Here is a 72,089-nt window from a genome sequence, read left to right as displayed (position 1 = left end):
AATATGTTCCAGAATGAAGCTACCCTCTTTGCATTCAAAAAAAACCCAAAAAAACCAAACCCCAAAACCAGCCAGTTATCCTCTGCATGAGCAACATGTCTGAGTAGTTTCCAGAGTTATGGTTGTAGAATGTACATATTTTATCCAAATTTTATCCATATCAAGAAGCACACCTGGACAAGAGCTAACTGAAGCAAATAGCTGCCAGGACACTGGCCTGTGTGACATTGTGCTGCCCTTCAAGGGCTTTTTTCCAGAGGCCAAAGAAGCATCAGGGTTGTCTTTTTTTTCAATTAACTACCTACCTGACATAAGGGTTGCAGCAAGATTATCTCATTTCTGCTAAGTCCTCTGAAATCCTTAAATGCACAGAAAGCATCACTTCATCATCAAACTCCACTAGGTAAGTTGTTCTCCTGCATATCTATAATTTGAAGACATGCTTTAAGTTCCTAGTGCAAAATAGGAGTGGAGATGTATAGATAGTAGAGCACTCTCCAGAGATGTGTTGTTATTTCTTTTCAGAATGAAAGACATTCCCACCTGTCTAAACCCCAAGACACAAATGTAAGCAAAAGAAGATACTTTTGCATCTATTTGTAAAACACATTTCCTAAAAAATCTTCAGTGCCGTGGGAGCTTTCAAACTACATTTTAACTAAATAATTTTCTTAAAGCTAAATATATTCCAGTCTCCTATGATGAAAAACAGAGGCAGACCAGGCAAGGTTTCTGAATGCAGATGCATTTAAATTCTGGGAAAACTTTACTGAGGCACTCAAAATTTTCAGGAGTTCTCATCAATTTAATGGGCACGTCAGTATCAAAGCAATTAATAATACTGGAGTCCTAAATTATGTAAAAAATTATTTAATTTTAGGGCTTAAAGCCTACATATTTTAACTCCAAAATATTTATAAACCTACCCATGGGCATTTGGGTTTGGAAAATAAATTGTTTAGAATCTCAAGATCACAGGAAACAATGGAAGATTTACTGTAAAAAAAACAGAGCCGAGAAAACTTCCAGAAAGTATTTCTCATCCTTTCATTGTCTCCGACAAAATGTGTCTCAGAAGAATGAGACAATTTTGTTTTGGTGAAGCATGTGGAGCACACAGTACAGGAAGTGTTGATAAGTAGTGTACATGGCATACACAAGTATAATTTGTTTTCTTACTCTAGGTTTGAAGTTCATTGAGAACTGCTGAAAATTCTGCCCTGGTCCCAGGTGAATAGACTTGACTACCAAGTTATCTGGGTGTCCAGACAGTTCTACCAGTTTGTATTCTGCACAAAAGTCCACAGCTTTGCTGCACAGCATGATGGGCAAAGACAGGAAAAGTTAATGACAGCACACCCTGTATGACTGTTTCCCCTGCAATTACCACCCTTGTTCCTTGTGACAGCAGAACTGGTAGTTCATTGCCCCAGTTCAGCCCCTCTCCTCTTAAAATATCCTTGGGTGCTGCACATCTAAGCAGGTTAGCTATGGGCCCCTGTGCATCTTTTGAAGCAGGGACTTCTGCTTGATTTTATGCTTTACCAAAGCCAAATTGCGTTTCGGGTGATTCATACAACTCAGCAACTATCACCAGTATTCTAAATCTCATAAGCAGCAAGCAAACAAACCATAATGCTGCACCCAGAGGTATTGGCAGTCTCAAAAGATGAGTAGCAACTTCTCTTCCGCACATTACTGTTCCTGAGATCCCAGCATGTGCTCAGCTGATGTCTGGGCTCTCAAGACACAGGTCAGAGCTGTGGGGAAGTCACCCGAAGTGGGTTCTGATGCGCTAGGATGAAGTAAGCAGGTATCCCACTTGAGCTTTTATGATTTATACACTGGAGTACTGGAAATAATTCATTCCTTCACCCTGTTTTTTCCCAGCTGCTGTTGAGGCCATGGCAATGACTTTTTTTGGTCTTGTTTTGTTTTTTTTCTCCAGAGTCAAACAGATGAAAATGGACAAGAGGAAAAAGGTAGTCAGCCAGAGAAACAGACTCGGGCTATGTTTAGTGAGTGGAATCAGAAATAGGGAGACTTAAGCCAATCAATATATTTTTAGAGACTACTTGTGTAATAATAGCAATTGAGAGCTTTTATCTACACAAATCTGTGAAACAACCACATCAAGGATATTTCAGAAAGGAATTGGGCGAAAAGCTTTTTACAGAGGTTTTGGGGAGTGTGGAGAGCTTTTTGGATAATTGGTTAGCATCATATGGGCAGGGAGGATGTGCTTTCTCTCATTCTTGTCTTCACCTTCTCCTGTCTTGATTGAGGGTACTAGTGGGCTGCCCTTTAGGGTGACTCAGATTCAACATCACCCGGCAGCCAGCTGCCCATTTAGGTTTGTACTTGCTTATCCCAGTCCTTCTGTTTCTTAAATTAAAGACAGCTTAGGTCAAAAATAAACTGGCTGACCAGACAATGACCCTTCTTAGATTCCAGTTTAGCTTTTGAATTGCTAATATCCTTCTACACCAAATATGCCTCTTATGAGGTGTTAGGGCATTTACTGGTCTTTGCTCCTACATATATTCCCAGACAAGGTGACAGCTGCACAGCAAGTAGATCAGTTATCTGTTTACTATTTATGCTCAGAATGCAAAAATTATCCAGAAATTGCCATGGGTACCATTTTTGACTTACTCCCTCTCCCTGTGTTTCCCTTCTACTTTACCAAGTATATTTGATGGATTAGCAATGACATCCAGAGAGAAAAAACCAAACAGCATGAGAAACAAGAACCTAAGAAACTCTGCTCATCTGGGCCGAGTGGTCAGACTTGTTTGTGGCTGTGCCCTCCCAGTGTTCCATCTGCATCCATTGCGAGGGTGACTCCGAGGGGCTTCATTCCCAGTAAAAGTCTGTGTATCAGGAGTTGCTCGCAGTACATCCAAAAGCACACCCACCATATTTATTACAGGAGATCCAAACACAAGGAAAACCAGTGGGAACTCAGAGCACTCGGAGCAGTGAATGAAACAAAAACATGAAAATGTATAGCAGATCAGAGAAAGGAAGAGCTTTTGGAGGCTGAGGAAGTAACAAAGATGTTTCCTGTGGTTTTACCCAGCAAAAACCCCAACTTGAAACAGCATTATCAGGAGTAACAACTTTGTAGGCAGGATGACTTGGAAGACAGCAAGAACCAGTTAGTTCTTTTTTAGCTCTCCTACAAATGATTTGATCCTGGCATAATTTTAGATATCCCAAATTTCAGATATTACAAATGTTGGTAAATGTCTTGTCACCATATAAAAATTGCTGTTTCCTGGGAAAGCACATATAAGTTTTTAAGCAAGGTCTAATGATTAAAAAACTTTCAAATATGAACCTTGCCAAGATTGTGGTTTATTTTTGGGTTGTAATTTTTCATGCATTCTGATCCCACTGATGTTGTTACAATTCAAATATCTGCCCAAACTGTTTTCTACATTTATTCCATATATTTGATAGCACTTATTTGACTTACATAATTTTCTAGATTGTGAAAAATGAACAGTCTGTTACTTCTATTTTTTTTTAAATGCTTTACATATTTCCTGTTTAATGGCAATTGCCAAGCTGTGTTTGGAAAGAATTTGTTCATTGACATTGAATAGCTGTCAATGTGTGAGAGAAAATAATAGCAAAAGCAAGAAAAAAAAAAAATTACTAATCTACCCTTTCTGATAGCAAGAAAAATCAGAGGCTTCTGAATACTGGTAATTGATACAGAGAATATGAATCACCATAGAATTCCCACTGCAGTCTTGATGAAAAATCAAAGCACTTGGCTGAAAGGGAAGATAAATAGAGTTTTTAACAGATAAATGAGATAGCTTTGGATTTCAGTTGTTCCTGCAGAGAACACAAAGTCACAACTCTACGGAGGAGGAGATAAAAGGGCTCACCGTACCTACAGAATACTGGTGTCCTCATGTGGTATTCCCAAGGATATCTGAGATCTACTCCGAAGACGACCTGGCCAAGAAAGACAATCCAGGCTCTCTATTTCCTTCATGCTTTCCAAAAGATTACACTAAATGAACAAAAATATTCCTAACATTAGGAATTATGAGCCAAGCTCATAATCATAAAAATCATTTTTTTAACAGGATGTTGTGGAGAAGCAAGTACAGGCTCCACCCAGAAACCAGTACAGGAATATACCAGTACTGGAATCAGACAGCAGAATATTCCTCTCAAAACCCCCAGCTTTATAAACTACCAGCAGGCCTTGCCTGTTACATACTGCTGTCCTGAGTGGCTTAGCTGCACTTCGGGGCTCCAGAACCCACTTCGACATAGTTTTAAATTAATCTCCCAGACACAGAAGAAATTTTTCCCCCACGCGTCTAACAAATTGAACCAGAATGTGAGACTTCACCTTCTTTATGCATTACAGTTATCCCAGAACATTTTTTCTCTGTCCCTTAGATGGAAGAACCAATCTTTCCATATTTTGCATTCTGTCCTTGTTTCTCTTCAAGTTCCTGACACATTCTTTCTATGTTTTCCTGTACAGATACTAGGTGAGCAGGCTATTTTTTCAGGGGAAGAAGGAGGAAAATAAATCTAATTTTGCATCAAGTAAAACAGAGCAAGTTACATTCACCTGTAAAAGAGAATACAGTCTGGATCTCATGTTGGTTACAAAGCTACCCCTTATTCAGGAAGCTGACTTGGTTCTTCTTCTTAATGTTTGTACACTGGAAACTGAATCAAAATAAGTTTAAAAGGCTGCCAAGCCTTTGCTCCCACCTTTTCATCGAGGTGGAGCTGAAAGTAACAGCAGGATACAGCAGGATACGTTGGCCTCTAGAAGGAATTTTCTCTCTACAAAGAAAAAAAGAAAAAGCAAAAACCATCCTTTGAGATGAGAAAATGAGAAAAAAATTGAAAAAATAAAACCAATGGCTTTGGCAAGTAAATATAAAATAAACTGTAAAACACAGGTAGAAATGGCAGAATCCTTCCAAATATTGAAAAGTGTGAATGCTGTGAAAAAATAATTTAGAAAGTAAGTTATTTCCATCGTTAGTAAGTTATTTCCATCCTGCATCTACTGCTGGTCCTCCTTTTGCATGTTTCTATTAATTCACCAAAGTTATATATGTTTGCAGAGGAAAAAAGCCTTGCTGTTATCATCTCTAGAGAAACTACAGAGTGTACATGTAGAGACAGGAGACTGTAGAAAGAAGTAAATAGAAAAAAAACATTTGTTTTCTCCCACAATACAATTGATTTAAACATAAAGAAGTATAAGAAATTCAGTACATGTAAACTTAGGGAATTGCTTAAGATCTTGCTTTGAAGGATTGACAGAATTTGATCCTAAAGCTACTAAATACTTGCAGCTTGGTAATGGTAAATATGTAATTAACAGAAAACTGCTCTGTTGATCTTCTCTATCATTTAAGTTTTCCAGAGGGATAATGTCAAGAACCTTTCCTTCAGCTTGTTCTTGATATGGTTTGGAACAATTAAATTAAAAATAAACATAGCATTTTTCCCAAAGCCTGCCATTGTTGATTTTCCACAGGAATATCCTAGGTCCTATATGCCAGGTGTTGCTGCAGTGTATTAGAAATGAAAGGCAGAAATTCAGGATGTGTATAAGCAATATTTTGTACGCCACAGTGCCCCACTGGGTTTGTGCAAAAGAGCTGCTTCCCAAAGCTTTAATTGGCACTTTGCTTCTTTTACAGCCTGTTTGCCCAGACAACCGGCACCACATAGTCAGTTAAAGTGTAGCTGCGAGTATTATAAAGCACATCTTTACAGGAGATAGGAACATTCATTTGATAATTGGCATGAAAACTTGGCCATATTAGATTTAAAAGTCATCAGTTCTGCATCTGTGAGATGCTGAGTGCTTGTGCTTGTTCACCTCCAGGCATGCACAGCCACCAGGAGCGTGGCTGAACTGCCTGGAGGCACCTATTCCTTGTGAGCTGCCTGGTGCTGTGTGGCTACAGCCACTGCAGATGGCAGAGTGGCACCGCCACCCCTGCCAGCCCCAGCCATATGGACAAATCCAACAACAATTAGCCAGATGTTTCTGAGCAGTGTGTTTCCCCACTCACATTTCAGGATATGTCACAACAGCCTCAGTCGGAATGAGAAAGTGCAGTTCGCTTGCAGACCTAGAGCAGGAGGAGTAGCAAATAATGCAACCTACAACAATCAGAAAACACTTTTTCAGTAAACCCAAAGTATTCCTTAGGAGCATGCTGACTGATGAAAGTTTTTTACAAAAGCAAGAGGGGAAGTGCAGGGGAATGGGATGGTGGACTTGGGTATGTACAGATGAAAAGATGGCTGCCTCCCAGAGAAGGGATTTCATTACTTTGTTTTGGTTCCTTGAGAATTATTGGTTTCCAATTCTTTCTTCTAAGAAACTTGGAATTCAGTTATTTTCTATAATTATGCAGTAATAACATGTTTTTTATTTGTAATTTACACACATGTGCATATGTATATATCTATAGATAGATAGATATATACATTTCAAAGAAAGGTACTTTTGGGTTTTGTTATATTTTTGGTTTGTTGGGGTTTTTTGTTTATGTATTTGGTTTTTTTTTTTTAAGGATGAAAAAAGTGATGGGGAAAGAGGAAAGAAAATAAATGTGCTCCCATAGAAAAAGCAGTTGTTCATTGGAGCTATTAAAATTCAGGTCCATTGCCATGGAGAAATCAGTTGATGAAAGTGAAAAGTTTGCTTTTATTTTTTAGCAGAAAACATACAGAAGAACTCTATGCATTAACAAACTGATATATTTTGTAAATCTTCATTTTCCTGTTTGTGCTTTACACTGAACCTTTCTTCCGTCCTTTTGCACTTACCAGTTCCAAGAACAATCACTACAGTCTCACTTGAGAAGCAAGATTCTTCTCTAAAAGAAGGTATCCCTAAACAGTGATCACTTATCACTGTTGATGCTGTTTTTAAACAGTGTGGAAGTATAGACATCTATGAATGAAGTGTGAAGATTCTCAAGAAAATGTTATTGAGTTTTAATGTTAGTTAAGTTTAGCTCACCTTTGTAAACCACAAGCACATACTAAATAAGCAATGTGAGAGTACACACAATGCAACAAAACAGTGCCAGCAGGTTGATACTGCATATTAATCTTCAGCTACATTTCTGCATTTTAACTTAATTTACTGTAGTCTTATTATTGATGATTGAGGTGAAGGGATACGTGTTATGAAGGAGTACAGCAAATCTTTAAATCTTTTTCCTTCAAAGGGTGGATTTTGCAGGCCTCTCAAGATACTTGCAAGCACATATGATGTTTCTTAATACATTAAGGCCTGTGTAATGGTTTATCACAGTTTTGACCAATTTACCTTCGGACAAAGCAATAACACATAATGGCTCTGCAATGCACAGCACCTTCTAGCTATAATGTTAAGCAAGTTCCTCAAAATGTGGTCTGCCACCCAACTCCAATGTAAAATCCACAAGTTTTTTCTCATTTCTGTGGTACTATTTTCACAGGGATTTTCAAAAGTATTTGCGTATGATGAATAGGCAAAGGAATCGTAATTTCTGCATCCAGACTATCCAGCACGTGTACCAATAAATAGTGTAAACTAATACACCAGGGCTGCAAGCTTCTCTGTGATTCATACAAATGGATTTGCTAACTCAACCTGACAACTCAGCTGATCAGACAAATGAAGTGTCTTGGATAACACCAGTGTCAATAATTACAGTTTCTAAATGGGACAGCTATATTTCAAGTTCAAAATGAATGTATAATTGCTGTTAGAGATAATGAAAAATCTTGTACAAAAGCTAACAAGAAAAAGCAGGTATTTTATGAAAGATTGGTTCTTTTCTAGTCCTTGTTTATACTAGAGGTTTGTAGGGCATGCACACCTTAATCAAAAGATATGTCAATGTACAAACTGCTGAGCTCTGCTGGGCATATAAACCCTGGAGTTGGCAACACAGGCTAGCCAAGAGAGACACTAAATCTGCAAATGGATCCTCCTTTCTCCATCCCTCTGACCCCCTTAAATTCCTCCTGCCCCTGGGAAGTGCAGTGTGCCCAAGAGACAGGACAAGGATGAAGGGCCAAGGCTGAAGACGTTCACTGCAGCAGCCCCTCTGTACATCGAGGGATGGGGGAGTCCATGGGCAAGGCAGTGAAGTGGCAGAAAAACTCATGGACCTTAGAAAACCCTAGAAAAAGAAAATTAAGAGAAAAATGGTAGGAACTGCTGGGTTATATGGTGGTGCACTGAGAAAAGATGTGAACAGCCAGCCCCCATCAGAGACACTCTTAGAACTCAAAGGAGAGAAGCCAAAATCTGTAATGTTTCTGATGCCTGCTTGAAATATTGAGCTGCAACCAAAGAGAACTAGAAAGCACTCAAAGTGCTCAAGGGAGAGTACTAAGATGAAAGAAGATACCATTAAGATAATTTTGCATACAGGAGATCTGTAGAAGACAGCTCTTCTTCTAAAAGGAAATAGCAATTTTGTGATCTTTAAAATTAATTTGGATACTCTTATTGCTTTTGCAGAAAGCTTTCCAGAGAAAATTGAAATGGAAAAGGGTTTTTACAATTAAGAATTATTTGAGATGATGTGACAATGTTCAAATGATGCTGTAACATTTGAAGAGTGAATTAGTCTCATTACCAGGCTCTTCTTTTTTTCACTAGCACCGAATTTTTAAGAGCAATTTTGCAAAAATTATCAGAAATGTCCATTTATACAATGGTGCCCTATTAAAGAGCTTTCCTTGGCAATATAAAGAGTAAACTGCTTGAGAACATGAAAACTAACAATTGTCAGTGGATTTGACATGATTCTAAAATTGAAAAAAAATTAATGAGAGAATTTCATGAATTCTCAACTGCTCCAAAGAGTCTGTTTCAAACCAGCAACTGGAAAAATAACAAAAATGTACTGTGGTGGAGATTATTTTTCCCCAAAACCCAAAATATCAAAATTGAGCCTAGATGTGTTTTGTGTTCTTTTGAACAGTAGAAAACAGCCATCAAAGAGCTGATGACTGCATATTAGAAACAGAGACTGATTGCTTTTCCCAACTAGCAGAATGAGTGCAGAACTTGAATTTCCTTTTTATGTGCAATTTAAATATGATGCAAAATGCCAATCTGAATTAAAGGGATAAATATGTGCAGTGTTGGGAGGTATATGCTATGCTCCGTGCACCAGCAATGGCACATGTTGGCCAAGGGAAAATCTGAACGTGCTACAGCTCCACCTACTGAAGCAATAAGAAATGATTGGAAGGGGTATAATTAGTCAGTGCAATGAACTGGAGCAACTGAGGGCTTCTGTAGACCTCTGTAGAACAGATTTGCCACAGGTGTCCTGATCTGCGCTTGTACTCCTGCTCAAGATAGGTAGTACCAGATGCATACTAAAGTCATGGAAGCCAATCAACTTGCCCTGTTTGAAGCAGCAGCTTGTTTTTGAAACTCCCAGGAATTTTAAAGAGTTAATTTCTGCCTTTTCTTATAGTGACTGACTAGCACAAAAGTCAAGATTTGTCACTTCAGAAGGATGCTGCTACTCTAGTGTTTTTGATGAAGCAACAGATACTCTGTTTATTCAAGGACCAAGAAGTGAACAAGCATTTGCTCACCCTTTTGGTGTATTTCTTTTGTGGATGACAAAAACTAAAGAAAAGATTGGCCAATGTGAAGTTCATTTTGAGCTGGAGGAATAGCAGGGAGATTAAAAAAAACTTTGAAAAAAATATAATCATGTAGCTGTGCTTTTAGCAAAAGATTAGTATCTTTAATCTAAGAACAGTAAGCATGAGTCAAATAGGCAATTTCAATGAATGCTGGTTTTAGATATCTATTATCTATCTAAATATCTATCTGTGCCTTATGGGACCACAGAGTAGCTCAGAGCCAGAAATTCTGGTTATTGTTCAGATAGGTTCAGATAAGTATTTCCTATACCTTGAGACCACGTTGACAGGGGAGAAATAAGTGAAAAATGTTGCAGCAAAAGTTCTTAATCAATAACTAGTGTTTAGCACTTACTAAGAAAAGCACAAAGGAATGTGGCAGCACAGCAAAGCAGGAGTATGAATAGCACAAATTTTTCATGCTACCTGAAAGATAGTTAGTCAGAATGACTATCTCTGAGTCTGAAAGTAGGCAGAACAAAATATTGGACCTGAAGCAATGAAGCGTTCAAGAATATGTCAGATATAAAATGTGAATGATGAGGCATTTTTTTAGTCCAGAGGGTTCCCAGAGACCAAACACTCACAGAGCACTGGCAACAGCACAGCTCAAAATATGCAGAACCTGGAATGTCAAAACAAAATGATATTTTTTTAAAAAAAAGCCTTTGTGGCACATAAACCAAACAAGAAGTGACACTGATAATAACTGGAAATTGAACATATGCCTAATATTTTCATGCTGTAATTAAACAACTTAAGTTATGCTAAAAAGAAAACATTTACATCAGTGAGTAGGGAATGTGGAGTCAGACTCCTTGAAAGGTAGACACAATTGTGAGTATCTTGGTCCTGCATATAGAGTGTTTTGCTTGCCACTTGTCTGCGTGAAGGAATTTTCTTAACAAACACAGTCTGAAGTACAGACTTGGATCCCAAACCAGCAGGAACATCAGGTGTGGGAAGAACATAGCTCAAAGGATGCCAATCTTGAAACAGCCAAGAATGGATGAAGATGGCAATTTCTATGGATGCAAAGAAACAAGACTTGAAAATTGGATATTTAAAGCATGCACCACCTCTTTTTCATCTTTGATTCTTATGGAATCAGTGAATGAAGAAAAAGAGATATAAAAGCCAAGAACTCAAACCTGAGTGTTTGAGTTGTTGAACAGTAATGACAGCATTCAGCACAGTCTCTTCTGAGTTGACATGTTTTGTGGAGGAGCTGAAGAACGTGGAAAGCAGATAGAATTTAGCTGACGTGAACAACTAATGTGACTCTTTGTGACATTTCCACTACTAAGCAAGCTACAAAAACAATTTACGATTTAAAGGCAAAGAGTCAGTTGGATTGATATTTCTTGCCTCTCCCCACTAAATAAAAGGATTTTGAAATAGCACACATTGCTACAGGAAAAAAAAGAGCAGGTAAAGACCAACTGAACAAAGCTCTAAACTCTTCGGTGAAGGAAGTAATACATAGAGTTGATTAGACCTAATTTCATTCTAATATCCCTTTCTCAATCTGTAACAAATGTAAGAATGTAGCAGCACATTATAAGATCTGAAGAGATTTTGATTTCATAGTAAAATGAAGCAAAAAAGGGGAAAATTAAATATGATACATAAAAAAGAGAACTGGCAATAGGTACTTAAAATAGAACAAATCCCAGAAAAGTCAATTAAATATGACTGAGAACCAAGATAATGGGCTTAATATTTAAAAAGTGATTGAACAAAGAAGGAATATGCAAATGAAATTATTACTACGCTAAAAACTGATACAACTCCAAAAATGATGGGAAAAGTGAATATTGTCACTATTCCACATATTTAGAACAGAAGAATTGTAGTTTTTGTAGTTTATTTTCAGCAGGAAGGATTTTTTGGTCCCAAAAAAAGTGTTTTAATATTTACCTAGCATCTGCAGCAAGGGTGGCTCTGGACGGTTATTGTTCCAGGAGAGTCAGATCACAATGTGGCATGAGCTGCAGTGGCATTGCAGCAGGGGCTCCAGCCTGCTGAAGAATTACAAGTGACTTTCAGAGGTCATCTAGAAGACATCAGCTAACTTGCTTTATGCTGAAGAAACTGAAAGGCTTAGATTCCTGCAATCCTTTCTGATCCAGAGTGCTTTCCAATTCAAAGCAGGAAACCTGCAGTGACTCATTTTTTGACACTACTTAGCAGGCAGCCACCTTGACACTTTAAGTAATGAAAAGCAACTCCTCAGGGCAGGAGCTAAAGATTTCACTATGTTAATACCACAACTCTTGAACATACGCTTTCTTCAAGCTAGCAGTCTTTGTTGTACCTCTTTATCCCCATAAGTTTTTGCTCAGCATTTTCCAAAATGTCACCTACGCTTTGATATCACTCCCCAGACCAAGCGTACCTTTCAAGTTTTATGTGTGCTGCTTTCTACTGGGCTCAGCAGTTGACTTTAGATATCTATTTTCAGCTTAAATGTTTACAAAATTCACACAAATACCTGGATAAGTTCTGCGTTTACTCAAAAAACCGGTACATTCAGTTTTTTACAACTCTGATTGGAAAACTGCCTAGCAGAAACAATTACTTTATTATTCTTAAGCAGTTATTATAAATGAGCACTTATCATGATTGGAAAAAGAAGTAGGAGAAATGCTAACACTGCTAGATAGAACCCAAATATTTAAATTTATATACCTCAAGCAAGAAATTCCTTAAAAGAGCCCTTAGTCAAGCTCAGTGTGTTACAAAAATAAAGGCACAGAGCAAGAATTACTTGTGACAGTAAATCCACTGGGAAAACATGAGACAAGAAAGAGGAAAGCCACAAGTTTGTGATCCAGTTTCAGAAGTTTGAGCTAGAAAGGCAGGTTTTGTGATTGAAATCTAGGTTTAAGGACAGGCAAGGTCATAATAAAAAACCCTCAGAGCCTTGGTCTTTTCTGATTTATATTATTGGACTCACTAGGCTTGCTGAGTTTATAAAACACCTACTACAAGGAATTTTATGAAAATTGCACTTGTTTGAAAATAGGTGTGAATCATTTATGAAATCCAGCTGTGTATATGACAGGTACAATCTGCACCTCACCCTGCAGCCAGCAGGCAGATTACAAGCAGCGGGCAGGGAAAGAGCACTGGCCAAACACCATTAACTTAAAAAGACAGAAATAAGGTCAAGGTTAAACATTGAAAAATTTACTCCTGGACTCTGCAGCTACAAAGGATGCAAGAAAATGTGCATCTAAACGGCAGTAAACTTAATCCTGATAAAAACCCGACAACCAGATCAAGATAAAAATCGGGTCTGTTCATACATCACACAGGGAGCAGCATGCCAACACTTGTAATTTATCACAAACAAAGAGGACTGGAAGCAAGTCTTCCTAAAGACTTAAAGCTCTTACAGAAGCTGTGCCACCAGCATTTATATGTGTTAGACCTGAATATATCTGACATAGGCTGAACACCCAGAAAACCCAGGACCACACTGTGCCATTTGTCTGGGGTTTGAAATTCCAATATCTTCTTTTGGCTGAGCTGCATTTCACACAAATCAGAAGCTTTAGCTTTTACTCAGACCTCCACGACAAGACTCCAACATTTTACATATGTACCTGTGGTAAAGACTGATAGGGCCAATGATCGGTCTTTCCATTAAGGGCCTGTATTAACAACTTAGCTACTAAATAATGGATTGCTTCAGCTTGTACACTTAGTCAGAATCTCTGTGCTGACATCTGAGAGAGCTGGATCAGGTCCCAGCAGAAGTGGGAATCTGTCCACCAATTAGGTATAGAAAAATTTACTTCAGGAGCAGTTCTGTGTAAATGATGTGTTAAAAGATTAAGGATCCCTTTTAAAAGACCTGCACAAGTGACCTATATTCTTATGTGGCAACTTTAATACGCTTTGGAGACAAGGGAAAAAAAAAGAGGACCATATTAAGGTGATATTTCAGACCATGTTTGCTGCCTTAGGTGGCAGTGACTGACAAGGTTTTTTTTTGTTACAGATGGTTATGCTTAAACAGACTTGCCTGCCAGTGTGATTTGAACTTTACTTAAATTATAAGTAACCCCACAATCTAAGTCAATTCCCACCATGACAAAAAAGGTTATTTAAACTTTCAAGTGTATTGGTTTGAAAATTAAAATATCCAAGAGTGCAACAATAATGCAAATCTGCTCACCTGAGTCCAGAGAAAAAAAAGAAGGCAAGTGATTTGCAACTGCCTTCTCAGCTTGAAGAAATGTTCTCATCTGCGGGTCAAAACACAATAATAACTACCTAGTCTTCCAGTGATTGCCATCCTGAAAGGATGAAATGTTTAACATGTAAATAAGTTTATTTGCAAATCTCAAAGTGAAAACTCCATTTTATGGTGAATATGAAGCACATAATAAGTGAAGAAGACACAATCATCACAGAGTTACTAGACTGAATGTCCTAGGTGACATCCACAAGTTTTGTGTAAATTTAGAGGATTTTGTAAATTTTCCTTGCAGTAAGTTTCTCAGATCTTTGCAAGGAAGCTTCAATTGAACATTTTCTCTAGAGTTGAATCTAACAGAAATAAACAGTCACTGTGCTTGATTAGAAACAAGACGTATAATGGACTACTGGGGCTATGTTGCTTGAAAATTTACCATTTGGAGGGATTTGATGATAGATAGGTCCAAGGCATGGCTGTCCAGCAGAGTTACTAAATCAGCAGGAACTGCTGTCAGTGTGAAAAGGGTTGTAGTGAAAAACAAGTTGGAAGCAAGCATGGGTTGCTGGGAGAGACAGAGTCAGACTTGTTCCTCTGCCCTGCTTATGTTGCTTTGTTAGCCATTACCTGGTTGCGGTTCTTGGACAGCTACGAAGGACAAGGTTGTGCTTCCTCCCCACTCAGTGTGGCTTCAGGGAGCTCTTCACCATTTTCAGGGTGCTCTGCTCCAGGACCAATAACAGATTCAGCCCCCTTTTCTTCCTGTCTTTGTGCTCACTGCTGCTCCCTGTTGAAACCTGCAACAAAGCATGGGAGATTAGCATGGAGACTGTGCACAGGGAGCGCCAGCAGCTGTCACAGATTTTCCACAGATTTGTCTTTCACAGCCTCAATTCTTTTTATTTTTTCACAGCTTCTTTTGGTCACCAGGTACGGCCTTCCTATTTAGTCTATTTCTTCTCCCTCTCAGCTCAAGATTTCTAAGAAATTCTTTCTAAGAATTGAGAGTCAGGATTTATTGACATGTCTGACATGCTCTCTAAAGAAAAAAAAATCCTAGCATTTTGGAACTTTCCTCTAAAGCATCACTGGAGGATGGTGCTTTAAAAAACTATTTGAAACTACCCTTATGGGCTGGAAGACACAGAAGTACCACCAAAATAAATACAAAGATTGATCACTAATTAAAGCATTCCCTATTTCCACTGTGGCTTCCTCCTTTTTAAGAGTTGAACCTTTTTTTATCCTCTAGGTAGTTCTTGTCCAAAAATCCTGGCTAACATAGGCAGTAGATTTATTGATTTATTTTTAATGTTTTCTCTACTGTTCATCCAACCTTGCTGAATAATGCCTGACTATTGCCATAATGCTGTCCCATTTATTTTCCACAACAAAACCTTGTTACTGTCTCCATACTTAATTTTATTTTCACAAACAGGCCTCCATATTCCTTTTTATTAAAAAAGTAGCACCATTTCCATGTTGTTTTTCACCTCCAGAGGTGTTATTAGCTTGCTGTAATAACAGACCATGCTCCTGCCGAGTCTGCTGAAGAAATGATCCCAGTAGCCCAATGAAGCCATGACAACTGCCCAGCAGCTCAGCAATCAAATTTTTTCTGTATATAGCTGGGCTCTCCATTGCCCCAAAGTTTAAGGCATTGAAAAAAGTAAAGGTCTTAAAGAAAAATATTCATTTTTCAAACGCACACAAAGAAGGCTATTATTTTCTAAAGTCTGCTTCAGTTCAGACAAAGCCATGGAAGAAAAGCTCATAGTTTCAGGTCACAGTCCAGCTAGGAAAGTCACTAGTGATGTAAATACATGTTTACTGCTGCAGAAGTAAAGTTGGGGAGGAGGAAGCACACCAATCTCTCTTCCCAAATCTTGCCTCTTTCAGATGCCCTGAACACCATAACTAGGATAACACCCTGTGCTGATTCAGGCAAAGGCAATGAGAGAAGAAATTGAGAAAAATCATGGAGAACTTCAAAGTGTTTGTAAAATCAGAACTGTAAAGGTGAGGGGAAAAACCCCAAGAGTTTCTGTCACTTGTGTAAGGCACAAGATAAAACAAACGTTCTTGCATCCTATGTAAAGATATTAAAAAACACAGTAGCAAAGGCAAGTGAAGGGCAAAAAAAACCCCTCAATGTCTACATAGCATCTACATGAATTGTTCTCAAAATGTAGTAGATCTGGCTGACTTCTGTTGTATTAGCCTGACTTAGCATGGCTTTTGCTGGATGTATTTTAATAATGGTAAACCTGGCCAGAGAAAATTAAGGAACTGAACATGATAAAAAGTGGTGACTACATGGAATCATAAATGATACCTCATTGTTACTGCACATTAAAAGGTCTGCACATAAATTATATTTTTAGATCATGATAAAGCTATCACCATTAAAATGAGAGAGCTTGCGTACTTTTTGCACCACAGAAGGCACCAAATCATTCCATCAATTCAGCCTCAGTATTTTCAAAGTTATTTAAAAGTGAGTGGCATCTCCACAACATGAAGAAACATAATCTGTGATTGGTTCTTTGGCACTTAGTCACTCTAAAAGTATTAGGACAACTGTCTAAAATAATTACAAGTATACCCCATGCACTAGTTTTCCACGAATAGAAAATAAACATTCTTACTCTTGAATATTTAATTTCTTTGAGAAATCACTACTGAAAGGATTGTTCTCAAGATGTCTAGCCTCACAAAAGAAAGGATGAGAAGAGTGGCATTTGTAATGAGTTTTTGCTCAGGAAAATAAAAACACAGAGAAATCTGCTAATAGTTTTCATTTCAAGACATGATTAATAGTTCTGAAATATATGCTGCTGACTACTGTTTCTGTGGAGATCTTTTCAAAGACTACCCCTGAAAAAGGCAGCAAAATTAGCTGATAACCCAGATACCAACCAATGGATATCAGCTACAAAACTACAGCAGAATGCCTGAACTACTTTGTTGTTGTAACCTTGCAGCCTAAAGAACTAGGTTCAGATCTGTTCTCTAGCACACACTCATTGAATGACTGCAAATAAGAAATTAAGTGCAGGACTAGAGATCACTTCAAAGCACTGTCCTCACTGGCGTGCTGTCTTGGAAGGTTCTTCTAAAATTTTTCATACACTCTAACTGCTATTTGGCCTTCACTGCCAAATTCTCAAAATCTGTAAAACATTAACTAAGATAAAGATATCTGGCATGCTTGAAGCTGCTGCACTACTTCATTACCTCAAGGAGAAATGACTGAACAGCTGAGTGAGACAATTTACTTTTTCAACAAAAGAAACCTTTTTCTCTTACAAAAAAAAAAAAATCCCAAGCCAAACCAAAATTGAAACAACGGAAACAAAAACAAACCAAAACCAACGAAGACGATTACAGCACACTTCCAGGAATAGATTAGCCCCAAATGGAACTCATACAATATTCCTTATCTTTTTTGACTCTTAGTGCTGTCATCATGAACTGTTATTATAAGAAAAATTTTATGGAACACCCCAGATCGTACTTGCTGCTATCCACAGTCCTTTCTCGAAAGAGTTTATCAAGACCCTTGTTATGGAGTTATATATTTGGAGTGGGAAAGTTACCAAAGGCAACACAAAACACATAAAGCACATCTGAAATTTAGATCCATGCATTGTGTATTGCAACATGTGACATGAAGCAGGACAGAAAAAGAACAGCTAATAAGAAATTGTTCTTCTTCATTCACAGTTTCTTACCCTTGGTAACTCTTTTACAGAAATATGATGTTTATTTTAGGGTTTCTGTCTTATAATTTTTTCCCCTAACACACCTGAAATGTTTTTGAGGGTTTTATTTTTTTTATAGCATAAAGATGTTTGCCCTTCTTTTTTATTGTTGTGCTGGTATCACATCTCTCCTCAGCAGATGCAAATCTGCCTTTACAGATGGAGAGTACTTGCTGAAAATTTCTTGGGTTTCTTACTTGAGCTTTGACTGTATGAGAAAATATCCAACAGCTGTTGTTGGTGGCCACTACTTACTCACAGGCATTTAAACATACCAGCATATGAACTGCAAGGATGGTGAGTCTCATCTATGGAGAGATTGAATTATTTTTCAGACGTCTGCTCCCCAGGAGTTTTCACAGGAACACAGACCCACTCTCTCTTGTCTTTGCCAGAAACTTAAATTCTTGTGAAAGTATAAGACTTTATACTACTCTATCACTACTACCTTTCTTTCTCTTTTCTGGTGCACAAAGGTCAGACACAGCCCATTATATCCATTTGATTTTCCGTCCTCAAGCAGTAGACAGTGAGCCAGCCTTTGAGCAAGAAGGGTCATTAGTGAGAGCTCTTTTCAAAACAATATAAATGTTGATGTTGATTTAGAAACATCACTCATTTAAATTACCCTTGAGTTTGATCAGACTGAAGAGACAGTTAACTGAAAGCTTTACCCAAACTGCTTATGTGGCAAATAAGGAAAAGCAATTTGCCTCGTTAAGATCTGCTTTCTGAGAAAACAGTTAAGGGTAGTATTTGTATCATTGTGTCTTCTCTTTCAGAGAATAATATTCACATGCAATAAAATTAAGAAAGAACTGTTTACTCTCAAAAGCCTGTTATCAAGATGCTACTCTATTTTAAAAAATGTGGAAATACATCTGATGCACTTTGATGGGTCAAGATTAAATTTGCAGTACTAGTGCTGTTGTGCTCCTTATATGTTTCTGGAGAAGGGAACAACCATTTCAATTCCAGGCTGTCCTGCAGATTTTGTGAAGGAAGTTGTCTGTTTTTCTTACCTAGATCAGTTAGAAACTCCATCCACACAAAGCAAGAATATGAATAACAGTTGACATCATTATTCTGAACACCTATAAGACAATGGGAAGCAGGATGATTAGAAAAAATACATTTCTGAGAGATTCCTTAGAGATAACCAGAAAATAAGTACTCCACAGTACTCATCTGCATTATTAGCCACAACTGTAATCTAAGCACTGAGTTAGCTAACTCATTAGTTTTTGACTACTCACAGTCATATACTTAGTTCTGCCTGATTTTTGGAATTTGTCACTAAATGAACAATGTTTTAAGATCTGAGACAATTGTAGCTAATAATCTTGGAGTATAAAGTCCATTTAGAAAGCTTTCCAGCATAAATGAAATAATTTGCTTTGTCTGAAATGCAAACAGCCTTTTATTTACTGAGTTGTGCCTATAAGGCATTCATCAGATAATACCTCAAATTTTATTTGCAATACAGAATTTCAAAAATGTAATTTTCTTCATGCTCATGATGCTTCAAAACAAAGCAGTTATCAGAACTCAAGTTCTGAGCAGTTACCAGAACTCAGGTTCTGCTATATTATTATCTGTTGAGCTTGGTGGGTATCTAACACATTTTCCTTCTGCTCAACAGTGCAGCCAACATGTGCACCCTTCCACCTGTCCCAAGTCACCAACAGAAGCCAGAGAAGAATTTCAGAGACAAGAGGCCAAATTCCAATGGCTGGATCCACTCTCTAATTATATAAACCCATAAATATTCTGTTCTATTCTAGTAATAATATAACATAACATAACATAACATAACATAACATAACATAACATACATAATATAATATAATATAATATAATATAATATAATATATATGCATAATATGTAGTATTTAATTACAAATTAGCCAATATTTGCATTAGATTTGACACAATGCTCTGGATACTTCAGGAGCATGAGTACATTGATTTTCCATCTTCAGAAGAGGTAAGGGCAGCATTCCCATTTCTAGCATAAGGAGAACACTGTTAACAGCAAGTGTCTTATACTTGAGATCAGAGAGCTGAGTGGCCTCACAGAGACCAGCCTGATTTGCTGTCCTGTGGTAAGGGGAACATGAACATGCAGATTCAGGAGCTCTGGGAGGTACTGGTACCTACAGAAGCTAGAAAAGAGCTCTGTTTCTTAGGAAAATCCACATACTTGATGTTTTTTAAAGGCTTAAGTACAAAGCTCTGGCTTGCAAAAATACCTGGCAACACCATGTTAGGAACAACTTATTTTCAGCCTGTGTCAAATTTAAAGATACCAGGTGATAGATTTTGCCTTATTTACTTGACAGTGGTAGAGATATCAAATAACAAAGGAACTTTTTTATTACAACACTATTTGGCTACTAGAAAAAGGGCAAATGTCTTAAAAAGAGACATACAAATAAAGACACAGCAAGAGAAATCCAAAAAACACTTTTGAGACAGCTAAGAACTCCCTACTACAACAGCATGTACCTTTTTCCCCAGAGAGGAGCAACCTGTGAATGAGAGCACTGTCATACCAGAACACTTTAATGGCGTTCACATGTGAGATTGCAAAACACAATGGCAAAATTAGACACAAAATTTTACAACAGAGCCTTTAAACCAATGAAAGTTGCCACCATTACAGCCATTTGTTATAAAGAACTTTAGGAAACTGTGTGGGACCATGTAGAAAATTATAATATGCAGTCATGCAAGTTTGTCTGGACTCTTTTCTTGCAGAGAGATGGTGTTGATGGCAGTTTCCTTTACAGTATTGGATTTAGATAATACATAACCTTGTCCAGATAACTGATCTTCAATGGTTCCACTTTACCTGGTTTAAGCAAAATACAACGACTGGAATTCAGGTGCCAGTCACAACTCAGTAACAATTAAGCACATGAATTAATGCTCAAATCATGTTTCAATTAAAGTTCTACATATTTTTGAGACAGTAAATGAGAATCCCTTGCAAGCTTCTTCCCTCACTAACTTCAAAGCAAAAGGTCATATACATTCATTTATGCCACAATTTTTTTAATGCTCCAGTTGCACTGCTGCAGGTCAGCTTTCCATGGCAATAGCTGTACAGCATGAGAGAGTTGGCGAATTCAGAGCAAAGAGTGCTCTCAAGTGCTCTTTTGATTTTTCACTATGGCTACATCTCTAAGAGAGCATGAGAGTCCCAAACTTAATTCTTACGCACCTAGGGGTTTTGGCTACATTTTCACTTTACCTCTTCTTCCAGAGGACTGCAACATGCAGAGGTAAACCAAAGGACAACACTGCAAGGGCTGCAGCAACCAAGTAATGAAATACGGGTTCTGGAGAGAGGGCAATGCAGCAGTCGGGGGGACTCTCTGCCCCGTTATACAATTTAGCTGCTGTATAAGAAATTACTTAAAACTGAACAACAAAGGAAGAAGAATCATAGGAAAGATGTTTAGCTAGAAAATTATTCTGACTTGCAAATAGGACTAATATCCTGTTTTTATCAAATTAACAAAATCTACTGAATATTTTCCTTATAGCATACTTTTATGGCTTTTTATTTCCTAATCAGAGGTTTAAAAGTTAATATGGTATTTTGCACCTCTGACCACTTCCTGACATGTGGTGGTGCTACTGTTTAAAGCAAGTCAGAGAGGCTTCTCTAAAGATCAATCAGACATTCCTTTAAAAAAATGCACAGTCATCTTAGAAACAACAAAAAGCAGTCCCCCCAGTCTCATATTGATTTTTTTTTCTTCTAATAAAAATAATGTACACATATTCATTGATCTAGAAATATTTTTCCTTTTATAATAAATTAGTCTATGTGTATGGTATTCCAAAAATTTAAAGAAATTTACCTCTGCAGCAGGGAGAAATTTACCTATGCAGCTCAGGACTCATGTAACTACTTTACTTGAGGTCACATGATAACTATCGCTTTTAGCTCACTTCTACACATTGGGAAAAAAACCAAACCATTCAGGAAAATAACAATCTTGTGGTTGAAAGTTTTCCCTTTCACCCACAGAAGACAGCTGATAAAACGTTCTGATGTGCTATTCTGGGTCTATTTTTGCTGTTTACTAATGTTGTGTTTTACATATGGGTGTATTTCATTTTGTTGCAAGCTGTGCAGAAAGGAAACTTTTCATGGCATCCCTTTCAAACCTGCTGAGAGCTACGCAAATGCTGGCCTTCATTCAAGACCACATCTGATACTCCTGACAGCATGTGAAGGAAATGACACACATGGTGGAAGAAGGGAGGAGCACAAATGAAGGCTAGCTTCTGAGACATCACAAAACTATTAAAAAAACTTGTTTTATAAGTCTCGTGTGGAAATAATAATAACAATAGCAATAGTAGTAATAGTAATAGCAATAGTAACAGTAATAGTAATAATAATAATAAAAAAAATAAAAATTATGGTTGGATCTTTATTGTCAGAAACAGGTGCTGTGATCAATCAGATCAGCTCAACTCCAGTTTCTAGCAAAGTAACTGGCAGAACATGTTTGAGAATGCTCAGCTCTGTGGAGCTGATATACCTTTCTACCAATGACAAAGATTAGAAAGGTCAGTGGAAAACAGTTCACCTAGAAATAATACTTTCCCAGGCTCATTGATGTCCATACTAACAAGAAATAGGCTTTGCACACACAAATGCAAAACATACAGTTTTGCTTGCCTTCTATTTGAAGCACAAAACAGCTTAGAGGAAAAAAAAAGGAAAAAAAAGTTCCTAACAGGCAAGATCCATATGACTGTGGGATAGTTTTCAAAGGGAAATGAAAATGTCATCACCTGACATTTCTGAAGCTGCGCTTTCAACTCCTGAGACAGAGTGCCTGCAGGAGTGTTAAATAGAAGATCTGGTCACAGACCAGTACATTCTCCATATGTTTCCCAGGGGCAATTAGTGTCACTTCCCCTGTGAAGGGGCTCACTGTGCTTACCAGTGAATATGTCAAATCTGGTCACTCTGAAAATAAACACTACAAAGTCACTGACAGGACCTTTAGATTGAAAAATGAATCCTTCTAACTTACACATTCTCAAAAAAAAAATTTTAGTTGAGTATTCCTTTCAAAGAAAGTTCTCTGAATTCCCCTGTGACATCCCCAGAGAAGAGAACCAGAACATATTTAACCAAAAGCCTGTCTCAGGGAGACTTTTGGGCTGCCTAATTTATCCCCTCCTTTCTTGTTGCACAGCTGGATTGTCAATGCAGGGGAAGAAGGTTTCCTGCAAACATGCAGGCACCATGCCTTAGAGGCTTCCCCTGAGGAGTCTGCAGGCATTAACTCAACACTGAGGTGCCCCAGCCAGCAGGATGTCAGGAATTGCCCCTTCCTCACCACAGCCCCCAGAGTGCCTGAGGATCACACCAGGCTGCCTGGGGGAGCTGTTAGCCTGTGCTGGTACATGGCTTCAAAGGTCTTAAAATTCTCAGCAATCCACAGAACTATTTAAAATTGTTTTTGTTTCAAAATCCCTCTACGACTTATGAAAAACATCACCTCTGAGGAGTCGCATAGATGTCAACCCTAACAGTGTTAGCAAGGGGAGTTGGAGCTGAAGCCCTCTCCCACACAGGAGTAATCAGAACAAACCCTTTCCCCTTTCACTCCCTCCTCCTGAGATGCAAACAGTGGGGGAAAGAGAACTATTTCCTTCTTTCAATCCTGGTACTGATGATTGGGTCTCTTCCCTTTGAGGAGGAGGGAAGCAGCAGTGAAGACAGGTTGGGCTTCCTTCCAAGTGCACCATCCTGGGCTTGTCCTCAGTAATGGATGGCATTGCTTATACAAGCAGAGACTGGCCCAGCTTTAGCAGGAGAGAGCAGCTGGGATGCACATGGATATCTAACACATCAAACTACCCTGCATCATGGCACTGTCAGCACCTGGTGACCACTGACCAAGGCCAGCAGTGCCAGAAACTCTGTGGCTGGCTCTTCCAGGCAGGGAGGGATTCCCAAATAAAAATCCTTGTCAAAAGAAAAAAGCATAAAAAATGCAGAACAAAAAGGCAAAAAAGCTTTAGCTTTTGTTTTAACAAGTCATCTGCAGGAATGGAATAAAGCCACTCCAAGGAATAAATGTAATTTAAACTTTAAAGCCATTACCACCCATCTGTGGGAAGCTCAGGGATGCTGATGCTCAGGAAGCAAGTGGGACTGACCAAGAGCTGTCAGTATTGTGTGTCCTTCACATGATTTGTAGAAGTAAGTTGTTGTTCAGGCAGTAGTTTGCTAGGATTTTTTTTTTTTAACTCTGAGTAGCAAGGTCTTAATTCAATATCTGTTTACTACAATTCTCCAAGAGGCAAGATGTTTCTTGGCTTTTATCCAAACCATTTAGTTCACATATATACAGTAGAAAAAGCTGTCACATCAGCAGCTAAGGTTGATATCAAGAGAGACAATGAGAGAATTAAGAGGTGGAAAGCTTTAGAAGGCAAGCTACTGAATATTTCACGAGAAATGAAGGAGAGAACACCACTAATGCAATGGGAAGGTCAGAGAGCTTAAACATCTTAGGGACACTTAAAATAAAATAGCCCTTAGGCCTTCCAGATGTTGCTATGCAGCTTTCAGGATCCTGGTATTTCAATCTGATATTCATGCCACGGTGAGTGCTTCACTAAATGTGCATCAGAGACATCCAACACTTGCCAAGGAAATTTGCAGAGATGCGTGTACAGCATCACAGGAATGATGTGACATTTGAGGGTGCTTTTGAGGGCTGATACTTTGTCATTTTATTGATATTTTTTATTAACACCTGAATGCTGCTGATGTGGGTGGAGTTTCACATTTCCAGCTGTGAGAGTCTGGTCAGATCCAAAGAGAAGAGATTTCACAAAGATGGATTCATCACAGTTCCTTTTTCCTATCCCATCCTCTAATGACATATTTTAACAGATCTTCTCCCTTATATCTCACCACCATCAAGAGCATGTAGTCTCACCACCATCAAGAGCGTGTAGTCTGGGGGAAAAAGTGGACAGTAGAAGAATTTTACAAGGCATTACATTTATTTCTTAGGAATGGGACAAGACAGAGGTAAGCCCAGGTGTTTTCTGTAGACTTGTCAGTGACAAGAGGCAAGGCACAGCAGGAAACACTCTCCAGTTGCTTCATTCGATAGTCTCACTTATGATCTTCAAGACACAGCCTGACAACAGGCAACTTGAAGAACACTAGCTTTTTCCAAAGCAGAGAGATATTTAGGTATAAATTAATTTATATTATCCTTTATTTCACAAGTACGTCTCAAATGAACTTTGTTTTCCTCCCCTGCCTCCAGAATACCAGGAAGGCATTAAGAAGCTTGGACAATTTTTTCAGTCTTTGAGCTCATCGAGCACACTGATGAATTAACACCTTGTCAAAACACTATTTCTGTTTACCATGTTTTCATGGCACATTTACTTAATGACTTTCTGGAAATATTCAGTTATAAGAAATTTCTCTCCCACCTCTTGTTTAAATACAGATCCTCTACTGTGAAAGTTAAATAATACTCACTACTTTCTTTTATCTTGACATGATATTTCAGTCTTTCATCCAGGCACTTTGAAAGTGCTTGAAATAGAAAGAGTAAATTTCTAGATCTTATGACTTAAAAAATAGTGGTTTACTTCTTGAAGAAGTTTTGTTTTTTATTAAAAAGAAAATGGACATAATTCATCTGGGAATTATTTTTGTTGTTTTTAAACTTACATTAAAAATTATTTAAAAATTACTATTTCGCCCTGTACTGCTAGCAAGCTATTGTGCTCCAATGCCATGAAGTAACTTCAGCAGGTAACTTGCACATTGTGGAATTTCTCATGTATTCTTGGTAGTTATGTTAAAGAATTCATCTATCATAATAACAGAATGGGAAACAATAAATTGGCACACACGATAAAGGAGTATTAGAGGTATATGCTGTTTGGTCATTGGAGACAAGAAACATGTTGGACAGAGCTGCTCCTTTGAGGAACTGTGCTAAAAGGGCAAGTCAACATGAATCAGCAACTAAATATGGTGTCTACTGCATGTGAGTTGAAATGACTGGTGGCCACTTCTTACTGAAACAATTGCAAGACATTATAGATAAACCTTGATTTCTGTGTTCCTGTAGGAAATTAAGATATGAGGCTCAGAGACTGCATCTCCACCATGCCAAAGTGCCATGCCAAAGATTATACCTTCCCAGATTTAGATCTAATAATTACTGTAGTTTTGATCATTCAAACAAATCATAATAAAGTTGCAACAGTTACTTTTCCTATAAAATGCAGAGAATATCTTTGGTATTTTCTTGAGATTGAGTAGCCACAGACATCAGTCATTGCTGAAATAGCAAAGGAAACACAATCATGGAGGATGTGACCCAATAAAATTTTTCTCATTAAAAAACAATGAAAAAAACCCCCAAACCTGAAATCCAAAACATTTGAATTGTATTACTTCATTGGCATCATTATTAATTCCTGTGCCACTTTTGTAAGGCATGGTTGATTTTGAAAAAGCTTTTACCAACCTGCTGACAGTTGATATTTTCCTCACTACAGTGGTCACTTCAGATCCCACAAATATGAAAAAAATATCCTTAAAAACATAATAATGGCTAATCATTGAACATATCTGCAGTCACTATGGAAGTAATGAGTAGAGCTAAAATGAATAAATTTGAATGTTTTTAAGAATTAGAATTAATTAGCAGTACTAAATAATTGTGCCATGTTAACAGACAAGAGCAATATCCTCAGCTTTAGATATACTGAGTCAGGTAAGAGCTGGTTTTTGTGGTTATTTCAACACATAATTCAAAGGGTTCTGTGAGGAATTTCTAAGCAGCAAAATACAGACCAAGGCATCTAATCCTCTATCTCAAACTACATTTTAACCTGTTGTTTTTTTATATTGCACACTGTACATCCATTAAACCCTTCAAAATGGTGCTGCAATTACCAGGGCTGTTCTCTACTGAGTTGTAAGGCTAATACATATATTTTTATCTAGTACAGCACCCCCTTCCTTTTGTGATAGTGTGACAGAATGATCTATGAAGAGCTGGAGCTATGCAGACTCGTGTTACTGTAATTAGTGAGATCTAACCACATTTCATACCTGTGTAGCTCCATTCTTAGGGCATCTATCCATGTTTTACCAGCATAGTGAGATTTAAAGCCAAGTCTTATCTTCCAAGTGCACATAAGGGTCAGTTCATCCACCTTCAGCAACAGTAGGTGACAGAGGGATCGAAGCCAGATTAACAGATGGACTTCACAGAACAAGGATTTAGCTTGACTGTGTTAAATACACCCATGGCATAAGTCACACCAATGGCAGTTAATTCCTACTGTAGTTTGTGACAGAGTTAAAATGCTCCTTATATTGCTCTAGCTATAGAATTTTTCTTACTTCTCATTGGGACACTAATTTTCCCAGTTGTTTGACAGGACTGTGAGAATGCAGGCTATGGCTTGATGCTCAGTTCTGTACATCAAAGTCAATTCTTCTGGCTGCATGTTATTCAGCTTTTAAGAGGTAATAAAAATTGACTCTATGACAAACTAAAACATTTGTTTGCTTATAGCTGTTAGAAATTGTGGCACTACGTAAGTAAAAAGGGGGTGGCAGCACAAGACACTCCCAACAGCTTTATTGTTTTAGCTGAGAAATGGTATTCACATGCTCTGCCTCCAAGGGATCATGTTAGAGGAAGCAGATTCATCAGGTCCTGCCCTGCCTAGATCATATTGACTTCATAAACACCATCCCAAATCTGTTCAGGGGAAGCAATATATATTAATTTCCAGAAGAGGGGAGGGGCTTGTAAAATTCTGCATTTAAATTGTTTCAAGTTGCAGCTACCACAGTTCCTACATCACTGCTGGCAGAAAGACAAGAAAAACATACAGAAGATTCTGGATGTAGCTTTAAGCTACATCAAGAGGATCATAGGGTGTGTGTTTTGGTTTTGCAAGCCTGAATTTTTCCATTGTGGATCAGGAGTGATGGATTATAATGGCTCCAAGAGCTGTCAGCTAATATCTACACTGCAGCATGATCAGACAGTAGCAACCTCTCTGGAATGCTGTGACAATTTCTGGCTGCTGCCATGAGAACCACAGGTCATGCTTCCATGAGAGGTTTTAAAGTAGAAACCTAAAGTTTAAATAGGAAAAGGCACCCAGACTGCATAATCTTCTGCAGAATAGGAAGAAAGCATTCAGCTAATAAAGTACTGACAGCTTGGAGATTTTGCACACTGCTCTACTTTCTTGGGCACTCTGATGCCACTGTATTTTCTTGTTGCCTTGGAAGTAGCTGCATTCAGGTGAACAAGGCCAGTGTCTCAGTTATCAGGGAGGGTGACCAAGCAGCTCACTCGGTTACACCTTGGGACCTGTACTTGAGTTCAATGGTTAAAAAAAAAATCTAGGCAATCCATATACTTTTTGCTCCTCTAATTTCACTCTGCATTGAAGACACCCATTATCCCATGAAAAAAAGGCACTCGACACATATCAAATCAGTCATATTGTAAAGCATAATGAAGTTGCTGAAATTCTAGTAAAACACTGTTTGTATCATAGGAAATGTTCTGCAAAGAATGTTAGAAGCTCAGTCATCACAATTTCAGCAACAATGCCTCTTAGGCATTACAGTCAGGTATGAAGGTCATGACTTTGAAAGCAGATGACCATTTAAAGCAGTGATTAGCTTTCTAGTCCACTTATCTGGATGTTGGCATCCTTTCTTAGGCTTTGCGCCAATTAGAGGAAGGAAACCACAATCAAGTGGTTATGCGTCCTGGTGACTCAATACATGCTAAGAAAAGGACTACAAGATTTGAGCCAGTGGGTGATACTTGTAGGGGGCTTGAAGTGCCTGTGGTCATGGAAAGAACAAGGCTCCAAACTATTATCTACACCCAGAAAGCCAGAGGGAGTGCAGACCAGTGCGGGAATTCTGCCTGAGACACGGCTGTGCTGTGCAAATACCAGGGCACAATCTGCTCCCGGAAAACTGAGGAGTACATGCCATTGGAAGGTAAGAGTATTACAGAGTGCAGTTCTGGGAAGACAAGTCAAGATAAAGCATTCATGCCTTCTCCCACCATGAAAAGAGAGTTACTTGAGCCTTGGGAGTCATAAATATAAGAGGAACAAAAGTGCTCAAGCACAAGAGCAGCAGGACTGGTGGAGCTGTAGCTGTTTGGAAGAAAAAACTGAACTAAAGCCCACATCCAAGTCAGAAGGTGTAAAGTGCAGTCCTGCTGTGCTAAATACCTCACCTTGTGCCAGTAGGCCTACTTCAAAATATGACAGATATTTGAAGTAGTGTTTAATAAAAGATCAATTAACTTGCTCACAATTAGACCTCTCTTTGGGTCTTAGTTCAATTCCACTGCACACAAATTTATACAAACTGCCTTTACAGCATCCCCTTGGAAAAACAGGAAATAATGAATTTCTTCAAGGGGGGAATATTTTCTAAAGGTAAGTCAGTTAGCAGTGATGACTCCAGAGAGGCATCCTCTCCTGCACTACTTGCCATGGCTGGAACCAGTGTGCTGCCCCAAGTTCCTGTGCAGATACATGCCTTCAGAGCCAGGCTGATTGCAGGTGTCTTTCCAGACTTGCACTTCTCAGATGCTCTGGGACAGAATATAGAAAACATTCACTGGAATCAGTGACTGACCCAAAATACTGAAACTCATGGGGTACATTTTCAAAACTCCTGGCAAGGATCATTTTTTCTACCGAACTGCAGCAGCACCCACACTGAAAACAGGTCAAACTGTAGCCTTCCTGCCTTTCCACCAAGCAAGAAATAGGATGTTGAATTATGCCAGGCTTTCCCACAAGACAAAAGTAACAGAAGAAATGTTGCCCAAATAATGATCAGAGGCCGGATTCAGTGGTGCAACTTGTTCATCTATGGATATTAGAAGTGGTTACAAAACTAAAGTGTTGAGAATCAGTCAAGAAACACTAAACACTAAGCTACTGCCTCTAATTTCAAGTCCTGAGCTTCAATATGGTGGTTGTACAGGTCATGGGGTACTGGTCACAACAACAATGGTCATTATTTTCTTTTCCCTCTCCCTAGTCCTTTTTCTTGAGAGAGGTTTTTCTATGTTTCATGTTCCTTTAAATATTACCTAGCACCTTTTTCCTCTGTACTCTGAAAAGATATTACAGCAACGTAACAGCATTTTCAGATGCACAAAACCTGAAGTTAAACACCAGGGTTGACATATTTACTTAAATCAAAGATGTCTTAGAGATGAACAAAGAGAACTGGTAAATGTTACACAAGCTAAAACAAATGAGGAATTTCATATTAAATACATCAGAAGATTACATTTTTCAGCAGTTACATAGAGGTTTACAAACTGTTATAGATGAGAATGATCCAATGATTGATTCCTCCATATGAAAATTTGAGCCTTGGGGCCAAGTTACAAATCTTCCAAAAAATTACAGCCTGCATATCTGTTAGTGATTAAGAGCTGAAATTTTACATTCAATGAAAAAAACCATGCTTTTCATGGGTTTTTAGTGATATTCAGATTGCCTATATAATGCCCTCAAAGAACTGCTAAGAACTCATCTGCCTTCTAAAAATTTTTGTATGTGAGCCAGTAGGGCACATGCAAGCCCCAAACTACGTATACATTACAGGGCTTCAGGAAAAACACTGGCTATTGTGAGCAGAAGTGAGACTTGGCTACAGCATGACTGGGGGTAGGAGGTAGGGAGGGAGTGAACGTCAGAGCTGAACACCCCTTGTGGATATGGGAAACAGGACACCAAAGGAAGGAAGAAAGGAAAATCGCGCTGGAAAGCCACTCTCATAAGAGATCTATAAATTCTTCAATCTAAACATGTTGGGTTTTACAAGCATACTGTCTTTTTTATGTGAAGTTGCAAAACACACAACAAGAAGGAAGATGTGTCTCAGGGGAAGAACGCAGAGCTGGGCAGCCTACACAAGACAGTGTGGGCTAAGAGCAAGGCCTGAACCAGTCAACAAGCAAACATGGCAGGATAGAAGATGAAACAAAGGAAAACTAGGAGTGTTCAGGTGTCATGGATCTCTATGTCCTAGGGGACATGCTACCTGTAATTTAGCTGCTTCCCAGATCTTCTATCAAAGCCTAATCTGGTTGACCACTGTTCCATTCTACAGCAGGGAAAGCCTTATGCTCTGAACTCAGAGCCAAATCCAGGCATTGCAATGTCCCCATCATATTTTGTGACCCTACCAGAAGATATTCTGTGCCTCTTGGGGAGGACTTTGCCTATAGCAGACTCAAGGCTTCATCAGTAAAGGATATAGACAAGTCATATTCTCCAGGTTTTATTTGGAAATCATGGGAGCAAGGCTGCTTTTCGGTTCTGGGAGCCAGGAACCCAGACTTAGGTTACTCAGAATCAGTTGGGATTTATGGCCTCTAACTGTTTTACCACTTTTTCAACTCCTACTGCTGAAAAAACTTTCTCATCTTTTCCTCTTACTTCTTAAGATGAAATAGGAGGAGTAGGTGACTTGGTCTTTGTTGCCAGTCCAGCATGCCTCCCTGTGATCTGTTGCTGGCTGCTCTTTTCTCTTCACCTGTGCAATATCACCAGCAGAGACCACCTCTGTGAGCACGTTGCACGCTAAAGATATAACTGCAATAAATATAAAATGACACACCAACATGTTCTTCCAATCATTGTATCAGGAACTGTGAGGAAAAATCTGTAGGAGGAAAGCTGCAATAGAAATGCAGGGCCATTTAGGTGAAAAGTGTGGAAGGGTAGAGGCAATGAGCCACAAAGTTTGTAAGGTGAAAGGATAACTTGTATGCTTTCCTGGAACTTATTTCTGGGGAATCTACGGATCTCTAGAGTTCTGTGTCACGTATTAGTAAATATCCCAGTCATTACATCTTTTTTTCTAGTCCACACAAAGGCTATTATCTAACATTTAATATAGTAGCTCAGAGGTGGGGAAACTGATGATAAGTTTTGATAATTAATATTTGTTGTTAATATGGCACCAGAATGCAGAACACCTGCCTCCATATTTAATTTGCTACTAGGGGTGGATGGATTAATTTTTTTTGAACAATACTAAAATAATACAAAATTTGTGACATGACCTACAGCAAAGTTAGACCTGCTGTTCAATATTGTTATAGGTGGATAATGAGATGATTGGCTCTCCCAATTAAAAGATAACTATTGTGTGAATATTAATAAAAGCTTTAGTGATGTATAGTTATGTTATTGTAGTTTAGATGTCCTCTGCTGTTCCCACAGTTCCCTTTCCCCCCTGTATTGTGACCATCAGACAGCCAGGGTTGTCTAGGGCAGGTACAAAGAAGGCATGCACATGTGCCCCTCGTATGGGGCAGTTAGGAATGGATAAGCTTGTTGCTTAGGGGGTGGGGCATGGCGACACCTGACCTCCAATCAGGTTACAAGAAAGCAGTCTCCACTGCAGGGCAAAGAAGAGCTGACTGAAAGACTTTGGGAGGGGCCAGGGCTGGCTGATGCAACCCCCAGGGGTATAAACGACTGAGCATCCATCTTGAAGATGAACTGGTTATGTGGTGTACATGAGGGTAGTTCCCAGCACTACAACTTTTTCCTTGTATAGTCCTTTGTATTTTTGTTAAGGTTTAATAAACCTTTTTGTGATAAATAGGGTCAGGAGACCAGCTCCTTTAAAAGGCCTTTATTAAAGACAGCTCTGGGTGGGGAACCTGAAGGGTCATACACACTGCCACGAGGACTGCAGCTTTGTCTCTCAGCAGAGCTGGGACTTCCCTCCTTAAAAGAGTCCTTAAGAAAGCATTATTGGCTCATAGCCCAGGGGTATCCTTCAAGCTGGGTCCTATGGTATCCTAGTTATGGTGACAGGACAGAATCCGGCTCTGGTCAAGATTGGGTGACTTAGTCTGGTTTTGGTGGGTTAAAGTCAAAGTTTGGTTTGTTGTTTTGAGAGGGTTCATACAATTGTCACAGCCTCTCATTTGAATTCAGTCCAGGTGCAAGGCCTCCTGGGAGCAGGGGGGCAGGGGAAGTGGTTCCTGATGGGAATGGATACAAATCCGGGGTGAGATGGAAAGGGGTACAAATGCAGAGTATGACGGGGAGAGATACAAATACAGGGTAAAATGGTAACATTTAACAACGGCAACTAAAAGCAAGTCCTAGAACTCTTAACATTCAATGTTTAACAACAGACCAACACTTCAAATTAAGACTTTATCAACTTCACTAACGTCAACTACCAATTACTACTCTGAAAAAGAGCTGTCATCTCCAGGATTTCGTTCCTCACAGTTTTTAAATTTTCAAAGTGAGCAGTTGTCTCTCACAATAGTGTGCCCTCCTACCCACCTGTGTGCAATAAAAAACTATTAGGCTTTGTAACTACATAACTCGATGTTCTTTTGCTTCCAGCAAACCTTTACTCCATGCACTCTCTAGACTGGATAGTGGATATGAGGATGAAGCACTACTGCCCATCAGCAGGGAGCCTGGTCCCTGACCTGTAACGTCAGCAGGGTCTGATTACCTGACGTGAAGACCTCAGAGTACACACCAGCTGATGGACTGCAGATCTAAGCGTGCCAACACATGACAGAGCTCAGCTTTGCTCTGCTCTCATATCGTTGGTGTAGGTGAGCTTACAAAGATAAACTGCTCTGCAGTACAACTGCTGCTGCCAACAGGTGAGCTGTGTATAAAAGGCAACAACTAACTAGATGGGTGGGAAAGGTAAGGCAGCATGAACTCATAGTGTCCCACATTACAGAGTCCTTACACCAGCAGGAAGCAACAAGACACCCTGGGACTTCTGCCTGGCTCAGGTCAGAAACCAAATTTCTTCCCTCCTTCCCTGCTCTGTGCTTTTTTTAGTCAATTTTATTATAGCTTTATTTCTTTAATCCAAGCAGTATGCAGCTGAAATATATGGCATACTCTGGCACTGCTCTCAGAGCAGGTGGACTCAAACACCATCTGTATTCACACCAAACTATAAACTGCTTGTGCCTATCATCAGGATGAGGGGGAAAATAGTCATGCAAAAGACTGATTGACTGAAGTTTACCTGTTTAATGCTCATAGAACAAGCCTGTTGTGCTATTTTGCATCATAAAACTTACGAAGAAGTAAATCCATTCATGCAATAATGAGCCATTATGGCTCATTAGAGGCTCAGCTTGCAAAGTCCAAAGTGTACAAACAGGCATATATAGGACAAATCTGAACTAAGCATTGTACCCTGCCCTCTGCCTGAACCAACCCCTTACACGTATCTGGTAAATGATTTATAAACCTAAAGACAGCAAACTATAAAACTGCATCACTCTCTTCACTTTGCAAACCAAACCCTTTCTGAATAATTTGCCATGGCTCGGAAAATGTTTCAAATTTTGGTGTCTGCTCTGCTGTTTACTGGTAAGTGCTTGGCATCCTATCTCATGTCATTCTCTTCATGCTTGTTAAATAGTCAGCTGGCAAAAAATCCTGTGTTACCACCAGAACAGCACCAATGGAAGAGAATTAACTGGAAATCACTGCAGCAGGGACATACAGGAGAGTGGGTCCTGCAAGAGAGAGTACTGCAAGATTGCATGGAACATTCTGTGAAATATAGTTTGATTCTGCTCCTCGTGACTACTTTTGAGCTTTTTACTGCTCATGTATAAGTAAGAAGGATGCATTTCTGACTGAAAGGCATTCTTACAGGATGATTTCCTGAACTGTTAAAATTGTAAAAAGAGCTTGATGCTGTTCCTACAAAATCTTCTTTAAATATTATTCTTATCTCAACATTTATTGTTTGTAGGAAACAATCTCACATGTGTTTATAAGGACCCAAAATAATCTATTTCACAAGAGATTTCTGGAATACCTGGCTTGAATTTCTTAAGGAGACTGATTGTTTTAAAGCACTTGGGCTATCTGGATGCTGATCCTTCACAGCACTGTGTAACCAGAGCATCTACAATCAAGACTCAACCTGTAACACTTGGATCGGAGGGAAAATGGATGGGGTAGGGCTACCACATGCTCTTCCCAAAGCAGCACACGCTGGTACAGTCAACAATCAGTGATGCACGTGCTGCAGGATTAATTTGTTTCTCACAAAATTAGAACAAACCAGGCAGGCAGTAAGTGACAGCTGACTTCCCAAGTGATTGCCTGCATCTTGACAAGATGGTCTATCCACATGCATGCATTAAAAGCATTTCTTAGATTTGAGTGCTCCAATACACATGCAGTAAACACATGATGTGAGTAGCTAAGGCAGAATGAGGGAGACAATGATTAATTGTGGATTACTGAAAAATGTTTTGTAAATTGGGACCACAGTAAGGTATAATCTCTCTCATGGTTTTAATTCACTTCCATGCCATATGAACCTGAGTTTTGGCTGCAGTGAGGCTCTGTAGGGAAATAAGGAGATGGAAAGGGACTTTGTCTCTTCGGCAAGTTTGAGCTCACCTATAAACCTTTTCCCCTTATTTGTCCTTCCTGATCTGCAGTTGAACTGGTACAATTCCTGAGTACTTGCCTATCTTCTTGAACTTCACCTCCTTTCCATTGAAGGCCATTTATAGCACAAACAGTGTCACCAAGGCCAAGCTGGGAGTGCAGCAGCTTGCAGCCCCTCCTTTTGGAAGACTTTACTTTCATCTCTTTTATGTCTCTTGTCTTGTTTACCCTCTTTTTCAGGTTTCTATTCTTCAAAATACATGCAGAACTACTTATTACTATTTTTAATGAGCTGTTAAAATTTAATTGATCACAGTCAGTTCAGTTTTTCATTAATTGTAGGTCCTTTCAGCAACAGTGAAGGTGGTAGTGAAGTAAAATAGAGACTGTAAGACTGTTGTGAGAATCTTATTTTTCTTCATGCCCTCAATTCAGCTGCTATAAATCACTCCTCATACTAAACCATCGTCACAGCACTTGGAATAGGCTCTCTGGACCTTTTGCTTTAGCTTCTGGAGAGTAGCTGCAAGGGATGAGGTAGGAGTGTGATGTCTTGGCACTGAGATAACTGCTGAAGTCTCTCAGTTGTCTGATGGGGGTTTTTTGCCACAAATGGATGTAGAAAGGAAATCTCAACAGGACCCACTGAGTGGACCAATGGACTGCTGCTTTTTCTAATACTTTGCTGCAGTGGAAGTAGCTCCTTCCCTAGGATTATCTAGGATTTTTGCCAAATTGCCTTGCTATTTACCCATGCTGGAAACTTTCCTGACCCCTGGCATCATCACACATATTGAATATGTTTAATAGCTAAATCTGCATTAAGTGTCTGTAACTTCTCTCTGCCTTTGCTGATGAGGGAATGAGGCTGATGCTATAGCTCTAAGGATTGTTAATGACATCTCTTGAACCAGAGAGCTCTTTGTGTTCTTGAAATTAGGAATTGTCAAAGAATAAAATCTATTTTACTTGAAGCTTGAAAAAGAAACAGATAAGGCCAAAATTTCAAAGACTGGATGATATAGAAAGAGTTGAAGCACTTAATCAGTGACTTTAACTCTTGCTGTCAACAGATATTAGCAAATCTGACTAATTTAATTCTATTCTAAGGCTTGTTACCATCCAAACACTCCAGGATACAAAGCCTATGTACATGTGGGAGGATGGATTGTAGGAGAATAGAGATAGATAGTGCTGAAGGCAATCTCATCCCTGAGGAGTTGCAGCTGTACTAATTACTAAAGAGTAGAAACAGGCCTGCCCTTAATAGGTCACAGCTATGTCCAGTAAGGATGGGTGTTATAAAAAAGCGGGTTAGGATTTTGTTGGCTCTGCTGTGCAGAGTAGTAAGGGAAAGGCAGTTGTGTAAGGGACAGGAAGGAGTCAACTGGCTGTGCAAGAAGGGAGAGTAAAGGAGTCAGTGTTGTGAGGAGCTGCCCATGGGAACTCAAAGAGAGAAGGTCTGAAAGTTTTGTAGTAAGATGATAAACTGATAGTGACAGTCAGATTGGTTCCAAGCACTGAGGCCAACAATTGATGGCCCATATGGGGGTGAGTCCTGAGATGTACACACAAACATTTTAAAAAATAATTTGAAAAGCAATGTGCAGGTGTAAGACATTAATACAATTATACTTTTCAACTGAAAAAAAGGTGATATCTGGGCCAGAGTTGGCCTGCAGAATCCACAAGTCTGTCTTTGCTGAAATCCAGCCACTTTATGCAGTGTACTGACAGATGTCTAGATTTCCATGGAATGCCCAATAATCTAGACAAATATTTGAGTGAGGAGAGAAGCAGCTGCTGCATCATTCTTTTCATCTGTTGCACTGTGGTATTCTGAGTCCTCAGATGGAGTTCTGTGGTCTGACTTTGTGAACTTAGATTTAGAAAGTCAGATAGCTGAAACATGGTGAGGAGGTGGTCTGTTCTAGCTCATTCTAGTCTTAGGAAACACAGGTGAGCTGCAGACTTGATTTACTTTTCAAAGTCCCTAACACGTCAGCACCTGCCACCTCAGCAAGGTTGAAGTTTAGCTCTGTCCAAGTTTAGCCTCTGTCCAAGCTCTGTCCTAAAGAGCTGATAAGACTGGCAGCCTTACCTCCATGACCTGAGATTTTGACCAGTCACCACAGCCAATAATAAGAAGAGTTATTAGACCTAAAGGAAAGGAGCCAGAGCAATTGCCAAATTTTGACATTTAAATTACATTGATATTAACTTAAGCAATATGTTTTCGAGTTGTCAGAAACTTGCAAGTCTTCAGAAACTAGGAAGAAACAGTAGTGTGCACAGAGAGTGTTTGAAGTGCTGCTAAATAATTGTCAGGTTTTTTATAAATATCACAACAAATCAGAGATAAAGCACTTTTCCCTGTGGTAGATGCACACCAGGGGTAAATTTTGGTCCAAAGCCTAGAGATTGCTCCTTACCACCTATAAAATAGTGATGATCTGGAGAAAACAAACAGGCTTTGGGGTAGAGAGTGGAAGAAGAAGTGTATCCTGTACTAAGGCAAGCTTGAAGATTTGTCTTATCATTTAACTCTGCCATTAGATGTGCAAATTGTGGCCTGCCTGTTCTTCCCAGACTACTAAGTATACAATGGCTCTTGCTACTTAACTTCGACAAAAGAAAATTTATATCAATTAAAAAGGTCCCTTAGCAGACAAATCTGTCAAAACTTAATCCCATACTCACCTTTTTGATTGTGTGATGAAGTGGATCACTGCACATTCAGCTGACAGAAAAAGATGTCTTCCTGGGAAGATTTTGTGGCTGCACCCAGCTGAGTATGTTGCTGTCTAGAAATCTATCCTTGTAAAGAGAAATATGCTTCCATTCAAGTCTAGGTTGCAGAGATTTTAAAGCACAGTAATTTAAAATGTATTCAGGTTGATTTTCTATTTTGAGTGCGGTTTGCTGTGATATTTTTTATTATTACTTTCACATTCCAAGATACTTGATATGCCTTTTCATAATCAGGCTTTTGTCATTGGTTTGGTTTTTCTTTTTTATATACTCAATGCTGGATTAAGTGCACATTTGGTTTTTTGACAAAGATGGCAAGGTTGTATCACCATCTCTCCTCAATTTTAGTCTCAGATCATAGTAATCCAAAATTAGATGCTCAGAAGGCATAGTAGCAATAATGACTACTAACAGTTTTCCCTCTGGACAGTGTCTTTAGGTGCACAGGATATACAAAGCTATCTGCTGAATGCAATAATTACATGAGCTAAGCATCTGCTTGTTAAAAACAGCCAGTTTTTTTGTATAATTTGCTTTTCATGTGAGAACACTGAGTGAATCTTCAGGAGATGATGAAAGGAAACACTCTAACTGGTAACAGCTGACCTAACCTCAGCAATAGTTCACCCACTACACATGTTCCTCCTATTTTCCCACTGGGACATTTATATCTAAAAGTACTTTTCAAATCACGTATTTATCTTAGAGAGGAAAACAGTATTGAATAATAATAAGAAAACACAAATAAAAAAATACATGTCTGGCTGCTCTTCACGGTGAGTTAACTGTTTCAGTACAACTCAAAGTTCTTTATTTTTTGCAGCTCAACTTTATGCACTATGAGCCATTCACCCACTTGCTCCTAACTCCCTCTAGTCTCACATCAGATGCTCTGAAATTCCAATCTCCTGGTTTGTATGCTAATCTTCAACAAGATGCAGTCCTTCAGGAATACTGTGTTTATAAAGCAAATCCTTCCACAAGATTTTATTAAGCTATTCAAAAGGAGGAGGAAAATTAACCCAAGCAAATTGAGTTCATTTGATGAAAACTCTACATTGTATTCAGAGGGGCTACTCAGATGGAGACAGCTGGTGTGATGAACCCAGGTCTACATTAGAGCTAAGTGAAGACCTTGCTTTCTCTGAGCTCTGCCAGAGCACAAGCAAATGTGCAGCCACACTGAAAGACCAACAGGGCTGTTTCCGGTTATGCTAGAAATTATCTCACTGGAGTTTTTCCAGAGGTAAATGAAGTTTGCCATGTTCAGAGACTTGCTGTGATCTTTACAGCAAGACAAAGAGAGAATGAGATAAGCCTAAAGGATTAGGTCATATATAAAGGCTCTTACCTGATTTTCTCTTGGTACTTCTGCCTTTTTGGAGTGCCCCAGCAGCTGGGGACAAGTTCTGCAGAGACAGCTCCCAGGAAATGAAATAGCAGCTAGAAAAGAATAAGAACTGGGTGTCAGCATTGACAAGAGAAGCCAAGAGCAGTGCTGGCATACCTACCTCTCCTCAGAGCAGGCAAGTGCACTTCAATCTAAGTGAATACTTAGCCTAGTTAGGGGTGACATTTCTCGTTGGATACAGAAGCAGCCAGAGGAGGCTATCTATTAAAAATTGACATATAATACCCTGAAGATGCAGCTCTCTGCACCACAGTAGCTAAGATAATGCCTCACTGTCCCACCAGTGGAATGTCAAGATCATTTTTGAAGATGCTGGCAGCAAGAAAAAAACCTACAAGAAGCAGAGCTGCTTAATGTCCTTTTTTTTTTTTTTCAGCTTATTTCAAATTTGGAGGGCCAGAGCACATATTGGTGATAAAATGTAATGTTTAATGGCCCTTACTAACTATATGTACATTTAAAGAAAATGGAAGCCTTTTAACGAGTCAATTTCTGATCCCAGTTCAGTTATTTCAGTCCAGAAATGTAATCATGAGCTTACAAAATATTTAATACAAAAAAACCCACCCCAAATTCCCTGAAGAGAAATTAACAGCTCAGAGATTTTTCTATTGGAAAATAGTAAATTGCCAGAGGAATGTTGAAATTTGGTACAAGCTTAGTTTTCTCTTGTGCAGCTCTAGAATACAAGAATAGCAGCTTAATAGACATAGGTGTGAAATATCTTCTTTCCCAGCCTTCCACCAAATGTCTGAATTTACTTTTTTTCATGGAGTTGGTAACATTTTTGAAGATGGTATTCCTTGAAAACTCCCTACCCTAAAACTTCTACCTCCACTTTATGATTATAGTAACTTGGAATATGAAGAAACTGAAGTAGCAAGGAACTACTGGGACTGTGATTGCTTGCTAAGTAACTTTTCTAAAGTACTAATTGATGTCTATATTAAGAGCAAAGATTACAACTATCCTCACTTTTTTTTTGTTCATTACTGTATAACCAAACTCTTTCTCATCTTTTTTTTAAACATTTTTGGCACTGAAAAGAAACAAAGTGAAAGGGAGCAGCAAACACTCTAGCTCACATATCTTCTACCTATATGAATTCAGCAAACTTTTTCTTCTATTTAAAAATCTAAAAAGCAACAATATTGTGGATGATCAGGAAAGCCAGCAATAATTACAAGTGAGCTGAATTCAACTGAAATTGCATATGAAAGCAAACATTTGATACTCCCAGTTAGATTTTCCCCCTAGAAATTCAGGAATCAGGGCATAGGAGAGCTGTGAGTGAGGTTATAGATTGCCCTGCTGAGCTCCTACTCTAAGACATATTAGAAAACGGTTGAAGTTCTTGGCCCATGTGTTCCAAGTATGTGCAGGTCACTCACAAGTGTCCATTTAAACTCACTTGACTAAATTGGAGTACAGCTGTTTACAGACACTGGCCTCAGCTCAGTTGATGGATCTGAGCTCCATCTTAATCAGTGGTTCATTAAAAATTGTGTGATTTGGACTGACATGCTATTTTGGACTCTTAGCCCCAAATTAATTTATGTCTCAAAATTAATTTATGTCTCAAATACTCGAGACTAAAAAGAAAAGGTTTTTTTTCTGTACCAGGACCTTTCATGTGAAGCTAAAGAGGAATTCTGACCTTTGTCTTGTGAAGAACATTTTTTTCAAGATCTGTAAGGACTCCTTCTGCATCTATGGTGACCTCAGAAGCTATCTGAAGCAATGCAATAACAAGATTAGAAGTGCAATATCTTCTGTTCGGAAAGTAATTTCCAAGCATGCAGTTTCTATGTTGATACTAATGAGAGTAAATATCACATATAAACCAGGAGGTTCAGAAACCATAGATACATTCATAGGTAGGGTTTGTGTTATTTTAAAAAACTTTAAGCTTTCAGCACACCTGAGACTAATGCAATTATAGTCTAAGAGGATTTTTGTAACAAAATTTTGCATTAAAAATAAATTAGTTCCTTAATTAAGTTGTAACTTTATTTACTTCAGATTTAACAGCAAAATAATGATTTAGAACATTTGTTTTATTAACTTCAGGCCTAAAAAGAAATCTTCTTTCTGGGAATCTAAGGTAGGACCACCTCCGATTTTTATTAAATAAACTACAGATTCCAAACCATGTTCTATGGATATAAGCATATTATTGAAGTGCACATTCTAACATATTTTTATGATATTAAAAATATTTGTCAGCTTCTGTTTCGAGTGTCCTTGGAGCACCCTTTCTGACAGAAGAATCAGCGAATCAATTCATGCGGCTCAAACGACACGTACCATATTCTCCAAGCTACTGGGACTCAGGCAGCAGCCAGAGCATGTGGGCATACACTGTGGCTGAACAGGTATCTTCCTTCCTCATGCAGCTCCTACTGAGAAAAAGAAAGCATGGGTCTGGAATTAATGTGTAACATACATCCTTTGGGTCATGGGAGGAAATTTTTCTGATTTATCAACATGGGCAAGGCTGCTCAGTAGTCACAGAGAATATTTATTTAGTATTAAAGCTCAGAATATTCCTTTCTGTACTGATCTACTTCAGATTAGTGAATCATGGGCAGCTCTGAGGGAAACAGCCCAATACTACATGGACTTGGACCCTTATGCCTTCGATCCTTCGACAGCTGAGTTCGATGGGGTTTCTCAACAGCACATTTCATAGACTCGGAGCCTGTGTGTACCTAAGTAAGTAAAACTGGCCCCTAAAAAACTGCTGACAATTGATTTATAGTGTCATAACCTGACACAGTGAAAAACCCAATTGTATCTTGAAAAATTAAAGAAGATTTGTTTCTGCTGTCCAAGTTTAATGGTTATTTAAATGCAGTCATTTTATTGTGGCAGAGTCTTTTTTAAGTATGTTTTGGAAAAGCTCATTAAGGGCTTAAAGAATATATATACTTTTAAAAGTCCACAGAAACTAAACTGCTTCCTATAGAGTTGATTTAAAAAGCAGACAGAAAGCAATTCCTGAGGAGAAAAATAAAAGATAAAAAATGCCATCTATTTCAGTAACAAAACTATATTCAGTGTGGAATAAAATCTCAGCAGAACAAAACAGAGAATGAGACATAGCAGTTGGTAAAAGCAATATTTATAGATTGGAACAGGAGTACATGAAACGAAGTGTTGCAAACTGTCTCAGAAAAATTGTTAAGGATCGGACACATTTTTGGAACAAAATTTTTTTCAAATTTAGGGAACAAGTACTAATGATTCAGTTGGACAAGCACAATACCCACATTATTCCTGTGGAGCACTTTTCCTGAGAAGATACTGCAGTCCTTAAAAATGGTAGAACTAAAGGAGCAGGTAGAAGTAAAATTCTACAGTTTCAGTACTTAAAATAATTACTAAGACAGCAGTCTGTCAGTCTGACTGAAACCACGAATAGGAAAATGGGTAAACTTCTAATATACTTTGAATTGAATATGCTTTGAATCTTACTGACTTAAAAGTACCTTTCTTTTTGAAAACATGTTTCATTTTGAAATGCTGCTTTTGAAAAGACCTTTTTTTTTTATAAGATAGGAATTTGACTTGGAGACTCTCAGAGTAAGCTTTCCAGGACCGTTCCACCTGAAAGGTGACACCAGTTTCACTTACTCTGAGCAGAAACAAAGTAGGAGAGAATAGATAAAAGCTATAGTTTACTTTCCCTCCTGCTGAGGCTTCAGCTGGAGCCCTTGGGCAACTGGAAGGAAGCACCAGGTTATTCATTCACAATTTCTAATACTGATATGGGTGGATAGCAGCAGTCACTTCTGCCTTATGACAAATTTACCTGAAGACACTTTATTCAGTTTTCTGAAAAAAACCCACTGTCTTTCCCATCAGAAAAATTCCTGACAGAGAAAAGCCCTTTGTCTAATTACTGGTTGTGCATCCGGTTGCCTGATGGCTGTGATTGCAGCAGCTGCCAGGCAGACTCCAGGATGAGTTATGCCTCCAGAAAGATAATCCTAATGATTGTTGTATGACAGGATTAAAGCCACTTACATAAACACATTTGCAGGCACTCCCACTGAAATATGGTTATGCTTTCAAAGCAAGGCTAGTTAACTCACAGACTGAAATAAACTTTCCAGTGCTAATGTGACAGGAATTGACATCTAGAGTTTTTGAGAAGCCATATAGTAGCAAAGAAGCATCAAGCTAGAAGTTACAAAGACCATTATGGAAAAGTAGAAGAATTCTTTCCAACCTTATTTTTCTTGATTAGTGATAGTTCTGAAATGGAAAGCCTATAAAACCTATGCAGGAATCTGGTTCAGGGGCTGTACTTCCAGAAGAAAACATTTGCAAAAGCTAGCAAATCTGAATACTACAGCTGTTGGTAGGATCTTTAATTAATTCTGTGATTTTTTTTTCTAAAAGTAATTTATTCCATCTTTTCTAGCAACAAAATCAGATCCTACATGGAGCATCTACAGCAGTCTGGGACTCACCTCCAGCAACAAGCTATTACATCCTACACATCCTGTATCTGGCCATGTTAGGATATGGCATGTTATGTATTTGCCATTATGTATTTGATAAGATGACTTTATCTCCTCCCACTTGGGTCTAAACCCAAAATTAACACACTAATTCTCTGTATAAATACTGCATATTTTATATTCATAAGTAGAACTGAGATGTAGGTCATGGTAAATTGAATACGTTGAAGAAAACAACCATGAACTTTTAGCAGGTTGGATTTAAAAATGTCTAGTGTTCAGGTAGAACATTCTTTTGACTAGACAATTGTTTGAAGACACACATTCCTGCTTCTGTGACTTAAAATGACGTTTATATTTCTCAGTATTTTCCTTAAACATTAAATGTTTTTGAGAGGCAAATAAGAAATTAAAATTGGTTACTTTGGATGGAAAAGAGAAGTAGAGCACATTTGCTTCAGGTATACCTCTGTAGTTCAAGTGCATTTCCATTTTTTCAAGTACTAGTAGTAGGTGTTGTAGTACACATTCATTCCTGTCAATGCTTCTCTTTCCTCATTTAATCTTCTGTACTTGGTCTTGAATGCCAAAATGAACTGAACTCACAGCTATTACTGTGAGTTGTTTTTTCTTACTCCACAGAAATGGGAAATGGTAGAAACATTCATGGCTCCTTTTCTATAAAGAAAATGGTGGTGACAAATGTTCTTTTGTTCTTGAGCTTGGAAGTTTCCTGGTTCCTATTAATTAATGTACCTTATTTCAGAACATCTTTGAAGAGAGGATGAGGCTTCCATGTTTCTATTATATGTTATTAATATAATGCTAACAATTAAAAGCTTTTTCAAACTTAGTCAAAATTTCTGCATGAATAAAGATGACCTGTTGAGGAAAACAAAATGTATGGTAACCTAATGGCAGGGTAGGTGAAGGAAGGAAATTTTTCCTTGCTTTTTATCCCCAAAGAGGAGTTTCTTCATGTTGTGCTTTCAGGATTCTTTGTGAATATGGACTGTACACTAACTGGAACAAATTTGAAGATAATGTTGGATCTTCTAGAAAGAAATCCACATTCTGGATTTTTGGCAATCTCTACCATGCTTCTAGGTATGAAACTATCCTTAGGTCATTATTAATTTCCCTGCGTAGGACCATGACCCTGAAATTGCCGTTATTCGTTAGCTGAAGCTGAAAATTCATTAAACACTTGAAAGAGATAAATGAGGTGCAAGTTCAGTATTTGCCATGTAGAATTTCACATCTTTAGTCACACTACTTAATTATGAAAGGTTCATTCAAAGATAAGGGCTGACAAGTGATATATAGACTGAAGACCTCACTGGTTAAACACAGTCATGGCCTGTCCCTGCTGCCTGCCTTCTCTGCACTGGTCAATCTTGGATAAGCTAGGGGTCCAGACCCTAAAAATTCCAGTGTTTTCCTCAGTAGCAGCACAGACATGATAGAGTTACTGAAACTCTTCAATTTATAGCAAAGTGCAGGACCGTAAGGATAAGCATTGCCTTTTATTTTAAGTGGATATGCATTAAAACTCCAAGGATCCACCTGCTCCAGCTGAGCATCTTGCTGGTCCCAGAAAAGTTGCAACTCTGCAGGCATTGATGCTCATGCCACTTGTGAACCTGTTCCTGAAGTATTGCTCTTTTCTGCCCATCTCTCTAATTGATGTAGTTTCTGTCAAGGCAAAGGCTGTGATCTCTCTGTGCATTAACTGCAGTTTTCATGCCTGCATGTCAAGTTAAACCAAAATGGAGGTAGTTCAGGACCTGGTTTGCAGATGGACAGTAGACATCCCTGGAGTGGGGATGACAAAGTCCATTAGTGAGGTGGAAGGCAAAGTGAAGTGCTATCAGCTACTATCTGCTATCAGCTAGTGAAGTAACTGCCCAACCCTCATGAGCCATTTTAGGGTTGTCAGAGCCATAAAATTAGGATAACCACTGTCTATTGCCACGAGGACAGTCTTGCACAAGGCTGGCTTTGCAACCAAAACATCAGACAATGCCAGGGGATGCAATTTGACAGATCTGTTGTACTTAGACATGACTAATTCCTTTAAAGGAGTTGTTCTGAAAGCCAGAGACTCAATACTCAATCTGCAAATCCATAGCTTCAAGCTAATGTCAGTAATTCACATAATTAGTCTTGCTGAATTAAATGGGAAGAATTGTGCATGCATGAGTAGCGGTAGAGGATGAGGTGCTTATTTTGTGTTATCAAATACATGCCGCTCATGACAATGAGCAAATGGCTTTCACAGCATTTGAATATTAAACACCTTCATCTGCATTTATTAACAACTGGGGAAAATATTTACCCTGTGAATTTGCTATCCCTGTTTATCTTCACATATTATTTCAGTGCTTTAACACAGGTAAAGCTGAACCCTTTTCTGCTGACTTTTCCAATGCATCTTTATGTTTCCACATACAAATTTTATCTCCTTGCTTTTTCTACAGCACAGCTTTTTCTACACGTGCAATACCTTAGCAATGACAAAAACAAAGAACAGTGTTAAACTAAAGAGAACTTCAAGTACATCTGTGCTGATCATGGGAGTGGAATCACAGGTCTCAGGGCATTTTGCTTCTGGTGAAATGGAGAGCAGTATATATTACTATTTTTTGAATACTGCAAGTTTTTTGAGGGAAAAAACCCTAAGCCACACAAATACCAGAGCTCCCTGAGGCTAGAGAGAACAGAGTTTCTCTGAGAGAGAGGGAACAGGCAGAGAGGAAGAGGAGTCACAGGAAGCTAGAATCCGGTTTGTCTCTGTATAGATGTTAACTGGATGGATGCAGAACATCTACCAGGCAGCCTGATTTTCCAACTCTTTCTGACTCATGTGAACACGGTGACTAAAATAACAGAACGACAGAAATCAGGATTTCCAGTTATGTCATGGTTGATATCTATCTCCAGCAGCGTCTTTTTGCCAGGCAAGGCCCTTACAGGATATCCCTCCCATGGGAGTGGCAAGTCAGTCATGCTGCAAATCCTTCCTCAGAGCACCTGCCTATTTCCCCAGCTTCTTGTATCCCTATCTTTCCTAATCTTAGAAGAATCAAACTGCCTTTGAATATTTTCTACTCTGTCAAGTTGAATTGAAAACAGCCCACAAGTTAAAAAATTACTGTGGCTAGACATAAGGGATAAACATGTAGTTATGGAGACAGCATGGTTGTAGGAGCCTTGCTTTGTTAGGGAAACAGAGGAAGGATTCACTGTAGTCAGACATGACAGGAGAAGAAAGAAAACCTGTCATTTCTATAATAATTGAAGAAAAAGATTAATACTCCATAGCTTTCTTTTAATGAGAAAAGCAAGTCATTCTGAACACAGTGAATAGAAAAAGCTGTAGAATCCAAGTAACCTATATATAACCTACATTACAAATGTTGAGTGTGAGATAAGTACTAAGATACAGTTGTCTACAAACTCAGCAGGTGAGTATATAGAGGTAATGAGAAAAAAACACTTATTTTATGACCTGAAATGGTTTCTTCAAACAGAACAGTGACAACTGGTATTCAGTGAAAATTCTGTCCACTATTTCATCACTGCTGTAGTTCATGTGATTGAACCTGGTCCCAGATAATTTTAATGCATAAACCTTTTCAGCTTGCATCACACTAATACTGTGCCTTGCTTTACATTTGATCTTCTGTTGTCTTAATTTAAACCAGAACAGCTGAGACAAAATACTCATCTAATTTACACCTACTGCTGGCTGCCAGCAAGAGTGAGCTGTGTTCAAGGCAATTTATGTTGGCTGATTAAGTACATAAACCACCCACCTGAGGCAGGAGCATTGCCACAACCTCTTCATGTAGAGTGTGAAATAAATTGTTAGTGTTTTGTACCATCCATAGGAGAACATGAGCTCAGTAGTAAAAATATAAACATAGAAAGTTATCCAAACCCCAAAAAGTTCAGCCAGGAAATAAGCAGTCTTTGTATGTGACTATTATGTTAAGTAAACAAACATCAATAATTACTATTCTGCCTCAAAGACTGTTGAAGAGCTATGAATTTCAAACAATATTACATCAAACCTGCATAGCCTACTTTCCACCAGCTGCTAAAAAGAGGAGCAATTCCTTCTATGAGAGATGAGTGGTATCAAGCTGAATATCTGTAAAGGTGATCAATGTAAGGCAACACAGCAAACAGCTGTTCCCTTTGAGCCTGAGCCCAAGCCACATCCCACTGCAGCACTAGGCAGGCTGAGAGCGGCAGCTGACTGCCTTAGAGATAGAACAGGTACTCATTGAGACTCGTAATGCAAATTTAACAACCACCTCCCAAGGGGGGCAAGCTTTCCCTATGCCAATGTCAATCCAGACAGGGATAGGGAGGGAAGAAGAGACAGACAGATGAATTTCAGCCCTCTAGGGTCAACTACTAAAAGCTTCTTTCTCTATGAAGCATTACAGGATAGTCAGTTTGGAGAGACACTTCCTATTCACCTCCTTATTCCTGGTCATAGCAGCCACTGCTAAGGTGATTTCATGCCAGTCACTGACTCTGTGGCAGAACTGAATAAGTATGTGAAATCCTATCTGAATAATTCAACTATGTCCTGCTTGTGATTGAAAGCTGCTGTGCAGCAGGGAGCTCACTCAAGGAAGGCTTATAAAACATCATTAAAACTGCTGTCAATCCTATTATCATAAATCCAAGGCTGGACTGTGCAAGGTGCAATGAGAAAGCAGTTATTGTGACTTATGTATCTTGTGTATCTTCAAAATGAAGGTAGGACTATCTAAGGGCAAGAAAACAACCACAGAAATAAAGTGACTAAAAAGAAAACCATAGATGATGGTGGTGGCTGCTTAGCACTGAAAAACAACTGATTTGGTAGTTATTTAGAAGAAATATTATAAAAAGATATTATTTGTAACTTCAAACTGGCTTTAGTTGAACACAGTGCTGAGAACTATAAAGTGCTACTTCCTCTTGGTGTCTCTGTTGAAATATTTATGGTACTACCCTTGCTGTGGAGTTCAGGCAGGAGGCTCACTGCCAAAAGATCTACCACAACCTTCCTGATGGCCTGGGACCTCTACAGCCCCACCTTAAACTGTGGGCAGGATGCAGTCCAAATTTTCCAATGGTACCTCATAAAGCAACTACATTATAGCAAAGCTACATGTGCTGACTTTTGGTTTTTAATTTAGAGAACTTGCAATAATGAGGAAGAGCCTATTTAAAACATTTAAATGGTGAACTTAAGAGGAACAAAAATTTAAAAACCCCCATGCTTTTACTCATAAATAATTTGAAACAACTACCTTTTGCTAAGTGTACAAACAATTCAATATTATACTTTGTGGATAACAGAAATAATTTTTCTACAAATAAGAAAATAACCTCCCTTTTCATTATTCAGGATTACACGGACTCATCCTTTCTCATCCTCTCTGCCCCAAGCTAAAATCTATTTTCATTCTCTTAATAATTGCCAGAGGATTACATCTAGCCCAAGTACAATTACAGGTACTGTTTATAGCAACCAAAGATTACTCTGTGGCTCACTAAAATGTCCAGGCTACCTTGATCTGTCAAGTCAACTGTATCAAGAACAGCATATGCAGCAGCAATTACAAATAAGCGAATTACAAAAAAGTCCCTTCTCTTGAAATTATAGTTTTTGTAATTCAGGCATGTTAGTCTGAAACCAGAAAAGGAAGCTGAAGGATTTTGAGAGAATTGCTCATCAGATGGATCCGTCTTTCCCACAGAGAAACTTTGAAGTTATGTTATTAATGGGAGCAGTGACAAGTGAAGACAGGATCCTGTTTGACAGTCTTCCTTTTCAGTTCTTAACTAACATGTAAAATTGCATGCTGGAAATGGAGGGGCAGTTACCAATGCGTGCTGAAAATTTACTCACACCCTCCTAAAATCAGTTTCTGAAAGAAGTATTAATGAGTTAATGAGATTAACGCAGAAGAAGACTGCATCACCTACATTGTAGCCAATTGATTAGAAGAAATGAGTCAGGAGAATCAGGAGCAGATAACTGTATCTGTCTCAAGACAGCCTAGGCAAGCCAAGTTTTCTCTAAATCTTTTTCAAATTGAACTAATGTGCCCTGAAATCTGCTAGCTTGAGACTGCTGTTAATATCCAGATGTCCAGAATGGGAACTCTCAGAGAAATATTTTGAAATTGTCAGTTCTGGTTCTGAACAGGGATTGAAAGTAGCTCATCTGTGTCAATAAATTGACTAGCAAAGATTGGATCTGTCCTTTGCATTTGACCCTGGTACAAGTGATATGTCTTCTGGTACAAGTTTTGCAGCATCAGGACTCAATCAATTGAGAGTTGATTTTACCAGCCCCTAAAATTGGACATCCTGAAACGTGTGTGTTTCAGGCTCACAGCACTGAAGAGGACAGAAGTGAATTCATTACCTTTCTAATACAAGATCACTTGATGTGCAACAGCCCTACCAATCATTATGTCCAATGCAAATAATGGATTGTGTTTCTGTCTCATTATCTTGTGACAGGATTGTTATTAACTTGTGACTAAACAACAGTTTTGTAGAAAGTCTCCTCAAGGACAGGCTATATACATGTGTGTGTATATATATATATATATATATATGCCTTATTCATGTTCATATTTTCCCACTGCCTAGGTTGTAAGTTAAATTGAATGGACCAATAAGAGATTGCTAAACTGTGGGCTTTAGAGATCTCCAAGCTTGCATTAATGCAAGTAAATATATACCACAGATTTTTTTTCAAACCCAGAAAAGTTGGCTGTTAAGATGGCATCACAATTCACAGTGAGAACATGAATTTCCAAAAAAGGTTGGAAAGTGTCATCGAATTACAAGGCGATAATGAGGCCTGAGGCTTTTCCAGCCTGTATGGTTGTCCTGCTAATTTGGTAAGACAGTGCCTCCAGAAATAATTAATGATAGCATTTGTACAGGTACTTAATCAACAGAAACATTGGAGAGTGATGAATCCATGCAAAGATTGCACAGGTAGAATAGAACAATCCCTACAACAGACAGATATAATAATATGCTAGCAGTGTCTCCTTCGAGAGTGAAACTCAGTTTTTCATTTTCATCTCTTACCTGGGCTCAATGTCACTGAAGAAGGCTTGAGTAATTTGAAGAAAATAAGAGTTGTGATTTTTTTCATTTGGGTTTATGTATTTATTTGAATTTTACAGCTTTTATACATTTTTTTTAATATAACATTTCTTAGAAACTACAAAATCATATTTAATCTTGAATGCCAAGCTGCAATTTTTACAGCAGATCCTGTTGTGTTGTCTTTGCTTTTAGGAGGAATGAGCACAGGTCCTACTGGGCACTCACCTTATTGACCAGCAGAAGAACAATTAAAATTTTCAGCCCACAAATATACATGCATGGATATACATGTCACTTGAACTCCAGCTGAAAGTTGAATGAAGAGAGGTACTTGTATTTTTACTTACTTATGCATAGATAACCATCTGAATTACCTGAATTACCTTCCATGTTCTAGTAGAGATGCCTTTTAGCACTAACCCTCAACCTTGTGGCCTTAGCACACTTACAGAGAAAATACTTTCTTCAAGCACATTCAAGGGAGATCAGGTCAGTCAAAAGGACATGAAATTAATTTAAATCTGCAAAATGGCTTATTGAAACAGACTTATTGAAACTACAGCTACTACCAGTGATTCTATAGGCTACAGCTTCTGGACAGAGTTTCATTTTGTCCCAAAAAGCTCCAGATTGTTTGAATTAAATTCACTGACTTTTTCTTCCTCTCCATAGTACTATCATAATGGTGAGAGAAAGAGATTCTTCCAGAAAGAGCCTCAGATTTTTAGAACTACATGGGATGACTCAAGAATTTCTTCTTGCGAGATGGCATCAATCCTGGAAGTCATTCAACACATCACTGAATAAAGCCTATGTCTCGATATTAACACCTTCTGTAAAGCCCAAAACACCTCTCAAATCAGCCAATAATCAGCCTAAATCAATTGATTACCATCATGCCTAGTGACAAGAGTTAGTAATGAACTGCATGTATTTTTCTGATTTAGTGGTTTGGACAAGTGTTTTAGTCAATTTTTGAGCTGGTATCCGCTAGAAACTTTGGCAGATAAACACATTTCACATTCAGAGGTTAATGTTGATATGTCTGGGAAAAGAACAGAGAAAAATGAAGGTGTAACTCCTTGGTAAGTGTAGAAACAGTTAAATAACATAGTTAAACCCCATATATGGGTCATATTTTGCAACAGAAATACTCCGTGAGCTTCTCCTCCAAAAGGGAGATCAAGTCTTTGTTTAGTGGAAACAAATCATCCTGAATACATTGGAAAGAAATTTTGCTTGGGAGAGTAAAAACTGAATTGAAAAATAAGTTTGCTTCCTTCCAGGAGCAGAGCATCCATGGGAGTGAGTGAGTTTGGCTGGGAAGAGTTCATGTCTGGCAGATGCAGCCTGGAGCTGGGGCACAAAGAAGTACAGAACAGGTGAGGAGGGGAAGTGTCTGCATGAGGCAGCTGAAAATAGTGAAGTGGAAGCACAAAGTGATCTTTTAGATTTAGTTTCAATAGAATTTGAATAGAATTTTAATTTCAAATTTCCTTGCATTTCCTTGCAAGGACTCTTACGAATATTTGTGCCAATGTTTCCGTTTTTGGATGCTGCAGATGAACTCTTTCATGCATTGGTTTGTGGGGCAAGTGATTGTGAGATAACAGCCAAGTATCCAGGCAGCTCATGCAAAAAGGTGCAGTGAGCAGGAGGGCAGCAAGGAGAAAAGATGAAATGTCCCATGTGCAGGTGGAGGGGAATGGGGGTCACATAAAACACTGTGATTCTGATCCTGTTGTCTGGGAGTTGGAAACTCATGTGGCCTCAAGATACAGAAAGTAGGAAAAATTAATGAACTAAAAGGATTGAAAAATATTTCTCTTTCAAAAAATAAAATGTCTGGATTTTGGACTACTACCTTTTTCATCCCCGTGCCTTTAAAACCTTCACACTTTAAAGATCTTGTACACAGAGCATTCTTTCCCAGGAAATAACTTATAAGTTTTGTATGTTGTTCCTCTAAAAGACATCTTTTCTTCTTCCTCTTGAGACTTGTTTTTTTTTTTGCTTAAGGCTATCATGGGGAAGACCAAGTGATTTAGTCACCCAGCAGAGTATTTATCATTACGCAAGCCATGATAACAGTGTGTCACTGTGCTGCTTCCTTTTTTAGGTAGAGTCACTGTAAGGAGGCAAGCCTGCTGAAAAGACACCACACAGGAGACTCCAGCTTTTATGCAAAAAGGGCTCAGGTCATGCTCTGGGATTACACACATGGCCATGGCTGTTACTGTAAAGATCTCCCTTCCTGGCAGGAGGAAGAAATCATAGAATCACAGGATATCCTGAGCTGGAAGGCATCCACAAGGATAATCAAGTCCAGCTTCTGGCCCTGCACAAAATAACTCCAAAAATGGGAAGTGGCATCATCCCAAGCTGTACTCGATGGTGGAACCATCATGTACATGGGGAAAGGGTGTGAGGTTTTGCTTATTTGCAGGCCTAACATGAAGCAGAAAAAGGCAACACAACAGTTTGGACAGAGAAGACTGGGGTAGGGTCAAATTGGGGGTTGTGTTTTTTAAACAAGGAGCAGGGTGTTTGTCACCTGGTGTATGTCACCACTGGCCTGGACAGGAGAGGATGGAGCCAGACGGTGCTGTGGAGAGGCAGTTCAGACACAGCTGGGAGTCCCCACAAAGTCAGAGGAAGTGGGGACCATCCATTCTTCATTTGACCTTGCAGAATTTGTGCAGAGTCCAAAGAAACCTGTCTTACCAAGGCTTGTAGGTGCCATTAAGGAGGAGACAGCTGTGACTGGGGCATCACTCCTTTTTTCTCCTGGCTTCCCTGCTGTCCCCCAGGGCTCCCAGCACAAGTCAGTCAACCCAAAGGGCTCCAAACACAAGTCAGGAAAACTCCCTGAAAGCATCTGAAGCACAGAATTTGGATTCTAGAGTTGAAGAAGTTGGCTGGAGTTGGGTGGAAGAGGGATCATACACAGCACATAAGTCTGTTTACAACAGGCTATTGCTCATTAGTAAAAGTTTTAAACAAATATTATGTTTAAAGGCCATTTTATAACTCTTGCTATTCTCCCCTTTGGAAATCTTTGACAACCCCCATTTCTTAGCTCTCAGGAAGCAACTCCACCTCAAAAATCTCACTTCTTGAAAGAATGGTTGCAGCAAAGAGCGAACTCCCTATTTCTTCTTACACCTCCCACACAGAAGTGTCAGGAAGGTACTGCCAAAACATTTTCTACGATGACTGGCAACTTGCTTGCATGCCAAGAGAAAGGAACTTGTGAGAACATGCAAAAGTGTAATCCTGCAATTCCCTGCCTTGAAAAAGTTTTCAAAAAATGGTAATTACTTTTAATTGAATTTGAAGATGAGAGCACTATAGTTTTTATTTTAATCTAAAGCAACTCACCCGTGTCTGTGTCTTCTAACTAAAACAGGAACAAGAGACAGAATGTAGCATGCACAGGTAAAATTTAATTAGCTAATCCCTGCTCATTATTCTGGACTGTCACTTGTAATCCCCATATCCTATTTAAGAAATTATAATTTCTTCTGTAGTTCAAGTTTATTATGTACAGTCCAATCATAATTTTGTCAAAAAACCTGTCTGAGGTGAAGAAAGAATCCTGCACAGTGCTATTTGTTCATCAATAGACTAGTCAGGCTTACTAGCCTTTTTTAAAGCACTTATAAAAGACACCATAGATCAGTATCAGCATTCTGCAAGAGCCATTTTAACTATTTCCTCCAGGTGATAAGCAGATTTCTCATAGACAAAAGAGCAGCTGACATTCCAACCTTCAGATTGTTTTTTTATAAAAGCAAAATATTTTCTGTTTCTGACCATAACTGTGGCCTTAAATTATGTGCAGAGATAGGAAAGGTCTGTGCTTCACAAGTGATGGCAAAGTCAGTGAGTCTTATGTCAACATCTTTTGTCCAAATCTAATTTGATAATGATGAAAAGGTGTCACTTAGTGATCTCTCTATTGGAAATTAATTTATGGTAAGACACTTAATGAACAGGTGCTTAAAATAGCAATACTTTTTTTATACCTGTGCCAGCTTCAGCTGCACTTTTTCTGTAGCTAAATAGAATATCACTGATATTAGTTTGGACAAATAAATCAGCCCGTACTGTTTTGAAGAGATCAAAGGAAAACAAAACCCCACCAATTTCAAAGGACCTCTTCATCCCACCCCTTATTGGTGCTGTTACAACGGAAACTTCTGACACATAATTCCCTCAATAAACCACATTTCCATCCCAGAGAAACAGCAATTGTTCTTCACACCTCCTCACACAAAGATGGTTTCAAGGGCCATCAGAAAAATATACAGAGAACTAACCTAAAACTATTAACTTTCCAGACTGTAATCATTGTATTCTGTTTCTTCTGAAAAGTCACTTCACTTTTGAACTCCCATCCAGCCCTTACATTCTTTTCCCAGCTCAGAGGATTTTTGCAGCAAGAGACACAAGTTCACCACAGTTTGGAGGGGGCATTTCCCTGAACCATAACATACCAGGGATATGACTTCGATAATATGTGTTTAGACAGACCTTTATAATACAGTTTCAGGTGAAGAAAGTAAAGCAATACTGTTCTTGATGCAGTTCTTGATGCAATACTATTCTTAAGCTTTGGAGAAGTTAAGGAGATGCTGAGACACAGCTGAATACCTGTAGAGCATGAGACAAAAGCAGAAAAGAGGCAACAGAGATCAATCAGCACTTGGCTTTGGTTTGCAGTCCCTCCAGCCTTGCCTGATTCCTCTGCAGTGGACACACTTGAAGCATATACAAAGAGAATTAACAATGAGTAACATTCTTCATCTGTGCAAACACCACTTCAAGAGTTAGAGAAAGCAGTGGAATTGAGAGAAGCTTGAAACTGAGGTATAATGAAGTTACTGGCGCTGTATTGATAACTTTAAAAATCAAAAAAAGGAGGAAAAAAAAGCTCATTGTAAGTCACTGGAACAAACATGGTTTTCACAACCCTGTTCTCATTTCTGCTCAAAGACATTCTTTTATTAAAATGACTAGTAATTAATTAAAGGAAGAGCTCCAGGATACTAGCTAGTGCTTGCTCTCTCTCAAATAATGGGGAAGAAAAAATACAGAGCATCCTTCTACACACAGCCAGCAGCACTCATCTTAACTAGCCCTTGTTTCTGGTCCCTTACATTGAAGTCTATTGGAGAGAAACCCCCCATAGAAGGCAGGCCTGATGGAAACCCAGGAAACTCACAGGATATAGCAGATGTTCAGGTATATGAACAATAGGCAAATTATTGGCTCTCACAGTGGTCACTCTCCTTATTTTTTGTCTTCTGCACAGGATTAATTTTTAAAATGGTTTATTTTCAAGTCTGACATATGTCTAACTGCAGCCAGCAAATTCCTATTCACGAGCTTACATGTGTTTAGTATTTCTGTGCTTCTTTACATATATCATCCTGTGTAGACAGAGAAAAAAGTATTCCAAGTAGATTGCCTCTCTGAAGGGCTGCTTTAAGATATTTCATTTTATTGTACAGATCTATATACTGTTAACCATCATAGTAGCAGACTGCCATGACTAGAAATTTCTCCCTATTTTTTCCTAGCTTGCCAATTAACTGGGACCACACTACAGAGGGAAAAATGTCATTGCTGTTTGCTCATTCATGACCTAAGTAAACATCAGGAGGAAATCAGTCCCACCCAAACCCCACTGTCAAGTGTGTTTGCACAGGTGTCACCAATTAGGGCAGAATTTGTCCTGTAGAAAATGTCCAACCCTACATGCTGCAGAAAACTGACAAGTTGGTTTGGGATCTCACAGTGATGTTTGTAGAGCTGTCTGCACATAGCCTTAAGGTCTGGGGAATGAGGCATTTCTTTCCTTTGTGAACTGAACATTTCTGGTGTGTGTACTCTGTCTAACTGGGATGGAGTTGATTTCCTTCATAGCAGTGCATACAGTGCTGACATTTGAATTTGTGACAATATCTCTATTTCAAGTTCTCATTTCACCCTTAGCCCCTACTCCAACCCCTTTTCCAGAAGCTGCACATCATGGAGCTGTATCACCTGCCCATCCTGCCTTAGTGAGGGCTTCTCTTCTTCCCAGTATTTCAGAGGAGGTGGATGAGCACATCAACTCATTTGTGGCACCCTTTGTAAACAGTGAGGAAGAATGTGTGGCCATATAGAATGTTGTGCTGTGCTAACAGACTGGCGTGAATCCTGTTCTCAGAAGCCAATCCCTCTGTCGAGAGAAAAGGCAAAACAAAGGAACTCGGCAAACGTGCATCAAGGATTCTCTGGATGACAAAAACTCAAAATAAGTGACACTACTTCACATATGCTGTGTGCAATCACAAGGACAGTTACCTCACCATGAGGAGAGGAACCCACTGTCTGTAACTGCTTCAGTTGAAGAGGGATTTCAGCTGTGGAGAGTGTTCCTTGGGGTTTTGCAGAGAGACTGGAACCTCGCAACCATGAGCAGCCATGAGCACCTCAGATGCCATAAGTGATGACTTTAAATAGCATTTTCGGTGTTTTTCTTGTTTCTAGTGCTTATCAAAGAACAAAAAGGTGACCATGAAGACCTACAGGGTCACTTGATTTACAGAGAAGAGGAAGCCAAAGGATGTATAAATCTAGGAGAAAAAGTTTTTAAAGACAAGATGAGACTGTAAAATAAAAGGGTCATATGAAAGATGCCAATACTTAACATTTCAGTGAAGGAGCTGTGGCTTTAAGAGTTGGAGGGCAGCATGGAGAGTATTGCTAATATTTAAAAACTAGCTCATAAAATGAAAATTATGATGATGATAATAATAAAAAAACATATTGAAAGAAGAGACTTTTCAAGTAAAGGCAGTCTAACCAGCAACTGTCCAATCTGTTTGAGTCGTATATCATGGTACGCCATCTAATGTCACTTACATAAATGCTTATATTTGTTACCTCTTTATTTTTAACAGCTGTGCCATTTCCACATTGAACTGCAACTTACAAATAAGACCACAGACTGCAGCCGGAAAAAGCTGTAGAAAAGCTTTTAAAAACAGATATTTGAGCAGAACACTTATCATATTAACTATTTCTGGTAAATTCTAAATTATCTTAATTTTTAATATTTTATGAATAATTGCACTAGAATTAGAAAGTAAAGGTATCTTCAGTTGCATAAATCCAATTTTCCACTATTCCACTGCTGGCTATGCAATTTCTAACTTTTGCTTCAGATAAAGCACTTCCCTTTAGTCAGCAGACAAAAATGAAATCTTACAAGTTTCCATATAAAACCCAAAATCTGTTTTAATTTTAAAATTAGGAGAACAATATCTTGCATTTTTTTTCAACTGTGTGAATAGTATCTAAGACTCAGAGTTCAAGAGAAAAAACCTGAACAGATGCATCTAAGAATTCAACCTAGTATTCTCTCAATTTTGTATCAGCATCATAAAAGGTTTTCATTCCTCACAGTGCACAACTGCAGAACATTAAGGTCATAAACTTGATTTTCACAAAGTACTTGTGTTTTCATGCCCTGAAGCCACAAGTGGCCATCATTACTTTCAATTTTACACTTATCAGCAGGAGTCATCCCCAATGCACTTTTCAGGACACTCCTGCCACATTTTGGCATGAATACCACAACCCAATTTTATCAGCTTCCAAATTTGGAAGCCTTCTCATCTTCATTCTGTGTGGCTCATTTCCTGTGGCTATCCTTTTTTAAAATCAGCCTAACAAAGCTTTACCAAGGCCAGGCAAATGGCATAAAAATGCAATTTAAGGAACAATACTGCCTTGACCTGCAAAGAAGAGGGAGTGCAATGGATCTTAATGGCCCTTTTCTATGTAAGATTCTGAGAGCTGTGGAGGTATAATACAAACACTGAACTGTCCTGAATTAAATGAAGTCAAGATAACTCAAGGACAAAAATTTGTTTGCAGCCAATATAGATATTTGAATTCCTCTCAGCAGTACTTTAAAAATCTCATTATGAATGGAAATGGGTATTTCTTGTGGTGCTACAGCAAACCTTGAATTTCTTCATTGTTTCATGATGTGTGTTCTGAATACAGACGGGCTCTCCCAGAGATAAAACTCAGAACAGTGTAGCATAAATGATATCCATAAATAATTATTTCCTTAGCTTATCCACTAAAAATATCACTCCTGCTTGAAATACATAAATCTGGATAGAACTCCAAACCAGGAACATTACACGTAAAGCTTTAGTGAGTTCTGCAGCATTACAAGAAAGCTGCCGCTACTTCAAATTCAGTGTTAGAGCTTGGTACTTAATTTTTTTGAGGAGGAGGGTAAACTAGAATATATCTTCTTCTTTCATCCCTTATCATGGCTACAAATATCCCACTTAGAGGCAAAGTTATGCTTTGAAATAAATTGCTGGGCTTCAGGTTATGAATCTTAAAAAAAAAAAAAGAAAACCCACAGAAGTACCTGTAAATAATTGAAGGTACAGTTTTGCATTACAAAATGACCTTGTGTCACATTTTATAAACAGCAGAATTATCTTAAAACAAAAAAGGTGACTATTATTCTGTCTACCATGCATGCATTCAGAACTTGGTATTATGGATGTGCTCCAGGAGGAATGTCTTCTATTTTCTTTGGCTGTATTACTTAAGGGAGGGCTGTTAGCCAGCTGAGCAAAACAGCTGTGACTTGGGAGCCCAGTGGAAGAGAATGGGCCCCGTAGAAGATTGGCTTTTGCATATCAGCTTAAACTAAGCTCCTAAAAGGGACAGAATATTCTGTGACAATCACTGGAAATTGAGTGACATTATTAATACAAATGTTCTGCCAAGATAATGGACAGACCTGCTTATCTGTCCGTAGTAATTAAAAAGCTCTAATAAAATAATATTGAAATAAATTTCAATGCTTTTTATGATGGAATTCCTCACAGGAAAGTCTTTTATACAGCTTCAACTTTAAGTTGCTACTAATTTTTGAAAGTTAATGCGATGATAACTTTCAATAATATGGCTAGTGCACATTTCTATGCTGCATTAATTGTACATTTACAGCTCCAAAGAAGACATGCACAAAGAGGAAAAATACAGGACATATCATCTGCAGTTGTAGACAAATGAAAACAGTGGCTATCAGCCCCGCAGCATTTTCATTAAATATAACTATTCTTATCCAGCATTTGTATGCATTAAATAATCATCATGCTTCCCTAGCTCTCCTCCTTCCCTGGAGAGGTCCATGGATCTAACTGGCACTCTTGTAGGACTTACCACTTCTACAGAATACTAAACAGAGAACTAAATAATTTCTTTCCCCTGGCATCCTAATTAGGACAGTATGAAGTTCTATGCTCTTAAGTCCTAAAGTCAGTGAAGAAACTGAACAAAGTCTGCTACATTCACATCAACAATTACTTACTCTTTTTTGTCCCCACATAACTTTTTCACTCCATGTCAGTTAGTGCAAAATCCTGCCATAACCAAATTTGTGCAAAGATCTCCATAATCAGAGTGGAATATTTTTTGTTGCTAACACATAGCTGTTTAGATACCCATTCTTCTTTTTCTAGGACACTCCTGTTGCAAGAAAGCCTTGAATCTTTAATTTTCATGGCTGTTTCATGAGTGGAGCCATGGCAGGGAACAGAAAAGGCATTAGGATACTTAGGGAGGGGGAAGAAAATATAATCTCAATGCCAGCAAGAACAAACTGCTGATACAACTGATTTTAAATCTTCTTCCTAGGTGGGAGACTAACAGAAAACAGCTGAGATTTTCACTTTGAAGAATGCTATTGAACTGGAAAGAATATTATGACACTAGAAAAATAATGCAGATTGTACTTTGCTGATATGGAAATATGCAATAATAGCAATTAAATTAATGTGTGTCCCTACTGAAACAGCTGATTTTTTTCCTTGCTTGCAAAATATTATCTATCCAAAGATACCAGTTACAGAGAAAAAGGGACATTTTAAAGAAGATGATACTTGACCAGGGACCATTTACAGGATAGTCTGATGCCCCAGTTCCTACTGTGAATCTATGCACACAGAGTTTGCCATCATCAGGTTTTATTTAGAAATTAATGCCAAAACAATTCTCTTCTCTGTGAATCAAATCTGTTCTTTGAATTAAGCTGAGAAAAAAATGAATACTAAATGAAGAACTCAAATGTTTCTATGAAATTTATTTATGACCTTCTAGGGAGCTCCCCTCACAGAAGACACCAGAATAGTTCAAAATGTTGAGAGCAAAACTATGAAATTTTATCCATGTATATGAATTGTATCCATGTATTTTTGACACAGTCCTTTAATATCCCAGTTTTGGAACTGTGACACCAGAAAAACTCCTCAATTCCTAAACAGGTTTTTCAAATCAAAATAACGTTGGATTGATATGTAAGCTGTGGTATGGTTAGAGATCAGGAAAGGGCAGCTAAAGTTTGCTAACAAACAAGAATTTTTACATCCTCAAATGTTTGTAAGCTGGGGAGAGTTTTTAATTCATATGAGCCTAAGGCTGCACAGCTTTTCAGTTTGATAGGGGAACTAGGAGGAATAAGGATTATCATGTACACACAGCACAAAATAGTCTGCATGCAGGTACCTGGGCCAATCACTAGCAATACATAGCATACAGTGTAAGGCCCCTCTCCACCACACTTCAATTCTGCTGATTTTCCAGGCTACATCTGATATTTTGTCTGTCTCTCTTTCAAGTGAAAATTCCATTATGGGCTGATAATTATCAATAGCACTACTGCTGGAGTATTTCACACACACACACAAAAAGGGAGGTTTTAAAAACAACTCAAATCAGCAATTTATAACAATTTAAAAATTGAGATGTTTCTGACCTGTCCTAATTGTGACAAACTGAAAATACAAGAAATATTATCTGGGAAACAGAAGATGGGAAGATTCATCTGCATATGCAAATAGTAGATTATGGTTTGGGGTATTTTGCTTTTATAGACCTCAGATGGACCATCTGGGTCAAAAAATCCAGAAGTTCCCAGGCATGCCTGTGAAAGCACTATCCATCTAATAAGGTTCAGTACATAGATTGGAGGCCCATTCACAACAGCAAACAGAAAGCTCTTTGTCCCATCATCAAACCCTTCACAGTTAAATGGGAAAGAACTCAGAAATCAGATAAAATACTAGACCTCCCGCTTCAACACTGGGTAGAAGATACAACTCAGTTCTTAACTGAGGTCACTTTTATTGTGGCTGCATTTTTTTGCCTGGTTAAGCAGTTGTGTAGTGCTTCATTTCCAGCTGGATTTGAGCCACGACAATTGTGCAGAGAGGTCTACAGTGCATTATAAGAGAAATAGATTCTTAAGTTTCTACTGCCATTCACCTTCCATAATTCAAATTGCTGCCTGAAGTGCACCTTTTCAAAATCTAATTGGGGTAAGGATTTAATCGTAACCTACCATACCAAATTTATGTTGCTTCTCCCAACAATCCATCTCCATGCAGTCTCACTGTAGTTCCTCCTCAAGGTAATTAAGTACTATATATACATAAGACGAGAATCTACAGTGAAAAAATTGCTTATTTTGTATGGTTTTTCGTATTTCAGAGTAGCCTTGCACTCTTTAAACACTGTAAGGAAGAACATTGTCAGTAGGTAAAATGGACCCCATTTACCATGGGGTCCATTTTACCTGCTGACAGTGTTCTTCCTTACATCCTCTGCATTAGAAGACTAATCACAATAGTTGCAATGTATGCACTGCCTTGTATTTTGTCCTTTTTTTTGGCAGATGACAGTGAACAAGAGCTGAGACATCTTCAAAAGCTCCTTCTATTAAGGAAAATGAAAAATCTCATTTTTTTTCACACAGAGTGTATTTTTGATAAATAAGAAACAAATGTAACATAAATTGAATATGGATAAGCTGGAAACATTCCCTGATATGATCAAACCCACTATATTTAAAAGGCAGTGATGAGGGCATTATCAGATTTGATTTTGAGATGGCGGATCAACTTCCATCTGCGTACCTCAGGAAGTTCATTAGCTGTACCACAGGGTTATGCACACAAGTCCCTGTTCTTATACTTGAAAGGGCATGGAAATACTTACATTAATGTGTATGTACTGAGACTTGAACATATCTGAACAGTTCTGGATGCATGGTTCTTACCCTCTTTGAAAGCCATCATGGTGCACTTCCTAGTTGCTGCCTGACTTCAGCGCCCTGGTTTGCGCTTGGTTTTTCATGTGGATTCCTACTCATGCACTTTGGGAGCCTTGGAGGGTAAGATTTGAACAGAATCATCCAGCAGTGGCTTCAAGGGCAAGCAGAACCTCTAGGCACCAATGGAACAAGGTTTACTCCTAGTCCAATAAAGGACTGACAAATGGCACACAAGGATTAAAAAGGCAAAACCAAGACGAAAATAAAAGTGAGTCTAGCAGAAATACATGGATTATTTTCAGACTATTAAAGTTTATAAAATAAAGTATTTGTGTCCTGAGTGCTCTGCATTTGGAACCCAGGAGAAATATACTTAAAAATAAGGGACAATGACACCAAGCAAAATTGCTCCTTTGGGCTCACATTGTACAAAATAGTCCTACTGCTCCAATTGCATTTGAAAGATTCAGGACTTCCCTTTCCTCCAGAATCTCTGGGACAGGCATTTTGGTTAAGGAAACACCATGTCATCATTGCCGATTTTAGCTGAAATGCATTTTGCTTGCAAGCCCCATCAGAAAGTGAAAGGAGGTAGGTTCTCAGAGAATAGGTTTGTTATGGAAAACTAAAATAAAGGAATTTTGTAAGGACAGGAAAGATGAAGACAATTCATGAAGAGTACTCCAAGCATAGCTGCACATGACTTACCTTCTTGAGATTAATGAATTTTGTCGTACATGCCAATAATTACTTCCATTCACATGGAACAGGTCCAGCTGCTTTCAGCATCCACAAATGAGAAGCAGAAGGAAGCAGAAAACAACCATATTTTTCTATGTCCAACAGTTAAAATCAATGGATAGCAAATAAATTATGCTAAGCACAATTAAACACAGAATTAACAGTAACATAACACAGCAAGACAGCCGAGATGAATGAGAAATGGCTTTTATTGCATCATATTGAGAAACTGAATGATACGTTGCCAAGATATGTGTTTACAGAAATATGAACCTGAGGTCAAATATCTGGTTGGCTTCTATTGGAACATGTATTCATCTACGCCTTGCTTGTGGATGTTTCTAATCCCTTCTCCTACTTTTATGTGTGAGGAAAACTCCTACTCTTGTGGTAGCTACTATTTTAGCATTACAAGGGGCAGGAATGCTGTTCAAATCCATGCTCATGGAGGTGACATTTGGTTATTAGTGAGTGGATTAGACATGCCCCACACCAGATGAGAGATGGCACAGCAGCTGCCATCTCTCATTTAAAGCAGTCGGCTTTAAATCTCTGAGATCTTCAGAACGCTGCTGACAGCAAAACAAGGCAAACTCAGCTAGGCTGTGCCTGCACAGTACTTCATGGACAGATGGAAGCCTGGTCCACATGGGCTCCGGTACAAATAACTGTGTTCCAAAAACCATGTCCCGATTACAGCAGATGATGGGCTGGGCTGATATATCCAAGGCTTGAATCCTCAATGAGTCTTGAAAGCTAGGGCTTATGATGGCAGCAATACAGGCGCTCAGCTTTGGTTAGCTTTGGTGCAAGTACAGCAAACACACACGAGACTAAGAGGTAACATTTAGACTTTCTCAGTTACATCTACGTTAGGGTTCTAAAGTCCAGGTACATGAATTTGTTCATCTGTTGCTATAACAACTCTCGGTTTTCTATTCAGCAACAGCCTTGGCCCTGACTTAAGTCCTGTTATTTCCTTTATTGCATTCTATGCTGTCTTTCAAAGATATTTCCAATGACCATGGTAAAACAGCAAACTAAAACAGCAAAATCACCTTTCATTAGACAATTATAGCTCAGCCATGAAAGAGAACCATAGCTGTCGCTATAGGACACCAAATAACACAAGCGCACACCGCTCTTCTCAAGGTGAAGAAAAAAAGGGAAGTTTATTTTCTGACTCCAACATTTATAGTTTTCCAAAAGTGACAGTGGATTGGAGGGTGAGAGTGCCATCTCTCCAATGATACTGAACAAACCAACAGTCCATCAACTTTCTCCTCTTCCATAAAGGAATGCAACACAATGAGTTATTTACAGAAAGTGTGTGAGAAAGTTCACTACAAGAATGTCAACAATCAGAAGGCTTGGAAAATCTTAAAAAATCAGGGCGACACATAGCATACCCCATCACCCTTGGAAAAAATTGGCCCAGGTTTACGTTGTGGAGATAATTGCCCAAAAATACTACAGAGCTGGGTTACTGCTGTAGTGTGCCTCCAATTCTAGGAGTTGAGGAGTGCTCCTGGGAGCTACAACAAGTAGACATTGAGTTCATGCACTTAACATGCCAGAAAGATATGGATAATCTCTAAAATCAATGTGTTTAAAAGCTAGGGGTGTGATAATTCTGCTTTGTCTTCTTAAGTTGCAGCCATTCCTGCTCAATGCAAGAAAAAAACAACCAGCTTTCAGCACAAAGTCCTCAGATATTATCCTCTGAGTTAGGAGGAGATGGGGAATCTGGAACCATTTACAGCCATACCAGGATCACTGCTGGCAGTCTGTGGGATGTTCCTTTGAGACATGCAGAGGAACCTCCTTCCAGCTTTCCTGCTTCACTGAATCTCCATCAAGGGGCTGCTGTTCCCACAGCAGATAGAAGGACTCTTCAGGCTCTGTCTTCCAGCAGCATTTTACCTCCCGTGTCAGAGACACAGAAGTGGGCTCTTTCTATCAAAACAAAGCTATGCCACAGGCTTTCCATCATCTTTGAATGATGGGCCAAGTACAACAATTGATTTATAACTCCTGATATGAAAAGACAGGCAGAAAATTCCCATAGTAGACAAGTGAATAAAACAGCAGCTTTGAAGGAGAGGAGACAGGCAGGGCCACAATGAAATTGTTTCCCTAAGAATGCGCGTATAACACTTGCCTATAGATTTCACTGGAAAATCTGGTTCAAAATAAGGAAGCCTAAATCTATTTGGTTTCTCCCTGATCTCTTTTTTCCTAAAGAGTACCTGACAGGTGGAGACTAAGCCAAGAGAACAGAGTCCCTGCATTAATTGTTAATGGAGACAAATGCCAGGTGCAGATGTCAACTGCAATTTTTCATTCCTTGCTGATAGCACAAGATTCCACAAAGTAATGCTAAAATGTTAGGGTAGAAAATTCACTCATGGCTCCCCTAGTCATTTTGTGACTTTTTAAATAGCTTTTTGTTTCCAAAATGCAATTTCACTCTGGTACTTCCCTTATGCCATGTAGCTTTGTCACAGTTGATCTTCATTAAAACTGAAGACACTATAATAGAAGGCACAATTTTAGAGTAAAGGTAATTGTTCTGTAGTCTGATCCATTGCGGATGCCAGCATGCAAAGTAATGTTATGCACTAACACATGCTGTGTAGTGTTAGATATTGACACAAACAGAAGTGGATTTCCCAGTTTGTTTTGATTTAGGAATCACAGTGAACACATCTCTTAGGAGCATTTATCTACAAATGAAGAGTCACAGACAGAAGCAAGACTTCAATGCACAGACAGGAGAACCTGGAAATCTTTCAGAGTTTAGCATGAAGATGAGACTTATTTCATTTTGTTGACCTTTTCAAGAGTATGACTCGCTGGAATGATCCTTTTGTTTTTGTTTCTGTGAATGAATATGATTTCACTTTTGTGGAGTGAATGGGGATCTAAAATCACCGGCATTTTTGCCTCAACCATCAAATGGGGTGTTACACTTAGAGCCTCTGCAACTGCAAAATATGAATTGTTTGCTGCTATGCTCCAATTTTGTATGTTGACCAATCTCCAAATTAAGGGAAGACAGAGCAATTCAAGTGCACCAAAGTTCTCTCAATAGCTGTCTTTTGGCACTATAACTCTTCCTGCCCCAAAACCTCAGCTATGGCTTCCCTCAGCTGTAAGACTGTCCGTCTGAAACCTGTGGTAATCACATATCCTCTAAACAGAGAGAGACATAGCTCTCTCCCAGGATTTTCCTGAGAAGCTGTGAAAAAGCTCAGCGAAAAGAATGAGAAACAATTCTTATCTTCACTTGCTGCACCTGTTGTTGTGCACATGTGGAATGTGTTATGAAGATTTGTTTACCAAAGAGTGATTTCTTAATTGGACACCGGTGATGGTGTTTTGGATTCATTGACCAATTGGATCCACACGTGTGTTTTGACTGTCTGGCAAGGGCAATGGGTTTTTCTTAATAGTATAGTATAGTGTAGTAACAATAAAGCAATTGGTCAGCCTTCTGCAATCATTGAGTCAATGCTCGTTATTCCCTGGCGGGGACCGCTGCTACAATAGAAACATGCTGAGTATCATTCTAAAGTAGCTGATTTACAGAGTATCTGTTCTAAATCAACAACCAGTAATGGAAGGCATGTGCTCATTTAATGGGTATTATGTGCCTGGAGTATATCTGTCCATTTAGTATTTGATAAAATGATGGAGGCATTTCACAGTGAAATGTGCTTGCTGTGAGGCTGTGCAAGCTGGGGAGCCAGGGGAAGATATTTTGCCCTTAATAAGTTTAATAGAGGCAGTTATGTTCAGAAGATAGCACCTGATCTGTCAGAAGTTGCTTTAGTCTTTCTAAAGGGGATAAATGTTCAGTAATCATGTCCTGAAAAAAGGGCTGGATTCTTTCTTTATTGCATTAGTGTAGATTTAATGGGGAAGGAAAGGAGAGGCAGATCTGAATAGACATGGAAACCAACATTTGACTGTATGTAGAGACTCCAAGGAAATCAGTTCAAAGTCTAATGAAATTGACTTGGAAGGTCATCCATCTAGTGATACTCATGAGCACATAGGAAAATAATGCCTTCTTGAGAATTTGAACCAAAGATCTCCCAATGTGAACAGGTTGGCTAATAGAGAAGAGGATGTTTTCTTTTTGGTTAACAGATTAACAGAACTGTTTCCTTTTTTACTACATATGCATCTTTTGTCAGTATTTGAAATTTCTGAACATTGTAAAAAAACTCATCCATCTGGACTTGATCTGGTTTAAGGACAGTTTCTGGGGTTGTGTTTAACAGCAAGAGACTCCTTATAGTATTGTGATGATCCTTTAAATGGGAATATCTGAACACTAGCAAGAAAACCCTTTCTTGAGAGCCTCCAAGGGAGACCTAGCTGTGCCTGCCATAACCTTCTATATGCTGTTCTTTGCACAGATATTACCATATTCTTTTTGAGGGCAGAAAGAAGGACAAATAATGAGAATTCTGGTAGAGATCGATCTAGCAAAGGTTATTATTAACAGATCATGTGCAGTGACGAGGGAGAAGGAATGTCAGGGACATGTTGATTCTTCATCCAGTTTGCTTTTAGTAATATAACTGGGCCTGTAACCTAACATGTTAACTCTTTCAGTCCTGCTTACTCTTGAAAACTTCAGTCAGGCAAGGAATACTATAACTATGCATGCTATAGGCAACATTAAGATACAAAGTTTGGCAGAATACTTATCACAGCTGTGTACTGTGGGGGGAGGGGACAAAGATTATGAAGTGGGACACCCTGGGACAAAACAATAAATCATAAGTAAAATACACCTTTTGTTCCAGAAAATTCCCTGCTCCCCACCTTTCCATTGGATCTCTCCCTAAAGACCACCCCCTTCCCGGTTTTCTATTGGTGTACTCCAGTCACCCCACAAAAAGCCCACCTCTGTAACCCCTTCCTAGTGGTCAAAGGGCACCTCCGAGCCCGCCTAGTCCTTCCCCCTTTATAAACCCTATTCTCGCCCGGCTTCGGGGCTCGGCACCCTGGCTCCGCTACCCTTCAACAAGACCTGTACCCCTCTTTCCCTCCCTGCCTGCACCCTCGGACTTCCGAACTAAAAGCCTGTTGGAATTATACTGGAGTCACCGAGGCCTCTGTCCGGCTGTGCCGTCTTAAACATCCGGGACTGCGCGTGCGCATGACCACGGCTGGATCCCCCCGTGGCCACACGCGCCCAGGAGGGGGCCCGCGGGCACCCGCCCAGATTCGGGGCTCCCGGCAGCTAGCCGGCCCCGAAAAGCCGCTGTGTACCAATCAGAAATGGCTCATGTCAAGAACGCACACAGTAAAAAAGCAAGCTAAAAACCACGTGTTTTAGAAAATCATCTCAGCTTCTGAGAAGCAATTACTCCCACCTACGTATCTGGTTATAAAGTCTAGTTACTTAGAATGATCTGGTTATAAAATTTCTGCATGACAAAAAGGAAGGGAAAGAGAGATAATCTTGGATCACAACTTCATAGAGTGAAAAAGAACTAAGATGTTCAAAACCATTGTCTTGATATTGTAAAAACACATATTTATAAAACTAATTAAGCAATGAGGAAGCCAGGATTTTATACTAGTATTTTGCCTTTGACTAACACTGTTGTACTTTATCTCAAATTGCAGTTGTCTATGTCAAAAGATTAATTTAACTCTAGCATTGATGTAATAGATTGAGCTGACCAAATCAAACTCACCCTCAAAATACATAGTTATTTGTGCATGTTTGGTGAGCAAGGATAGTTTAGTAACCAGTCTGAATAATCCTTCCTGCAAACAGCTCATTGTCTCCAAAGTATTGCAGATTTGAAATTTTCTGCTTTGTTCATCAGAATTCAGAATGGTTACCAAGTATCACCCAAGAATTACAGATACAGTCCATAAATGACAGGTCAATTAAGAAGGCAACATGAATTCCCAAAAATGCTGGAGAACAAGGGTTGCACAGAATACATTACAAAGAAATTGCATAAGTGACTTGATTTTTGAATTAGAAATCAGAACAGAGGATAAGTAGGAAAGTGCAAAAAAATCAAGATAGAGCTATAATGCCCTCAGTGAGTACTCATGTCCTACTGGAGCTGAAAACCTGTCAAATTCAGAAAAGCAAAAAAGTTGAAAGCTGTAAGAAAATATGTAAGTCAATAGCAACATCTAAAACTTAAGCATCCTCTGATTTTGTGCAGGCGGAAAGGATTTGTTAGGTTACTGTTACAGTACCATAAAAAAACCAGCACAGGACTGTGAAGAAGCTACTGAACAGCTTGAAACAAATAGCACAGATGGATCTAGAAATCACTTGCCTGCAGATGACAGCTTCAGCAGAAGGTGGTACACTGGCTGTAGAAATCAGCCATTGCCCTCTTACCACAGAGATATCCATTGTTTCTGTCACTTTTTACATCATTGCTACCAAAAGAGGCAAAATAATTCACTTACTGGATTCAGATTGGGCCAAAGAAAAAGATATCTCAACTCAAATAATTTGTGCTGAATAAAGTTTTTCTGGTAAATAAAGTCTTCTGAAATATGCACTTGTGAGCAAACCAAAACATTGCATGAGATTAACTAAATTCCAAGGAATATTTTTGAAACAAGATAACTTGGGGGCAAAAAACCCCACCTTAAATAAAAATGTTTATTTAAAAATTATTATTTTGAATAAAATATTATGATTGGCAATTTTGTGTTTAGAAATCAGATTTTTCAGTTTAGTTCCTGAGGTCAAATATTATTAAAAATTAGGATAAATAAAATTAACCATAGAATTTTACTACAGAGCAGAATACTTGGTTTCTAGTAAAACAATATATTTGGAGTTGATTTATCAGTTCAGCCTTACCTTTTGGTTTTTGTGCTTGCAACCCAAATTTAGTTGTGAAATACAGTGATTTAAAATAACAAATCTAATTGGAATCAGCTTCAGAGTCATAGCTCTTGCGTTGCTCTGAGGGAGCAAAGGCAGACTACAGAGTTCCAGCAGCCCCTGGGAAACTCTACAAGCAGGATTAAGGAAACTGCTTCTCCACCTGTCCAGAACTGAGGTATAGGGATAACCCTTGGTGTTCAGCTTTGCTCCCTGCACCTCCATTAGCATGCTAAAGGAACCAGGACGTTCAGAGAGGACTGAGTTCCACCCCTGGCTCCAACGGCAAATGAGTAACTTACCTGATACACAGGGAGGAAGGATTCTTGTCCAACACATAAGTAGGACTAAACAAAACAAAAAGCTGTTTCAATTTCTCTATCCTTTAGCGTCAAGAGTGGTCCAAAGTCACAGATCAAGATTGGTAAAAACCCGTGGACAGAGGCTGGGCCACCTCAGAATTACAGGTTTGACATTTTTCACTTTTCTGTCTATAGAATGGAAATAAAACCAATTGAGTTTTATCAAAGTGAATATGCATTATTGATTTCAAGGCACTCAAAGGCACTATAGTAACATCTTCAGGCACTATAATAACAACAGGCTCTATAAAAACCATATGAATAAATACAAAGTTACCAAGTTGGCCAGAGTAGGCCTTTTCTGCTAAATGAAAGGAATTATTTTAACATGGGCATAGTTAATGCACTGTTGAATTATTAACCTGCATGAGCGTGCCAAAGTGATTAGTTCATTATTAAGGTTTCCATTTTGCAAAACTCTAATAAAATAGTTCAATAAAATAATTTTGTATTTCAATCTAACTTATTAAAGAATAGTTAATAACAGTAGTTATGCAGTAATGAAAGAATAATAAGGTATGCTCAAAAAATCTGGAAAAAAGGAACAAGAAATGCTCCAGGTGTGACATTTATCACAATCATAGTTTCCCCAGGAAGAGAACAGTAAGAGCCTGATTGAAAATGTTTGCCAACCTATATTGGAAGTATCTCTACCAACCTTTGTTATATCATCTATGCTCAATAATAGTATTCAATTAGTGTATCCCAGACTCTTACTTAGGAATATAAAGTTTAACAAAATCACTGTATTTCTAGCAAAAGGCAGACTAAGAATGGTATATTGTTGCAATAAATAAAAATAATAACAAGATCAAACATCCAAGATAATGCAACACCTTTGAGATGGTTTAATTAGACTGGATCAAACAGGAATTAATTTGTTCCCTGTCATCATCTCAGGTAGGAACTCTGAAGAAAGACAATATGTCAGATCTATCTGTGCTTTATTTAATGTGAAAATGGCAATAGATTCTCTAGGGATCATCAGAGTGGTAAAACAACTTCTTAATTA

General features: G+C 38.7%; 1 protein-coding gene across 1 annotated transcript; it reads left to right on the top strand.

Annotated features, from left to right (window-relative positions):
* The first annotated feature begins 34,085 nt into the window (after positions 1–34,085).
* Positions 34,086–69,182, top strand: C2H3orf85 (chromosome 2 C3orf85 homolog). Its single transcript, XM_036396258.1, has 5 exons — positions 34,086–34,134; positions 41,564–41,712; positions 41,910–41,995; positions 43,767–43,849; positions 68,947–69,182. The coding sequence occupies exons 1-5, from the start codon at positions 34,086–34,088 to the stop codon at positions 69,180–69,182; spliced, it is 603 nt and encodes a 200-aa protein (XP_036252151.1).
* Positions 69,183–72,089: the final 2,907 nt, after the last annotated feature.

This window comes from Molothrus ater, chromosome 2, assembly GCF_012460135.2.
Source record: "Molothrus ater isolate BHLD 08-10-18 breed brown headed cowbird chromosome 2, BPBGC_Mater_1.1, whole genome shotgun sequence".
NCBI lineage: Eukaryota > Metazoa > Chordata > Aves > Passeriformes > Icteridae > Molothrus > Molothrus ater.
The sequence above is the reverse complement of the archived record's forward strand: the minus strand, read 5'-3'. Positions and strand labels throughout refer to the sequence as shown.

Coding starts and splice junctions, on each gene's coding strand:
- C2H3orf85 (XM_036396258.1), top strand. CDS start 34,086: ATGGCTCGGAAAATGTTTCAAATTTTGGTGTCTGCTCTGCTGTTTACT. Junction 34,135..41,563: donor GTCTGCTCTGCTGTTTACTG/GTAAGTGCTTGG, acceptor AATATTTGTCAG/CTTCTGTTTCGAGTGTCCTT. Junction 43,850..68,946: donor TATTACATCCTACACATCCT/GTATCTGGCCAT, acceptor ATTATACTGGAG/TCACCGAGGCCTCTGTCCGG.